Source organism: Glycine soja, chromosome 19 (genome assembly GCF_004193775.1).
Source record: "Glycine soja cultivar W05 chromosome 19, ASM419377v2, whole genome shotgun sequence".
NCBI classification, from domain to species: domain Eukaryota; kingdom Viridiplantae; phylum Streptophyta; class Magnoliopsida; order Fabales; family Fabaceae; genus Glycine; species Glycine soja.
Genome location: NC_041020.1, coordinates 29,785,316 through 29,857,404, shown reverse-complemented (window position 1 = coordinate 29,857,404; position 72,089 = coordinate 29,785,316). Strand labels below are relative to the sequence as shown.

The following is a 72,089-nucleotide window of genomic DNA, read 5'->3' as shown; positions in this document are numbered from 1 at the left end:
TGCAAGTTTAAACTATTAATATTATACATTATACAAATAATAAATGTTTTTAGTATAAAAATTAACCGTAATATAATATAATTCAAAGGTTAGTATAATATATCATGCGATTAGTGGATCTGTAATTTTTATTGTTACGATTTTGTTAGACAAATTATATTAATAAAGAGAATCTTCATGCTTAAAGAATATTTTTTTCAAAGTGATTTAAGCTGTTTCCAAGTTTTACTAGTCAATTATATAGATGTTATCCGTTTCACACAAAGTGTCCAAAAGCTTTATATAGCCAACCGGGTGTTTAATTATGAATGACAATTGTTTAATAGGTCCTCGCACAATTCATTTTTTCAAATCTCAAATAAGTTTCTTTGCAATAATACAAGTTTGCGCCCTTTGCATTTTGAGTCTTTTTTGTAGTTAAGCATTAAATTAAGATATAGGAGTAAACATTGTCGATCAGAGAATATATTTTCTCCATATAGTCAAACTTGACATGCCGAAGTGATGTATAGGATGTGATATATGATGATTGAATATATAATTTTTTGAAACAAAACATTATTATATAGGTATTGTCATTATTTACTCTAAGAAATTATATTCTTTTATTAAAATAATAATTAGTTAGAGGTACATTTTAGAGATATTAGAAAAATATAATTATGTATATTAAGGGGTAGCTGATTTTGATTGGATTGAGTTTTGTCTATTTTTTTATGTAATTCAATTAAATTTAATTGGTTTAGATTGAATTGAGTTTATCATTTTTATTTTGTTAATCCAATTAAATTCAATTCAACTTTAATTGGAATGAATTGAATTTGTTATCAGATTGAGCCATTAAAAAAAATCACTTCTTTAAGTCTTGAATTTTTTTAAATCTTCAAATTCAAAAATAACAAGGATATCTTTAAAAACCAATATTCATAAAATATTATACTATTCATTTGATAAACAATAAATAAATAAATAAACCACAAATATATACTCGCGATATCATTCATAAAAATTACCATAAAATAAACCAAAAAAAGATAAACTTCAAAACAATGCATTACTTTAAGATAAACATGTATTATCTTGAGAATGAGACATGCTTGGTTTAGAGTTTTTATATTAGTAATTTAATTGTATACAAGTTGGATTGAGATTAATTTTCAGATTCAAAACTTCAAACCCATCACCTAATTTAATTTTAATTAGATTCATTAAACTAAAACCAATCCAATCCAATACACACAAAATTAATTGAGTTAGATTAGATTAGACAGATTCATGAATTAAGTCTAATCCACTTAGACCCCTGATATTAAGTTGCATTCGACTCCTCACTTACCTATATGTTAGATTTGTCCCATCTAAAAAAAATTCAAAGTGTTCATGCTTGTGGAACATAAAATGTTTCTAACCCAGTTATAATGACAATGCTACATACTACTTAAGAGTATAAATGTTTCTCATATTAATACTGAAATCCTAATTATTATAAAAATAAAGTCCTAAATACTTTTTAAAATTTTAAATAAAATATCAAATATTTTTTTAATAAGTCATTGGTTTGAGTAGTATTTGATTTCATCTCTTTAAAAAAAAACTAGTGGATATGTCGTACTACCTATATGATAAAAAAAATATTTGATTTTTTACTTAATGATTTTTACTTTATGTTTAAAAGCATTCAAAAATCAGTTTATTGTTTTTAGTTTCTAAAATAATATAATTTAAACAAAATAAACCTTTATATTTACCTAATGAAATTATATCTTTTTTTTCCGCACAAAAGGCGTCCTTGCTCTAATTAATTATTTTTAAAGGCGTCCCTGATCCTATTAATTTTACCTTTTCTTAGATATGCAATTAGTTGAAACGCAATTAATGTTATTACATTTAAATTGATCTGTTCAATCTGTTATGTCTGATTTTACTTCCTTTGTTTTACCTTCTATCTAATTTTACTTCCTTTGTTTTACCATAACATACGATACTGGTATCAGAGCTTATATTAGCTCTGGATAGACATCGCGATATAACTAACAATAATAGTACTGCTAATAAAGTCTCTATCAAATCTTTAGAGAACATATCTGAAACTCTAGATAGTCTAGCAAAAACACAAAATTTGTTGTTTAAAAAAATACAAAATTTAGAAAATAAAGTTAACGAAATTTTTAATATTCTTAAATCAAAAGAACAACAAATTCGTTTTTCTACAAACGAACTAGATAAAATCACAACACAACTTTCTAAACTTGATTTAGGAAAGACAACAAGTCAGACCTCAACTAAATTTGTTTTGACAAAACCTAGAAAATGAGGACCATACCTTTTACAGGAACATCTCAAACAGTTTCAGGACATAATCCTGTTACTGAATCCATAAACCAACATCCTGGACTCTTAGATAAAAATTTTAGAAGAACAAACTCCAGGACCAGACAACTGGAACAAATAGTAGATATAAAATCTAATATTGACATTGGATCAAACTCTAGGATAGATTCTCTTAATCCTAGACAATTATGCAACCTAAACTGGTTTGCTTCAGATAGAATTAGTTTATACAGATACAGAAGGATAAATGATTTTCATCTCCCCGATGGAAGACACGAGATTATCAGATTAATCTCAGAACAAATTGGATGACAACTCCTGAATACAAATAGAAGATATGTACACCTAGGACTAATTGCCAAAGGCATAAGATCTCTAACAAGATCCTTCGTAGGAGCCAAAGCCTTTGTAGTACTCTTTGATCAAAGGTTTAGAGATAACAATTCCCAAGCCATAATAGGGATGATAGAAGTAGATTTAAACCAAAAAGTCTCCCTAATTTATATTGTCCCCAATTACACAATGAATCTTAGTGATTTCATACAAAACATAAACCTAGAAATTCAGAGGATAGGATTTGGAAGAAATTTTGAGGGACATAATTTACACTTAGATATTACTTTCATTGGAAGGAAAAGTGATCAAATATCCCCCAGATACAAGATAAATACTAATCCATTAGTAACAGCCTTATCATCTGATGGAATCCAATTTTTGCTACCTAAAGTCTTTGATTCCTCTAGAAACCAAAACAACCAATGGCAAACCCATATTGAAGTTGTAGGATGAACCTCATTCCTATAGACAAAACAGTTTCTACTGATTCTGAAATATATTCAATATTTAGATGGTCCGATTATACTTCTGAAGAAGAAGAGTCTAACAAAGACTATAAAATATTAAACGAATTCACTAGAAATGAATATACAAATCTATACCCAGTGGATGACAAATATAACCATTGTGGAGAAATCCTTGATGATTTGGGATGTAACCTAATGTTCAAAATAGAAATAAATGATTGTGAACATGAAATACAATTCCACACAGGACCAGATCATAAAGAATGTTATTTCTGTAAACGATATCCCCACAAAACATTAAGGACTCACTGTAGTTTATGCTACAAGAATTTTTGCAAGACTTGTGTATAAACTATTTTGAAAATAGAATTTTCAGACTTTAAGAAAGAAAATTATTCTAGAAATAAAATTATAAACAATAGGATTTCTACTTTGGAAATCAGATTGAACCAAATAGAAAAAACTGTAGATTTTCTTTACGAAAATTTTGAAAAAAACATAATTCCAAAATTGACTGAAGAACATACAAGTGGACTTATGGCTTTACAAAACAAAGATTGCATCCCTATAATTTGTAATAAAAAGAACAATAAAAGCCTACATATTTTGGTAAAAATAAATTTTCCTAAAATAAATAATTTTGACCAAACTGAAGTAATTTTACAAGCTTTGGTAGATACTGGTTGTTCTTTTACTTCCATATGCAAAGGTGTTGTGCCTCAACATAATTGTTTCTGAAGTAACTTAATAACTAAAACCAGAACTATGTCTGGAGACATAATAACTAATGACACAGAAACAAGAAATTTTACTATTCAATTATCTACAAACTGTGATATTTTTTGTAACAAAATCTTTATAAAAAAAGCAGATGTTTTAGATTTACAACCAACCAAAGAAAAAATGATCCTAGGACTCGATTTTATCGTACATGATAATAAATCAGTAACTATTACTAAAGATTACTTATTAATCTCTACAAATTCACAAATGTCACCAATAATAGACGAACTCACATCAAATTGCGAACAAAGCGTGGTGATACCCCTATTATGTTAATAATAAATGTCCTTGTGACACACCTGGTAGCTGCAAAATAAAAGAATCACAAAACTATGGTAGGATAGACACTCCAGATAAATACTATGATTATTACCAGGAAAATATTTTAGAAAACATGAAAGTAGAAACCGAGCTACACTATGAATTATCTCTAGCAGAATCTGATTACAATTCCGTTAAAATTAACAAAATTATAACTTTTGATAATATACAACAAATTATAGACAGACTAAATAAAATAAGCATAATAGGAGAAGACCCCACAAAATATTGGGAAAAATATCCTGTCATGTGTAAATTAGAAATTATAAACCAGATCTGATAATTAAAACTAAAGATAATCAGTATGGGAATTTTGAACAAGAGGAATGTAAAGACCACATAAAAACCCTCTTGAATCTGAAAGTTATAACACCAAGTACTAGTCCCCATAGAAACCCTACCTTTATTGTCAATAAACACTCAGAGCAAAAAAGAGGGAAAACTAAAATGGTTGATAATTATAAAAGGCTTAATGATAATACCCACATAGATGGATATACTATTCCCTCTAAAGATGTGTTGATAAATAGGATACAGAAAGCTAAATGATTTTCTAAATTTGATTTAAAATCAGGATTTCACCAAGTTAAGATGCATCCTGATTCTATAAAGTGGATTCCCTTTTCTTGTTCAGAAGGACTATTCGAATGGAAAGTAATATCATTCGGATTGAAAAATGCACCACAGATTTTTCAATGAAAAATGGACAATATTTTTGGAAACTACAAAGAATTTACTTGTACATACATAGATGATGTACTCATCTTTTCAAAAACCAAAGAAGAACATTATTTACATCTCAAGCAAGTTTTTCATTTGTTTGAAAAATTTGGCTTAATAATTTCAAAATAAAAAATGGAGATTTGTAAAGCCCATATGATGTAAGCTCCATTGGAGCTTGTAGGCCTAGGATCTTCTTCATCAATGGATTCCTTTGCTTCTTGGAAGATGAATGGCAGCAGAATAGAGAAGGAAGAGAGAGAGGAGACGCCACTTCAAGGAGAAGATGAGTCTAGAAGAAGCTCACCACCATATGAGGCCATGGATAAAAGCTTGGAGGAAGAAGGAGATAAATGAAGGGAGAGGGAGAGAAGAGCACGAAATTTTGTGCTCCAAATGAGCTTTGAAATTTGAAGTTTATTATTCAAATGATCAAAGTTCAAAAAAATTCACACACATGACTTCTATTTATAGCCTAAGTGTCACACAAAATTGGAGGGAAATTTGAATTTCAATTCAAATTTCACTTGAATTTGAAATTGAATTTGTGGAACCAAACTTTGGAGCCAAAATTTCACTAATTATGATTAGTGAATTTTAGTTATGGTTCAGCCCACTAATCCAAGATCAATTCCAAGATTCTCCACTAAGTGTGCTTAGGTGTCATGAGACATGTAAAGTATGAAGGGCATGCACAAAGTGTGACTATATGATGTGGCAATGAGGTGTAGTAAGCAAATGCTCACCTCCCCCTCTAAAATTTAATTGGATTGAGCTTCTACCAATTCAATTAAATTTATTTCCAACAACACACATCAAATATTGACTTAGTGCATGTGAAATTACAAAACTACCCCTAATACAAAAACTAGTCTAGGTGCCCTAAAATACAAGGGTTGAAAAATCCTATATTTCTAGGGTACCCTATCTACAATATGGAGCCCTAAATACAAGGATCAAATATAATGACATCCTAGTCTAATATGTACAAATAGAATTGGACCCAAACTTGGCCCATGGGCTCAGAAATCTACCCCGAGGATCATGAGAACCCTAGGGCCTTCTTCAGTAGCTCTAGCCCAATCCTCTTGGAGCCTCTTGCTCATGGCTCTAGTGACTGGTCCTTTCCTAGGGAGGTTTGCATCATCCCCTTCCCCTTGAAAAGGATTTGACCTCAAATCTGTTAGTTCCTCCTCCTCAATATCAGCTCCACCTGCAAAAGGAATTAAATCAGAAATGTTAAAAGTGGTGCTGACTCTATACTCTTCTGGGAGGTCCAACCTATAGGCATTGTTATTGATCCTCTCCAAAACCTGGAAAGGTCCATCCCCTCTAGGGCTAAGCTTGGATTTCCTTTTAGTAGGGAATCTATCCTTCCTAAGATGGAGACAAACCCAGTCACCCTTATTAAGAACTAGCTCTTTTCTTCCTATATTGCCTTTAGTTGAATACACCTTTGTTTGGTTCTCTATTTGGTTCTTAACCCTCTCATGCAACTTCTTTACAAACTCTGACCTAGATTCCCCTTTTTTATGTATAAAAGAAGTGTGTAGTGGGAGGGGAATGAGGTCTAACGGTGTTAGGGGATTGAACCCATAGACAACCTCAAAAGGGGACTGCTTGGTGGTTCTATGAACCCCCCTGTTGTAGGCAAATTCTACATAAGGAAGATACTCATCCCAAGACTTATGGTTGCCTTTCAGAAGAACCCTTAAAAGGGTGGATAAAGACCTATTCACTACCTCTGTTTGCCCATCAGTTAGTGGATGACAAGTGGTAGAAAAAAGAAGTTTAGTTCCTAGCTTAGCCCATAGGGTTTTCCAAAAGTGGCTAAGGAATTTAGCATCTCTATCTGACACAATGGTCCTAGGCAAACCATGGAGTCTCACAACTTCCCTAAAAAAGAGTTTTGAGATATAGGAAGCATCATCCACCTTGTGGCATGGTATAAAGTGTGCCATCTTGCTAAACCTATCCACCACCACAAAGATAGAGTCTACACCTCTTTGGGTTCTAGGAAGTCCAAGGACAAAGTCCATACTAATGTCTACCCACGGTGCAGATGGGATGGGTAAGGGTGTGTATAGCCCATGAGGCATCACCCTAGACTTGGCTTGTAAACAAGCCACACATCTAGTGCAATGCTTATGGACATCTTTCTTCATATGGGGCCAATAAAACTTTTCTTTAAGTAAGACAAGGGTCTTGTCTATCCCAAAGTGGCCCATGAGCCCACCCTCATGGCTCTCTTTCACAAGTAATTTCCTAATGGGTCCTTGGGGTATGCAAAGCTTTCCCACTTTGAACAAATACCCTTCAGCCAAATAGAATCCATCTTGGGCCTTTTTCCCACAACTCTCGTAAATGGGAGAGAAATGTTCATCTAAAGCATACAAGTCCCTAATATTATCAAATCCTAAAATTTGAGCTCCTAGGGAGCAAAACAATGTGTGTCTCCTAGAGAGGGCATCAGCTACCACATTTGTTTTTCCCTTTTTGTATTTGATAACATATGGAAATTGCTCTAGGTACTCTACCCATTTTGCATCCCTCTTGTTTAACTTGCTTTGCCCTCTAATGTACTTAAGTGATTGATGATCACTATGAATGACAAATTCCTTGGAAACAAGGTAATGTTCCCAAGTTTAGAGGGCTCTTATTAAGGCATAAAGCTCTTTATCATAGGTGGGGTAGTTAAGGGTGGCACTATGAAGTTTTTCACTAAAATAAGAAATAGGGTGCCCACCTTGTAACAATACAGCTCTAACTCCCACTTCAGAGGCATCACATTCTAGCTCAAAAGTTTTAGAAAAGTCAGGAAGAGCTAGAACAAGTGCCTTAGTAAGCTTTTCTTTGAGCAAAGCAAAGGCTTGCTCTTGTTTTTCACCCCAGGTAAATGCCACATTCTTCTTCACCATCTCATTGAGAGGTGATGCAATTGTAGAGAAATTAGGAACGAACCTTCTATAGAAGCTTGCTAACCCATGGAAGCTCCTAATATCTCCCACACTTTTTGGGGTGGGCCATTCTTGGATGGCCTTGATTTTCTCAGGATCCACTTGGACCCCATTTCTACCAACTACAAAACCTAATAAGACTATATTATCTACACAAAAGGTACACTTCTCTATATTTGCATAGAGGGTGTTTTTCCTAAGGACTAAAAGAACTTGCCTGAGATGTCCTAAGTGATCATCTAGGCTCCTACTGTACACTAAAATATCATCAAAATAAACAACTACAAATCTACCTATGAAATCCCTTAAGACATTATGCATAAGCCTCATAAAGGTGCTTGGTGCATTAGTGATCCCAAAAGGCATCACTAGCCATTCATACAAACCAAACCTGGTCTTGAAAGCGGTTTTCCACTTATCACCCTTTTTCATCCTGATTTGGTGATAACCACTTTTAAGATCAATTTTTGAAAAGATATTGGCACCATGCAACTCATCAAGCAAATCATCAAGTCTAGGAATGGGGTGCCTGTACTTTACAGTGATGTTGTTGATGGCCCTACAATCTGTACACATTCTCCACGTACCATCCTTTTTGGGCACCAACAACACTAGCACAACACATAGGCTTAGGCTCTCTTGGACCCAGCCCTTCTCCAACAATTCTTTAACCTGAGACTCTATCTCCTTAGTCTCCTAAGGGTTAGTCCTATAGGCTGGCCTATTAGGAAGGTTTGCTCCTGGGACTAAATCTATTTGGTGTTCTATTCCCCTTAAAGGAGGTAGCCCAGGGGGTATCTCTTTGGGAAATATATCACCAAATTCATGTAAGAGTTCTTGGACCTTTGGGGGTAAGGTCTCAAATGTAGGAATTGTGGCAGTGCTAAGGGATGTTTCCCTTGATAGGAGAAGGTAGAAAGATTGTTTAAGAAGGAGTGCTCTTTTAATATCACCTTTTGTTGCAAAATGATTTTCCTTCTTAACAATTTTCTTGGAGGAATCCTTTTCCTCTTTTTCCTTCCCCTTGGCCTTTGAAGACAAGGCCTTACTATCCTTCTTTTTCTTTTGTTTTTCTAATTTTTCTTCCCCATCCCTCTTATCTTTCATAGTTAGTTGATCTTTGGCCACCTGTGAAGGTGTTTGAGGATGCAACACAAATTTAGTGCCAAGATGGGTGAGGGTAATCTCATTAGTTAGGCCATTATAAATGATCGTCCTATCAAATTGCCACGACCTTCCTAAAAGAATATGTCCTGCCTCCATGGGAACTATATCACAATTAACTTCATCCTTATATGTCCCAGTGGAGAAAGGTACCTTCACTTGTTGGTTAACTATCATTTCCCCTTGCTCATTGAGCCATTGAAGTTTATAAGGTTTTGGGTGGGGAATGATAGTGAGGTTCAACTTGGAAACTAATCTTGTGCTACAACAATTGCAACAAGATCCACTATCCACAATGAGAGAACAAGTTTTATCTAAAATTTTGCATCTTGTATGAAAGATGTTCTCTCTTTGGGATTGAGATAGATCACAAGATTGACCTCCAAGTAGCCTTCTAACCATTAAGAGGTCACCTGCTTCATGGGGGTAGACTTCCTCACTAGACTCTTTCGCTTTTGCTTCTTCACTTTCACTAGAGGAAGGTGAAGTAGTAGCCTTATCTTGGCTACTATAAATGTCTTGGCCCCTCATAATCATGGTTTTTGTGGTAGGGCATTGAGAAGTAATGTGTCCTCTTCCAAGACATTTAAAGCACTTTATAGAGCTAGTTTTCTCTTGCATACTAGCCTTAGGGGCTTGCTTTTATATTGTCTTCCCCTTATCATCTTTGGGCTTAGAAGGTGTCACCCCTAAGATGCCTTGACCTTGGTCTTTCTTTGGATAAGAGTGAGAGCCATAAAATTTTGGAGTAGACTTCCTTGTAAGTTGTTGATCTACCCTTATTTCCCAATCTAAGTTAGCCTCTACATTGTCCATCCCATGGAAGTATGAGAGGTTAATGTTAGCCTCTTGAGACTTTCTTTCCTTTTCTCTCCCATGGGAGTGAGGTCTAAGATGTGACCTATGCCTTCCTTCATAATAGTCATGAAGTTCTTCACTTAGGCTCTTGCAAGAGTTATGACTACTATAGGAGGCATATTTTTCTCTTTTCATTTCTTTCATTATTTTTCTTCTTTCTTCCTCTCTTATTTTCTTTCTTTCATCTTGACTTATTTCTTCCACTCTTTTTTTTCCTTCTTCTTTTCTCTCTTGTTTTTCTTTCCATAACTTGAGGGAACTCAACTCATCTAAGATTCTAGATAAAGGGTCTTTATGACTAGTACCCTTGCCATTAACACTAGATGAATGATGACTCATATGGTTCCTAAGTTGTGGTTCTTTCTTGTTGGAGGTTTGAAAACAAAAGGTAAAAGAAACTATGGTTGAAACTAGCCAAAATAAACACTAAAAGAGGTGTGAAAGATAAGGTAAAAAACTAATTGGTAATACGAAAGCTATCTAGGCGGTTTGACAATGGAAGGTAAAGGAAATAAGCTATGAAAGTAAGCAAGAAATGTAAACTAGGTGAATCCTAAGAGTGTTTGGATGACCACATTCAAGGTTCCCAACAAAACACTCACTATCCTAAGGAAAAATTTCCTAAAATTATTACACACAAATGGAAGTTTGGTAACCTATTGGAGGCTTCCAACACACTTCCAATGAAAGGCCTTTTTGTTACAAAACTTGAAAGCAATGAAGGTAAGTAAATTGCAAATTACAAAATTACAAAATGGTCTTCAATTTTGGTGGTTGTTCTCTCTTTGGTGATTCACTCAATTTGGAATGCTTCTTAGTCCAATAGCTCTTAAGGTGGTTGGCCCCTTTCTTCTTGACTCAAATTCTTCAAGGGATGACACCAATCCTCCTTCCAATTCCCTATATGGCAACCCACAAACAAGGAAACAAAGAGACAAGCAATAACCAAAGACAAAAAAAAATGAAATGAAAGCTAAACCAATGGATTTTTAACAAGACAATTTTTCAAGGATTATTCAACAATTAAAGCAACGAAAAGGACAAAAAAGCAAGCTAGGACTCAACGAGAAACCTAGAATGGCTATAAAGTAAAGTAGAAAAACTAAAAAAAAAAAGACTTAAGAAACCTCTAGTTTTGGCACTTTTTTTCACAATAATTTTCAATTGAAATTTCAGAACTAGGATTGGTATAAAATAGGCACCAATTATAGAGCAAATTTTGAGCCAAAACAACAAGCACACTTTCCTTTCACTTTTTTTTTCCTGGACACTGATTTTTCTGCCAACTTGTGTGATTTTTCATATTTTTTTTCCTTTAATCCAAATCGCTTGGTTCTTTTTTTATAATTTTGTTTCAGATGTCTAGAAAATTCAGTAAAACTTTAAGCTTAAAAAACGTAGTGACCAATTCCCAGTAATTTATACAAGTTCATATGTTCAAGCTGCCAGCACTAGCGATTTCAACCTAGAAATCAAAAGTAGTGTTTATGTTGCTTAAGGCTTGGATAGTTACAATTTGTGTTTGCTTATGCTCAATTATCTTGAATAACAAAATTCAAGAGAGCTTAAGACTTATTTTGATTCAAAAATCCAGCCACAACTCAGTTTCATCATAGGCATCATGTAGGAAACTTATAAAACAAAAAAAAAGTTCAAGAACAAGACTACTTCTAGGAATTGATTTAGAACATGTTATGAACTAAATAACATGCATGAATTAGACTCAAAATTCAAAAGATAGGCTAGGAATGACAAGAATACATGAACAAATGTATCTAGAATTCAATCAACAAAATAAAAATTCAACACAAACTTAGAACATAATGTGACAATTACTATGACTAAACATGACTCTAAGACAACATGAATTAAGTGATTTACACTTAGATTTTTGTGTTTTTTTTAATCAATATTTTGGAAGAACATTTAGATCTAAGGTTCAGCACAAGAATATTATGAATGAAAAATGATAGAACCTAAAATCAACACAAAAACAAGATTCAAGAGTAGATCTACAAAATTTGAACCATAGAAATGCAAGAACAAGTGTAGATCTAAGATTTAATCGATTTTTTTTTTTTGAATCTACTCTAAACAGCACCAAACCACAAGACAATGGAGGATATACATGGAGAATAAGATGAAGAACAAAGAATTAAAGAGAATTCACCGAACAAAAAGATAGAGAAAGCAAAAGAACATCACCTAGATGAAGATGCTCTTGATACCACATGATGTAAGCTCCATTGGAGCTTGTAGGCCTAGGATCTTCTTCATCAATGGATTCTTTTGCTTCTTGGAAGATGAATGGCAGCGGAAAGGAGAAGGAAGAGACAGAGGAGACGCCACTTCAAGGAGAAGATGAGTCTAGAAGAAGCTCAACACCATAGGAGGCCATGGATAAGAGCTTGGAGGAAGAATGAGATGAATGAAGGGAGAGGGAGAGAAGAGCACGAAATTTTGTGCTCCAAATGAGCTTTGAAATCTGAAGTTTAATATTCAAATGATCAAAGTTCAAAAAAATGCACACACATGGCCTCTATTTATAACCTAAGTGTCACACAAAATTGGAGGGAAATTTGAATTTCAATTCAAATTTCACTTGAATTTGAAATTGAATTTGTGGAGCCAAACTTTGGAGCCAAAATTTCACTAATTATGATTAGTGAATTTTAGTTATGGTTCAGTCCACTAATCCAAGATCAATTCCAAGATTCTCCACTAAGTGTGCTTAGGTGTCATGAGGCATGTAAAGCATGAAGGACATGCACAAAGTGTGACTATATGATGTGGCAATGGGGTGTAGTAAGCAAATGCTCACCTCCCCCTCTAAAATTTAATTGGATTGAGTTTCTACCAATTCAATTAAATTTATTTACAACCACACACATCAAATATTCACTTAGTGCATGTGAAATTACAAAACTACCCCTAATACAAAAATAGTCTAGGTGCCCTAAAATTCAAGGGCTGAAAAATCCTATATTTCTAGGGTACCCTACCTACAATATGGAGCCCTAAATACAAGGATCAAATATAATGACATCCTAGTTGATGTAAGCTCCATTGGAGCTTGTAGGCCTAGGATCTTCTTCATCAATGGATTCCTTTGCTCCTTGGAAGATGAATGTCAGCGGAATGGAGAAGGAAGAGAGAGAGGAGACGCCACTTCAAGGAGAAGATGAGTCTAGAAGAAGCTCACCACCATAGGAGGCCATGGATAAGAGCTTGGAGGAAGAAGAAGATGAATGAAGGGAGAGGGAGAGAAGAGCACGGAATTTTGTGCTCTAAAAGAGCTCTGAAATCTGAAGTTAATATTCAAATGATCAAAGTTGAAAAAAATGCACACACATGACCTCTATTTATAGCTTAAGTGTCACACAAAATTGGTGGAAAATTCAAATTTCACTTGAATTTGAAATTGAATTTGTGGAGCCAAACTTTGATGCCAAAATTTCACTAATTATGATTAGTGAATTTTAGTTATGGTTCAGCCCACTAATCCAAGATCAATTCCAAGATTCTCCACTAAGTGTGCTTAGGTGTCATGAGGCATGAAAAGCATGAAGGATATGCACAAAGTGTGACTATATGATGTGGCAATGGGGTGTAGTAAGCAAATGCTCACCTCCCCCTCTAAAATTTAATTGGAATGGGCTTGTACCAATTCAATTAAATTTATTTCCAACCACACACATCAAATATCCACTTAGTGCATGTGGAATTACAAAACTACCCCTAATACAAAAACTAGTCTAGGTGCCCTAAAATACAAGGGCTGAAAAATCCTATATTTCTAGGGTACCCTACCTACAATATGGAGCCCTAAATACAAGGACCAAATATAATGACATCCTAGTCTAATATGTACAAAGATAATTGGACCCAACCTTGGCCCATGGGCTCAGAAATCTACCCTAAGGTTCATGAGAACCCTAGGGCCTTCTTCAGCAGCTCTAGCCCAATCTTCTTGGAGCCTCTTGCTCATGGTTCTAGTGACTGGTCCCTTCCTAGGGAGGATTGCATCACTAGTCTAATATGTACAAAGAGAATTGGACCCAAACTTGGCCCATGGGCTCAGAAATCTACCCTGAGGATCATGAGAACCCTAGGGCCTTCTTCAGTAGCTCTAGCCCAATCCTCTTGGAGCCTCTTGCTCATGGCTCTAGTGACTAGTCCCTTCTTAGGGAGGATTGCATCACCATATCTCTTTCCTAGGAACTGAAATAGGAAATGGGAAAATAAGGCTTGAACCCTATATCTCCCAGAAAATCCTTGGGTTTCGAGATAAAATGGAAGACATAAAAACTCTAAGAGCTTTTCTAGGCCTACTTAATTATGCAAGAAATTTTATTAAAGACCTGGGAAAATACACAGCTCCTCTTTACAACAAAACTTTTTTAACAGGACAAAGAAAATTTAATACAGAGGATATAAAACTAGTTCAGAAAATAAAAGAAATGGTTAATAATTTGCCATATCTATCACTACCTCTAGATTCTGACTATTTAGTCATAGAATGTGATGGTTGTGAATGAGGATGGGGAGCCTTCCTAAAGAAAAAGAAAAATAAATATGAAAAAATTAATGATGAAGAAATCTGTAGATATGCTTCAGGAAAATACCACACCAAACCACAGGTATATTCAACCTCTACAGATATGAAGTAAACGCTGTGATAAATGCTTTAGAAGGATTTAAACTCTTTTTAATTAACAAAAGCGAAATTACCATAAGAACTGATTGTGAAGCAATAGTGGCTTATGGTAGTCAACAAATAAATACTGATAAAAAGCCTCATAAAAGATGACTTTTATTCCAAGAATATGTCTATCATAATGGAATAAAAATGAATTTTGAACACATAAAAGGAGTTAAGAATGCTGCTGCTGATATTTTTTCTCGTTTTGTAGGAATACAACAAAATGAAGCCATGTAAGGTTTCTTACCAGAATATAACACAAAAAATGAAGTTTGGGAATCAAGAATTACCCGTACTTACAAATGAGTTTACTACCCTGGTAAGGAAGCTGTTAATGACAAATTTAACTGTCTTATTGATAACATTTGGAATATCCCAAAAACTACAAACAATAATGAGCAATTCATTTGTTCAGTCAAGAAGGGTATAATTTGCGCCCTATACAATTTCTGCATAGCAGATAACCAAGGAGTCCCCCTCCTTACAAAAGTCTCTCCTTCTGGGAAAGGTTACACAACTTTTGTCTTGTTATCAGGACCTGATGCAATCCTACCCCCCAAGGGCATTGGATAGAAGACTCCAAGAATATTGGACCAAAGATGCAAAAGAAGGCCCTAGGGTTCTCATGAGTCTTAGGGTAGATTTCGGGCCCATGGGCTAAGTATGAGTCTGCTTATCTTTGTACATATTAGATTAAGGTTTCATTAATTTTGGTTCTTGTATTTAGGGCTCCATAATGTAGCTAGGGTACCCAAGAAATATAGGATTTTTCAGCCCTTGTATTTTAAGACACCTCGACTAGTTTTTGTATTAGGGGTAGTTTTGTAATTTCACATGCACTAGGTGAATATTTGATGTGTGTGGTTGGAAATAAATTTAATTGAATTGGTAGAAGCCCAATCCAATTAAATTTTAGAGGGGGAGGTGAGCATTTGCTTACTACACCCCATTGCCACATCATATAGTCACACTTTGTGCATGTCCTTCATGCTTTACATGCCTCATGACACCTAAGCACACTTAGTGGAGAATCTTGGATTAGTGGGCTGAACCATAACTAAAATTCACTAATCATAATTAGTGAAATTTTGGCTCCAAAGTTTGGCTCCAGAAATTCAATTTCAAATTCAGAAGCTGGATCCTCTAGGAGTGAAATAACTACTCCTGGATCAGCCATAATAATAAATAGAAGAAATAGTCTCGCAGTAAGATTTACTGATTATGAAGACATACAAAACCCCCCAGAAGAGGAGATGGAACCCTCTAGGATGTCTATGATGAACTTATGGCACTGTTCATATTTCAAATCATATATCCCTTAGAAGGAAGATGAACAAACTAAAATTTTTTTACAAAAAAGTTGCCTTTCCCAAAAACTCCTTAAAAAATTTGATTTATGGGTAGAAGAAAAGAAGTGTCAAAAATAAAGTTTTGTAAATAACGAAACAGATTCTGATGACACTAATGAAGAAGACGAATATGTCTTCAGACAATGATTATTCACAACAATAGATAAAGAAAATTCTGACACAGAAAATATTGAGGATTTACTAGAAAAAATTAATTTACATGAATTCTATGAAAATGAAATAAACTTCAAAAAAATGATAGACACAAATTCTAGAATTGATGAAGCCGAATCTCTACTCTCGTTTCCTGAAACTCATAAAGGTTTTATGAATGATGCTTCTAGCTCAAATTTTACCTCCCAATTTGATTATGTTACGGAAGATTACAACATGGGATTCCCCCCCCCCCTCCCCCGTGAAAAAATTATTAATCTAGTAGATCTAACTCTAGGAGATAGTATAAAATCAAAAGGGAAAAGGCTTCCTATATAACCAACATTCAATATGCCATCTCTTTTATTAAACATAGAAAGTATTGATCCCCAATTGCTTCCAAACTACATAGAACAACGGACGTCTACTGTGATAAGGGACTATAGAGTAAATCATGAAAGCCATGTATCCAATAGTCAAGACATGAAAGCTAGAGCAAAAACGTATCTAGGAGACATAGCTAGAGCCTGTTGGGAATCGTTTAAGAAAACTTTCCCAGAACAAATCAAAACAAACCTAGTAGACCCTGGACCAAACATCTACAATTTCTGTAGCTTAATACAAAGAATTTTTACAACCCAGTCTGTAAATGATGGGAACAACATCAGACAAAAAATTTACCTAGGCAATCTAGAAAGACTCTCCATAAGTTATTTTGGAAAAATTAAAGAATTTACCCAGGATTATTTAATGTATGCCTCTATAGCAGGAGGATTTACAGATAAATCTTTAGGAGAAAAATTATTTTTAAAACTTCCGAGTAAGTTAGGACAAAAAATTAGAGACAGCTGGAATCACGACCAAATTGATCCAGTCATGAATAATTTAACTGTTAGAATCCAACACATAATGAAGGTAATGGAAGATACATGTACCAACATAGCCATTAACAAAGAAATAAAAATGGCTCATTCTGAAATGTGCAAACAAATTTACACTCCCCAACAATACCATAAAGAAATTAGGAGAAAAAGACCTCAATATAGACCTCATAATAAACAACCTCCCAAGAAAAAGAATCCCACTGGTAGGTATTCGATTAGAGCCTCCAACTCTAGAAAACCTATTAAAGAAAGACATGTTAGAAAAATCAAAGATAATAAAATATATACAAAGAAATTAGAATGTTATGCTTGCCACCAACCAGGACATTACTCGAGAGATTGTCCAACTAAAACCAATTTGTTTACAAGTGAAGCAGAATTGATTAAAAGTTGTAGGGTGAACCTTATTCCTATAGATGAAACAGTTTCTACTGATTCCGAAATATATTCAATAGTTAGTTGGTCCGATTATACTTCTGGAGAAGAAGAGCCTAACGTCTCTAAGTCTAAAACTAGTTTTCCAAAAATAAAAAATTCTAAAGGAATGAAGGTAGAAATTTGATAAGCTCAGTATCTCCATACAAGCGAAAAATTAGCGCGCTGCTAGGGTTATGAGTGGTGACAAAAAGAGCACGAAAATTTTTCCACACTATACAAAAAAGAAAATTACCAAAATATACAATCCTTCTCATTATTTACCCTAATATACAACTTTACTATTCACAATGTAAATTCGAGTGGGGGGGACCCAAATTTATATTGTGATTTTTAAAAAATTTGCAATTTTCTGTTCAGAATTCGGATCCCCCAAACTTGAATTCTTAACATGGTTTTTTTTTAAAAAAAAATTAGAAATATATATAGATAAAGGAAAATGATAAAATTAGAGAAAATTATGAAGTTAAAGAAAATTAGTTAAAAATATTACAATGTAAATATTATGAAGTGAAAATTATACAGTTGAAGAATGTTTTACTAATTTATGAATAATGTGAAATGAAATACATTGATAGTGAAAAAAATATTAATTTGCTTGACTTGAACTTCCAGGATAGTGGGGGCACTTATTTTTCGAATGACCAACTAGCCTGCAGATGGAACATTGTTTTGGTTGACCTCTTTCTCTCTCGTCCATATTTGTTCGGATTCTTATAGATTTTGGTCGACCTTTTTTGTTTCTCCTCATGGCTGGATTGACACACAATTGTGGTCCTTCATATGGTGGCCAGTAATCATGATGACGTATGCCTGCTAACGGGATTTTGTAGACACTTGACACATAATCCAATGTATACATTAGACTAACATATTGCAAGTAATCTATATTGATGTGCTTACATGCAGCAATGGCATGTGCACATGGCATGTGTAGCTCCTAAGGTATCCCACAATCACATGTTCTTTGATCCAACCTGACAGTGAATTTCCCCATTCGACGTCTCTCTCTCGTATTCACTCTTTCCTCAACTTGAAATTGAAATCTTTGGCTGTCAAACTGTTAAACGAAGTGAGTGTTTGACTTAGTTTCTCCTTCGGTGATGAATTTGGATGCAATAAGTGTGTAAACTTTTCCAGAGGCAATCATTGCATCAGCCTGAGTCCCACAGTCAACAAAATATTTGTTTAACTTGTCATACGTGGCTCTGACCAAGGCTGTGATTGGAAAATTTAGAATTTTTTTAGCACCAAATTTAGTGACTTTGCCAAATTAGTGGTCATGTGTTCCCACCATTTTCCATCATCCCATGCCAAGGTCCATTGCTCCCTTGGTATTTGATCAAGCCATGTTGTGCCATGCAGGTTGTCTTCTTGTAACTCCCGGTAATGGCGAAAAAACTGTGGTTGAGTCATGGCTTACCCTGTAGTTTGAAAAAAAATGAAAATCTGAATGTTAGTTTAATGTTAAAAAATTAAATATTGTGCGTTAGAATATAAACAAAATATCTTACCCATACTTAAGACGTTTTTTCTTTCGTCCTCATTTTTGAACTATTTTTTGTAGTTTTGGCCTATGTGCCGAATACAAAACACATGTGACGAGTTGTCTGCTGTCCACCCACATGTGACAAGTTGTATGCACTTTTGATTAACTCGTGCCTGTCAGAGATTAAGCATATACCATATTATGGTGTCACATGTGTTCTCAAGTTTTGCAAAAAAAAGTGTCACCCATCTGCTATTTCACCCTCGACAATACCAAATGCCAATGGAAATATGTTGTTAGCGCCATCTTGTGCAACTGTAACTAATAGTGTCCCTTTGTGTCTTCCATATAGCCATGTTCCATTGATTTTCACAATGGGTTTACAAAATGCACACGCATCAATGCATGCCTTAAATGACCAAAAAAGTCGATGGAATATAACCTTGTTTAGGATTGGTTGGTTGGACTCGTCCAGTGCAGGAATAGTTTGAATCTTGACATTGTGCCAGGGACAAAAAGTTGCAAAGCTTGTAGGTATTTGGGAAGTATGTTGTATGAATCTTCCCAATTACCTGCTCGAGGGCCTATTGTTTTGCTAGCCATGCTTTACGATATGTGATGGTGTATCTGAATTCTTGTCTTACGAATGCGATGAATGTAGGAATGGTTAGTTGCTTGTTTTCTTCAACCATCGCAAGGATATTTTTGCCTACAAGTTTCGAATCCATCTTATTGTGATCTTGTGAAATGGTTGGCATGATTCATGTGTGAGGCCCTTCTATCATTCTAATTTCCTAAACTTTTAGATTTTTTCTTTTGGATACTCTAAGTTTCCACTGGCACCCTTCAGCTGGGCAACATAAGACCCATGTATCCTTGGCACACCTCTTGCATTTGAAAGTTACATGGTTCTTAATGTGCCACATTTTTACGGCGTATTTTAGGTCCTCTAATTGACGGAATCACTGACCATCATACAACTTGTCATCGTGTGAATCAAATTATTGTTGTTGGTCCAAAAAATGCCTATAGTCGGGGTTGTCAGGCACTTGGTTGTCACCAACAGCAATGCTATTTGGATATGGACGATAGACATTTTCAGTTGATATTTGCTGGAAAAGGAACTATATGTCATTATTGTTGTTGTCGTCGTTGTTTTTGTTGTCTGCCAAAATTTTGTCTTTGTCGTCACTAAAGTCACCAACTACTTCATCCGACAACCCATTTTGAGCATGATAGTTGTTAGTCATCATCTACGACTAACTTTTGTATAGAAAAGTTTTATAAAATGTATATATTTTCCCCAAATTATGGTTCTTTTGGTAGAATTGTAAATATTTTCTTGTTTAGTTTAAACTATGCTCAGTAGATACTCTCCACATGGAATTAATGCAAATTTCACTTCAATTTCAAGTAAAAAGGAGAAAAATTGGAAGGTGCTGCAACTGGTGTCCCGCTAAGCCTGACCCATGCGCTTAGCGAGTATCATCCGCTAAGCAAGGCATCAGCCCGCTTAACGAGTAAGAGGAATCTTGAAGGGAATTTGCCATGCAAGCACATGCTCAGCACGTTATCAGCTCGCCTAGCGAGTCATTTGTCTCTTCTGGCGCTTAGCGCGCCTGGCTTGCAAAGCCAAAGTTCACTTACTTGTGCTAAGCGTGAAAATGGTGCTAAGCGTGCCTTCGATGACAGAAAGCCCTTTTTAAAGCCTGAAGTGGAAAATAAAAAAATAAAAAAGGAGTGTAGAGCATAGAGAGTGTGAAGAACAAAGAACAAAGGTGCAAAGCAGAGCAAGGAAGCAAAAACCTTAGCTTTTAAGAGGATCTTAGGTTTAGGAGTAATTTCTAGGTTTCTAGAGGTGGAGGAGACATCCTAATGCAATCCTACCCCGCAAGGGCATTGGATAGAAGACTCCAAGAAGATTGGGCTAGAGATGCTAGAGAAAGCCTTAGGGTTCTCATGAGCCTTAGGGTAGATTTTGGCCCCATGGACTAAGTATGAGCCCACTTATCTTTGTACATATTAGATTAAAGTTTCATTATTTTTGGGCCTTGTATTTAGGACTCCATAATATAGGTAAGGTACCATATAAATGTAGGATTTTTTCAGCCCTTGTATTTTAGGGCACCTAGACTAGTTTTTGTATTAGGAGTAGTTTTGTAATTTCACATGCATTAAGTGAATATTTGATGTGTGTGGTTGGAAATAAATTTAATTGAAATGGAAGAAGCCCAATCCAATTAAATTTTAGAGGGAGAGGTGAGCATTTACTTGCTACACCCCATTGCCACATCATATAGCCACATTTTGTGCATGTCTTTCATGCTTTACATGCCTCATGACACCTAAGCACACTTAGTGGAGAATCTTGGACTTGATCTTGGATTAGTGGGCTGAACCATAGCTAAAATTCACTAATCATAATTAGTGAAATTTTGGCTCCAAAATTTAGCTCCACAAATTCAATTTCAAATTCAAGTGAAATTTGAATAAAAATTCAAATTTCCCTCCAATTTTGTGTGACACTTAGGCTATAAATAGAGGCCATGTGTGTGCATTTTTTTCAACTTTGATCATTTGAAAATTAAACTTCAGATTTCAAAGCTCTTTTAAAGCACAAAATTTTGTGGTCTTCTCTTGCTCTCCCTTCATTCATCTCTTTCTTCCTCCAAGCTCTTATCCATGGCCTCCTATGGTGGTGAGCTTCTTCTAGACTCATCTTCTCCTTGAAGTGGCGTCTCCTCTCTCTCTTCCTTCTCCATTCTACTTCCATTCATCTTCCAAGAAGCAAAGGAATCCATTGATGAAGAAGATCCTAGGCCTACAAACTCCAATGGAGCTTACATCATGTGGGATCAAGAGCATCTTCATCTAGGTGATGTTCTTTTGCTTCCTCTATCTTTTTGTTCGGTGAATTCTCTGTAATTCCTTGTTCTTCATCTTATTCTCCATGTATATCCTCCATTGTCTTGTGGTTTGGTGATGTTTAAAGTAGATTCAAAAAAAATAAACCGACTAAATCTTAGATCTATACTTGTTCTCGCATTTCTATGGTTCAAATTTTGTAGATCTACTCTTGAATCATGTTTTTGTGTTGATTTCAGGTTCTATCATTTTTCATTCATAATATTCTTGTTCTGAAGCTTTAGATCTAAATTTTCTTCCAAAATATTGATTAGAAAAAAAAACACAAAAATCTAAGTGTAAATCACTTAATCCATGTTGTCTTAGAGTCATGTTTAGTCATAGTAATTGTCACATTATGTTCTAAGTTTGTGTTGAATTTTTATTTTTTTGATTGAATTATAGATACATTTGTTCATGTATTCTTGTCATTATTAGCCTATCTTTTGAATTTTGAGTCTAATTCATGCATGTTATTTAGTTCATAACATGTTCTAAATCAATTCCTAGAAGTAGTCTTGTTGTTAACTCTTTTTTTTGTTTTATAAGTTTCCTACATGATGCCTATGATGAAACTGAGTTGTGGCTGGATTTGTGAATCAAAATAAGTCTTAAGCTCTCTTGAATTGTTTTATTCAAGATAATTGAGCATAAGCAAACACAAATTGTAACTATCTAAGCCTTAAGCAACATAAACACTACTCTTGATTTCTAGGTTGAAATCGCTAGTGCTGGCAGCTTGAACATACGAACTTGTATAAATTACTGGGAATTGGTCACTACGTGTTTTGAGCTGAAATTTTTACTAACTTTTCTAGACATCTGGAACAAAATTATGGAAAAATAACCAAGCTATTTTGATTAAAGGAAAAAATAAGAAAAATCACACAAGTTGGGAGAAAATCAGTGTCCAGGAAAAAAAAAGTGAAAGGGAAGTGTGCTTGTTGTTTTGGCTCAAAATTTGTTCTATAATTGGTGCCTATTTTATACCAATCCTAGTTCTGAAATTTTAATTGAAAATTAGTGTGAAAAATAAAAGTTCCAAAACTAGAGGTTTCTTGAGTCTTTTTATTTTGGTTTTTTTACTCTACTCTAGAGCCATTCTAAGTTTCTCTTTGAGTCCTAGCTTGCTTTTATGTGCTTTTCATTGCTTTAATTGTTGAAAAATCCCTAAAAATTTGTCTTGTCAAAACTCTATTGGTTTAGCTTTCATTTCATTTTTTTTTTGTCTTTGGTTATTGCTTGTCTCTTTGTTTCCTTGCTTGTGAGTTGTCATATAGGGAATTGGAAAGGAGGATTGATGCCATACCTTGAAGAATTTGAGTCAAGAAGCAAGGGGCCAACCACCTTAAGAGCTATTGGACTAAGAAGCACTCCAAATTGCGTGAAACACCAAAAAGAGAATAGCCACCACAATTGAGGACTCTTTTCTTTTGTAATTTTGTAATTGGCAATTTGCTTTGCTTTCAAATTTTGTAACAAAAAGGCCTTTCATTGGAAGTAAGTTGGGAGCCTCCAATAGGTCACCCTGCTTCCATTTGTGTGTAATAATTTTAGGCAATTTTCCCTTAGGATAGTGAGTGTTTTGTTAGGAACCTTAAATGAGGTCATCCAAACACTCTTAGGATCCGCCTAGTTTGCATTTCTTGCACTTTAATTTCTTGCTTACTTTCATAGTTTATTTCCTTTACCCTCCATTGTCAAACCTCCTAGATAGCTTGTCTTTTACCAAATAGTTTTTACCTTATCTTTAACACCTATTTTAGTGTTTATTTTGGATAGTTTCAACCATAGTTTCTTTTACCTTTTGTTTTCAAACCCTCAACAAGAAAGAACCACAACTTAGAAACCAACATGAGTCTTCATTCTTCATCTAGTGTTAATGGTGAGGGTTCTACTCCTAAGGACCCCTTGTATAAGATATTAGATGAGTTGAGATCCCTTAAGTTGTGGAAAGAAAAACAAGAGAGAAAAGAAAAAGGAAAAAAAAGAGTGGAAGAAATAAGTCAAGATGAAAAAGAGAAAATAAGGGAAGAAGAAAGAAGGAAAATACTAAAAGAGTTAAGAAAAGAAAAACATGCCTCCTCTAGTAATCATAACTCTTGCAAGAGCCTAAGTGAAGAACTTCATGACTATTATGAAGGAAGGCATAGGTCACATCTTAGACCTCACTCCCATGGGAGAGAAAAGGAAAGAAAGCCTCAAGAGGCTAACATTAACCTCTCATACTTCCATGGGATGGACAATGTAGAGGCTAACTTAGATTGGGAAATAAGGGTAGATCAACAACTTAAAAGGAAGTCTACTCCAAAATTTTATGGCTCTCACTCTTATCCAAAGAAAGACCAAGGTCAAGGCATCTTAGGGGTGACACCTTCTAAGCCCAAAGATGATAAGGGGAAGACAATAGAAAAACAACCCCTTAAGGCTAGTATGCAAGAGAAGACTAGCTCCATGAAGTGCTTTAAATGTCTTGGAAGGAAACACATTACTTCTCAATGTCCCACCTAGAAAACCATGATTATGAGGGGCCCAGACATTTATAGTAGTCAAGATGAGGTTACTACTTCACCTTCTTCTAGTGAAAGTGAAGAAGCAAAAGGGGAAGAATCTAGTGAAGAAATCTACCCCCAAGAAGAAGGACAACCTTTAATGGTTAAGGAGGAGTGTAAGGAGGTAAATGTCTCCTCCAAGAGGTTAGCTGAGAAGGAAAGTCATTTTGAAATAAAGACAAATATTAAATAAAATTACCCTCTTAGATAACCTCCACATTTTCCCCTTTGTAAAAAGACACTTGTTAGCATTGCCACACCTCTTAGGCTTGAGTTTATTCCTCAAGTAAAGGAGTTGTTGGATGAGGGTTTGGTTCGCAAGAGCTTAAATCCTTGTGCTTTGTTGGTGCCCAAAATAGGTATTATTAGGAATCAAATCCCTAAAATAGGTGGTATGATGAATATTTTGAGTGGTGCAACCCTCTTTTGTAAAATCACTCATGCACCCAGCATCTTCATGATTTGGGTACATAGGGACTTATTAGGTAAGTTTGTTCTTATTTTTAGTTTCAATACAAACTTAGGTACTTATATGGGACACCTTAGGTTTGTCATACTTTTTGGTAGGAATAATCAACATGAAAATACAGAAAAATGTATGTTATATTGCATTACTTTTCTTAATTTTTTAAATAGTGATCAAGGGGTTCCCATGAACCCTAAGAGAATAAAGATCATTCCTGAGTGGTCCACTCCACCAAGTATAAGAAAAATTTGGGGCTTCCATGACTTAACAAATTTTTACAAAAGGTTTGTCCCATATTTTTCTATACTTGTCGCATCATTCATTGAGTTGGTGAGGAACCATGTTCCTTCATGGGAAGATGCCCAGGAAACGGGTTTTCAGACCTTACCTTACTTCAACATACCAAACACCACTAATACATATGTTTTTGTTCTTTTTACAAGTGTTGAGGAAAAAAGCCTAGAGTTTTAAAAACTTCGGGATTTGAGGTCAAATCCTTTTCAAGGGGGAGGAAATGATGCAATCCTACCCCGCAAGGGCATTGGATAGAAGACTCCAAGAAGATTGGGCTAGAGATGCAAGAGAAAGCCTTAGGATTCTCATGAGCCTTAGGGTAGATTTCGGACCCATGGGCTAAATATGAGCCCGCTTATCTTTGTACATATTAGATTAAGGTTTCATTATTTTGGGCCTTGTATTTAGGGCTCCATAATATAGGTAAGGTACCCTATAAATGTAGGATTTTTGAGCCCTTGTATTTTAGGGCACCTAGACTAGTTTTTGTATTAGGGGTAGTTTTGTAATTTTACATGCATTAAGTGAATATTTGATGTGTGTGACTGGAAATAAATTTAATTGAATTGGGAGAAGCCCAATCCAATTAAATTTTAGAGGGGGAGGTGAGCATTTACTTGCTACACCTCATTGCCACATCATATAGTCACATTTTGTGCATGTCTTTCATGCTTTACATGCCTCATGACACCTAAGCACACTTAGTGGAGAATCTTGGACTTGATCTTGGATTAGTGGGCTGAACCATAGCTAAAATTCACTAATCATAATTAGTGAAATTTTGGCTCCAAAATTTGGCTCCACAAATTCAATTTCAAATTCAAGTGAAATTTGAATAGAAATTCAAATTTCCCTCCAATTTTGTGTGACACTTAGGCTATAAATAGAGGCCATGTGTGTGCATTTTTTCAACTTTGATCATTTGAAAATTAAACTTCAGATTTTAGAGCTCTTTTAGAGCACAAAATTTTGTGGTCTTCTCTTCCTCTCCCTTCATTCATCTCTTTCTTCCTCCAAGCTCTTATCCATGGCCTCCTATGGTGGTGAGCTTCTTCTAGACTCATCTTCTCCTTGAAGTGGCATCTCCTCTCTCTCTTCCTTCTCCATTCTGCTGCCATTCATCTTCCAAGAAGCAAAGGAATCCATTGATGAAGAAGATCCTAGGCCTACAAGCTCCAATGGAGCTTACATCACATCCCAACCACTGTGTAATATGTTATTTTCTCTGATAACCCACTTCTTGCTTGTGAAAGGTGTTGCCTTGTGATGGAAGGCTAAACCCCTTTGTTGGGGAATTCTGCTGAGAAGTTGATTTAAATTCTTATCCTATCTATTTAAAGTTGTTTTGTATGTTCAATGTTTCTATCTGTGCTTAATTTCTACATGCTTGTGGCTTGATCACCCATTTGTATGTAAAGTTAGGAGCTTTAGCATTGGAAAATGTATTGCATCCTTAGAATTGGATAGAACGGGCTAGGTTATCGTATGTCTCGACACGAAGTGCGGTAATTTAGTTTTAGTATGTTGTAATCATAATGGAATCCATTTAGGCTAAGTTCGACGAGACATCCGAGAGTGAGGTTTAAATAGGATTAGTCCATTCATGCGAGAAATCATGGTTTGGAGTTTTTTCCCTCAGCATAGAACACATGAACATCTTTGAATAGAGACAAACACTTAATTGCATCAAGTACCTCAGTAGGAGGACCCAACGCTTTTAATTATTTGTTTTAACACCTACTTGCTCATATTTTCTATAATTAGCAATTAAAATAGAAAACACCAGAGTTTATTCATGATTATTGTTTCTTTATACAAATGCCTGCTTATTGAATGACACTTCACTAAATGAAACAAGTTCCCTGAGTTTGATACTTGGTTTCTTACCATTTTATTATTACTTGCACGACTCGGTACACTTGCTGATAAGATTTTGTATTCACAATAACAAGTGGAGCCGATGGAACAATAGTCATGTGACATTTCATTGCTTTCAGACTGAGCAACATGGATATCAGTAGTTGGGTCAGCATTTAGTTGGGAGGGCACATTTAGTTGGGGATTCATCTCACAGTAGTTTGACGATCCACCAAGCAGTTGTGTGTATGAAGTAATGTGGGTATCAAATTCGATGGGTTCAAAATGAGGGACGTAATAATCATTTGTGGTTATGTATGGGATTGGTGTGTAAGAGGATGGGCCTTCATGGTAGGTTTGAGTATGGTAGTCAGTGTATGGTGTTTCATGAATTTGTGGTGATTGAACGGTTGTTTCGACATTGGTGATAGAAAAAGGTTATTGTTCGTATTGTATGAGTAACTAAAAGCCACTTTAGCATTGATGTCAGTTATAGACATTGAACATGCCATCAATATCCTCACTGTCACTGATGGTAACAGCCTGGTAATTGAACATGCTAGACTCAGCAGAAATGGGGTATCAATAAATGACTACGGTTATGGTTTGGCCTAAGTTTAGGCTCATCTTACATTGGATTTTTGTTTTCAAGACATTGAAGGTCATGCCTCTCCTCATTGAAACAAGTACATTGTTTCCGCCCTTAAACTCAATGCCCTTGTCACAATAGGCTACATAGGCATCGTAGTAGACTATGACAAGGACATTTTTGTTTCTGCTTGCCATGGTGACTGAGAGTGATTTGGTTTGGAGACTGAGAGTGATTTGGTTTGGAGACTGAGAATGATTTGGTTTGGAGGCTGTGAGTGATTTGGTTTTGAGACTAAGAGTGATTTGGAACTTCTATTGTGAAGTGTTTTCTGTGTGTAGAAGAATATGTTTGGAGACCTATTTATAGTGTCGTGGCTAGAGATAGATCCAACGGTTGTCATCAAACCAACAATTTTAACAGTCTAAATTGTGTCCACAGGGTCATGAACAGTGCACCGAAAACTTTTGCAGTTGAAATTGCATGAACAGTGCCGTGAACAGAGCATCGATAGTTTTTACGATAAAAAATTGATCTACAGTAACATGAACAGTACGTGGACAATGTTCTGACGTGCACAGTGACATGAATAGTTATGTGAACAGTGTTCTGACGCGTACAGTGACATGAACAATGTGTTTGAAGGATTCCTGGCACGTACAGTGACGTGAACAGTGTTCTAAAGCGAACAGTGACATGAACAGTGTTCTCTGCAGGATTCCTGACACGCATAGTGACGTTAATAGTGACATGAATTCAGGTGTTCAAGGAAAATTACGTTGTCTGACTATAGCAATTACAATCTACTGCATCTGGCTGTCTAGGAACAAGCTGATTTTTGAAGATTATCAATTTTCTGTAATAGAGGTTATTAGCAAGATTAAGTTTCTTATGTATAGACAAGCACACCTGTTGCATTTGTTTTAGCATCTTGATATAGGCCTTCTTGTATTAGGGAGGCTTTTGATTTTCTCTAGCTGCGGGGTATGTCCCGTTTATTGTTGTATCATTTTGGGTTTAATATAATTTACATTTTTCCCAAAAAAAAATAGTGACATGAACAGTGTTCTGATGCTTGCAGTATCACTGTAGGATTCCCGACATGAACAGTAAAGTGAACAATACAAAGAACAATAAGTGAACAGTAGTGAACAGTGTCGTGAATGATTTCCTAAGCAATGTTTTTGGAACTGATTGTGGCACGCCAACATCAGCTCGTGAATACATGCATAGCCTATAGAACAAAGTGGAACCAAGTTTCAATTTGATGTTTAGCCAAGATGTACAAGAGAATAATCCATCACTGCATGACTTACCAGATGAACGCCCACGTTGAAATCCAGAACGTAACAGGAGATGCCCTCCATGTGGAACAGGACACCATTATGGGGATTAAGTAGTAAAATTTGTTGTATGATGAAAATATCATTCTGCAATTAACTTATGTTGAACTTTTCAAATTACATTATCTTCATGCTCCTCTAATTTTACAATTTAATTGAGTACCCTCATGACAAACGAAAATGACAACTGAACAACATCGTACAAACACATCAAACAAACGCCAAATACATAATAAAAACTAACAAGTAATTAAAAGCAATACAACAACATATGTTAAATAGTTTATTCTAATTTCATGGAACTATTCAAATTTTTCTCCATCTCCATCCAAATTAGGTCATTAGCGTGAGACAGTGGTCGTGAAGTATGAGCTTCAACTCTAAGTTCCATACATATTACACTTCACATGTTTGCGAATGTATTAAACATGCACCAAACATCTTCTTCATCAGTAATTGGACATGTTGTATACTCAACATGTCCATTAATTTCATGTATAGGACAACGATATCAAATTGAAGTAATTGTGGAAGAAACATCGACATCTGTAATTCATGATTGTATTACACTGGTTACAACAACATCGATCTTGTGTTGTCATTGGTGAAAATTATGTTTCCAGTTGAACTGCGGGTGATCTCACCATTGACATAAACGAACACATAAATTGGGGCTGAAGTCATTTTTCATGCATTCTTTTCTGGCTCACTAACACTTTAATGTAACTGTGCAAACAATAAGGTGATATCATGTAGTTAAATATAGAGGTAGGCATGCTTTGGAAGCTAGAGGCATGACAATAAGACAGTCATGTAGAGGGGTTTTGGAATCTTGAGGCGTTATAGTAAGGCTATCATTTTAATGGCAATTGGAATCACGAGGCATGACAATATCATTGTTTATTTTATGGCCTTTGGAATCTCGAGGCCTCACATTCAGACAAAAGCCATGTGTAAGACAGTCTCGCATGCCAAGTATCATTGCATGCGACCGCATAGTGAACAACTGCACACAACCAACAAATCCTATGTGATTGATTAAAAGTGCTTTTTTATTATTGTGAGTCTCCGCACATTATCAGTGCATGTCATTGAACAATGAATGCTACATGAAACAGACAAAATCCCTATTAAGCTTAAGCATCCATGTTCTGCATTTTTTTAAGTTATGTCCAAACACATTTATAATATTCGTGACACATTTTTTCTGTAGTTTGAACGTCAAAGAATCCAAAAAAAAATATCATGCACCAGTTCCATGGACAACCACATCAAAATAGGAGCACAATATAAAAAAAAACTATAATTTGGACCCTTGCAACTATGCATAACTACCTATGTTTTGCATTTTTTTTAATTTATGTCCAAACACATTTATAATATTCGTGACACATTTTTTCCATAGTTTGAAAGTCAAAGAATCCAAAAAAAAAAGTATATCGTGCACCAGTTCCATGGACAACCACCTCAAAATAGGAGCACAAAATAAATAAATAAACTATGATTTGGACCCTTGCAACTATGCTTAAGTGCCCATGTTTTACATTTATTTTTAATTTATGTCCAACACATTAATGATATCCGTGACACATTTTTTCCATAGTTTGAACGTCAAAGAATCCAAAAACAAATATATCATGCACCAGTTCCATGGACAACCACCTCAAAATTGGAGCACAAAATTAAAAAAAAACAATAATTTAGACCCTTGCAATTATGCTTAAGTGCTCATTTATCAGTTCATCTAAATGTACAGTTAATTAGTGACTCACCCAACTTGAAGCAAATTCTATAAATACCACTACAGCTAAAGACACTCATAGAACTTACAAATATTCATCTCAACCCAAACCACAATGTGTCACCCAACTGCATATGTTTGTGTTTACTACAACGACCAAATTTGCAACATTAATGAGGGCACCACATTAGTTAGTAACAACACAAAAATTTTCATGGTCAACAAGGCCATGACCTTTACACAATTGCTTGAACTTGTTCACCAAAAATTAAACATTGAACCACAGTAACATATTCAACATCTCTACTTTTGGTGCCCCATATTTGAGTCAGGACAATGTTATATGTACACATCTTTTATTTTGTGAGATGATGCTGATGTTCGACAAATGTTCAACATTTTTTACAACAACCCACTACCACCATTTGTGGAGTTATTTTCCATAATCTGTGACAATAATAACCCACCAAGCAACCAACATAACTCAACCTCCAATCTTGAGGACCTATTAGATGAATACGAGAGTTGTTGGGTCAAAAACCATGATAATGATACTGACTCCTCTTCTGGGCCTGAAGGAAGTAACATGTCTCCAACCCATGAAACAATATTCAAACGGGATTGGTAATTTGGGGATGATTCATGTCTTAGTTGTTTCTGCTATGAGGTTTTCATGTAGTGTCTTATGTCCGTGTTCATTCATCACTTTACGTAATGAAATAAATTAGAGGTTTTTTTAGTTAACAATTTCCAGTTTACCCATTTCTACTGCAGTAGGTGGTATGGTAACATAACTTAGAATCTCTTTTTTCACTCTAAAAATTATAATGGACGTCTGCTGCATCAGTTACCAGGGAAAAATCAACATTGGATTCTAGATAAGCCTTTAGCAGGAACACAATTCTAACCTTATGAGATTCCAATACACATCAACGGGGCAAAATGCTCATACGACTATAAATAACGCTAAACACCCTCAATACAACCGCACAATTTCACACAACATACCTTCACAAACCAAATTCAATCTTAATACTATGGTATTCTTGGAAGAAAAAAGCAGCCAAACCATTGCTAACTCGAGATTAGCCTTCATTTTCCAAATGAATCAATCACTCACAACCAAACTGGTGTTTATTTTCAAAGTCCCACTCCAACACCAATGCGAGTGCCTAATGGTTGTCCTTTTGAGACACTCAAGAGTATAATGCACAATACCTTTCAGCTAACCAATGATCAATTAGTGAATGAAATCTACTACCGACAGTCATTCATAAATGTAGGTCAGTAATATTTTTTTCAATATCTACAATTGAAAAATGATGATGGTGTTTACTTAATGTTAATGTGCAATGAGTAATACTCGTGTGTTGGCCATATAGAATTATTATGTACCATCAATAGAACACCGGATGGTATACTTAACCAGCTTCAATCCACTATCACTCCTACTCATGTTGCAATTCTGTATTACAACGGGAAGTGGAACATACCACGCCAAAGGGGGGGTTTGGGTTACTCCTTCACTAGAACAAATCCAATAAAATTTGACATTCCTTCAAGATGTAGCATGGACAAACTCAAGGATTTAATCAAGCAAGTTGCACCTATGGGGGTTCCCCCTTATGGAATTCATGAATCACAGGTGATAAGGCGATTATTCTTTCAACAACCAAGTCATGTCGAGTATTCAGAAAATTTAATTGAATATGAAATAACAAAATTGAAAAATGACGAAGACGTGCTACAGGTGTTAATACAATCCAACTATTGGAAACGATTTTACCCAATAGAAATTTTAGTTATTTTTAACAAACCAGTAACTGAAATGGAAGAAGACATGGCTCAAGTACAACATCTTTTAGAGTATCGTTAGTTTCATCATATTTGAATTGCAATTGTACTTTTTAGTATGTTTCATTATTCTCGTCTATTATCTCAGTTATCACACTTTTTAATTTTGTCTAATATACAAGAAAGATGTATCAATTATTTATTCACTATATTTTTTAATTTGTTTTAATACTACTAACTAATTTTCTCATTTTTTAATTAACGTACACAACAAAACAAAACTGTCAATGACACATAAATTTAGCTAAAAATACATACATCGTAACTAAAAAATTATACAATAATTTTCTCCAATTTTATCATTTTCCTTTATCTTTATATTTCTAAAACAAATTTAGATATTTTTTTTAAAAAAAAACATGTTGAGAATTCGGGTTTGGGGGACCCGAATTTTCAACACAAAATTGCAAATTTTTTTAAAAATCACAGTGTAAATTCGGGTCTCCCCAACCCGAACTTACACTGTGAATAGTAAAGTTGTATATTGGGGTAAACAATGGGAGGGGTTGTATATTTTGGTAATTTATTTTTGTATATTCTGATAAAAATTTCAAAAGAGCACTACTTGGTAGGTCTTGGCGAAGAAGAAGGACCTTATTGACCATAGTAAAAAAGAGATTAAAGGGGATAATCAACCCCTTTCAGAGGAGTCTTTGCAGCCCATTTCCTATCTTGATCTGATGGATGAGGCAGAGGGTGGTGTTCCATTGGAGGAACCAACCCTGTATAAGGACACTTTTTTGGGGGGAAACAACTCAGATTTTAGTCTTCACTCATCAAAGGAGTGTGATTTGACACAAATGAAGAAGAGGAATTAGATATGGAGAGTACAAATATTTGAGCAGAGGAAAGGACGTTGGGATAATATGATTGCCCATCCTTTATTCATTCAAAGAAGAAGAAGAAATGAATTACATAGACCATGGAAGAGTACATTGATTTAAAGCTTTTGGGAAGAAAGATTGGCTTTAAGGCCTTGGAGTCAAGGTTGAAACAGATGTGGGTGAGAAAGGGAATCATTGTTATAGACATTGACAATGATTTTTAATATAAAAGCATGGTTGGAAGTTGCATAGGCTCATAGAGATTCTACAAGAAGGTTATGAACTCACACCTGAACTTCAGAAGCTTAACATAAATTAGTTATAGTCTATTGCTCATAAATGGTATGGATAAGATCAATACTCAATAAGATACCCTGCAAACTTAACATCTCTTGAAAATTTACTTGCTTGATGAGGATTGGGTGCTCAATATAGTTTATCTTTTGATAAATATGATGCTTCTCTAATTGCTAAATATTCTGATTTGCTTGTATTTGAATATGTTATTTTAACTTGATTCTAAAAGTGCATAATCATATAGCTTGTTTTTGGCCTAAAAGGAAGAAAGGGTTTTGAAAACTATTTGGTGAGATCATTCTCCTTGAGCAACTAAAACTCCTTTGGATTTCAAGACTTATTTATGTCAAAAGCATACTTCAAGGGTTTTTTTTTTTATTTGTTGCATACTCATAACCCTTGATTCTATTCTTTCTTATACTAATATTCTATCTGGAAAAAGAAAAATTGGTTTACAAACATACAAGTGATGACATGTTTTTCAAGTTACTCGTTTTCAAACTTGTTTGTGAAAGTATATCAAAAGCTTGAAATCCTTTTTAAATAGAACTAACCAAGCCTTACATTGTGTGTGGACCATTCATGGCAAGATTGGCAACTTTGATGCAAATTGAGATTCTACATTACTTGTTTTTGTTGTTGTCATATGGGTTTTAAATGCTATATCTACATATCTTTTAAACTTGAAAAGGTTTTTAAAAGAAATATTTTCCTCTAAAACTTTCTATGACTTGTATGCATATAGGAAAAATCTCTTAGATGTGCACATCACATGTTTTGGTCCCAAAGTCTCTCTCTATGACTTGTGTGCATATATTCTGAACCAACACTTTGTTTTGGATATTTGACCATATCATATAAGATTGCATTAAGATGCTCCATTGGTGTTTTTCATGTCTATCATTTGAGTTTGAAATAATCTAGAATATAATGTGCATGTGGTAGAACTGGCCTATATCCATGGTTGTTAAAATCGCGCTTTAACTCGTGAAATCGTATGATTTTACGATTCCACCAAGGGTCGACAACTTGAATCAGAAGTAGAATTGAAATTGGAGTAGACTCATCCGATTTAGCACAGACTCAAGCGAGTTTAGGTAGACTCGCGAGTTTGCAACGAGTCCACGAGTTCACGAAATTTTCGAAACGGTGTCGTGTTGAAGCAGAGCTACTCCCTTACTCACGAGTCGCAACTCCGTGGCTGTGATGTGCTGAAGCTGCTACTCATCGCTGTTCACTTGCATCGTCATCGCTAGCCCTCAGTCACGGTCCTCCGTCCTCTGTCGCCGTCGACCATCGCTGCCTCGCTGGTCCTCACTTGCGCTCCAAGCTTTGCTTCACGTCATGATGATAAGGTAATTTCTCCTCTGAGTCCTCTCCTTTCATGACCTAACTCTCCTCTGTGTGATTTGATTTTAATTGTGCATCTTCCACTGCTTAGATGCATTTGATTTTAATTATTTTTGTGTGACTATCATCATTCATTTTGCTGGACATGCTGCTTCGAAAAGTTCCCTTTCCTCTTCTAAATCTCCCCTTACTGCTCCCAACATCATTTTTTGAGCTCGTTGCTTTGCCGAAGGCAGCTCCATTACTAGCAACATCATGTTCAAAATGAAGAGTTTTTATGTTCTGAATGATGATAGCATATTATCACTTCAACATTGTGCAGTTGAAATGCTGCTAGGAAATTGGTTGAGGATGGACTAAGTCAAACTATATTGACACTTCCTTTACTCCAACAACAGTCTGTGTTGTTGAATTGGTTTGATAGATTTCTTAGTAAAGGAGATGACTACCCTAATATTCAGAAGGCATTTGAGATTAGGTGGAGAAGGGCTTTCATCAGACAGTATTCAGTTGAGCCTAAAAATTCCCAATTGCAAATAACTCTCTCTGATTACCCCAGCTGAAAGGTATGTAAGGGACCTTAAGAGAAAGAGATTGATGGGCAATTGTAAATAAGAAGTGCCATTTTTCATTTTTCACTTTTGCTTTGGCCTGATACGAGCAATTTGGATTTTCATTTTTTCCCATTTCTGTATTCTGACCCGTAAATAGATGAAAGCCATGTTACCTGGACTCGGGTAAAGCTTTGTGTTGCATATTTACACGTTGAAGGATAGGAGAGTTGGGGTGGGGGTGGGAGAAGTATTTATTGTTCTTACTAAAGGATTGAATTGAAATGGTGTAAACTTTGCCATTGTATCCGAGGAATTAATAAAATGATTTGATAATATGCTATTCAACACAAGAAATCTCAATGAGAAGAGTGTGTAATATTTTCAGTGCTGAATAGTCTCAGTAGAAAAGAGATACACACGAAGTGATAATATGCTATTCAGCTCCATTGCTCCCAGCCGCATTTTTTGAGCTCATTGCTTTGCTTGTAGCAGAATTGTAGGTGATTATCTTTGAGTTATTATATTCTGAATGAAGAGTTTTATTATTTTATTTTAAAATTTAAGCATAGCTCATGATCATTGACTAGATAAGTGCAGGAATTTATTTGCATGTGCCTTTGGGATTGATTTTGTGTTTGAATTCATGCTTTAAATTCAATTTTATTGTTGTTGTGTTGTTATTTTGCAATAGAAGCCTGTAAGCATGTTTTTTCTGCACAAGAAACATGGACTAGTTGTCAACTTTGGCAATTTTGAAGTTGGAACACACTTTGGCAATTTTGAAGTCTAATTGAATTTTGGCAATTTTGAACACACTTGTATTTCAATACAAGCTGGAACACACTTGTATTTTTATTTTTATTTTCATTCAATACAAATATACAATAGAAGCTGGAACACACTTTGGCAATTTTGAAGTCTAATTATTTTTTATATACGAGCTTGCTTCCTTTTCTAGTTTCCATTTTCCAACTTCTGAATGAAACCATGACCTGAAATTTGAAAATCAAAAGCATCAAACAGCCAATTATATTAAATTGGCGGTTGTGGGGGAGCTTGCTTCCTTTTCTAGTTTCCATTTCCCCTTAGGTTTATAAGTTTATAAGTCAATGTTTATATGTTTATAAGTTTATAAGCATGTTTTTTCTGTACCACTTTAAGGTAGAAGCCTTTTTGTTTTGCCATTCTTTGACTGAATATTGTTTTCTGTTTAGTATCATATATCATAAATAACCTTTGTTTGTTTAGTTCTTTGTTATTAGTTTGTTATAATGAGTGGAAGTGGATCCAATTCAAGTGGTGGAGATACAACTGCGAGTGGCTCTTCTTCGGTTGCTAGATGTAATACAAAAATGCCCCTGGGAATAGGACTGATATTGGGTGGAAATATGGGATTGATGTTGATGGCAGTGGTAAGAAAGTCAAATGCAAGTATTGTTCAAAGATTGTGAGTGGTGGAGTTTTTAGATTCAAGCGTCATCTTGCTGGGACTAGAGAAGATTCTGAGCCTTGTGCTACAGTGACGGATGAGATCAAATTGCTAATGATGAAAATTGTTGTTGAATCTAAAGCAACAAAAGAAAAGAAAAGGAGATTGAATAGTATTGATGAAGATGAAGAAAGTGCTGAGGGGGCGGAAGAGGCAACCAACTTACAAGGACAAAGGGGTTTTGGTCCAAAAAGGAAAAGAAGGTAGTGCAAGTAGTGGAAGTAGTAATGTTCAAGCAACTTTGAATCAATTGATGAAAAAAAAAGAGAAACCTTTAATTGATGCTCAAGTTGCTGAATTTTTTTTACACAAGTGCCATTCCATTCAATGCTATAAAAAATCCTGCATTTTTAAAGATGTGTGAGATGATCAGGAAATACGAACCTAGCTATTGACCTCCATCTTATCATGATGTTAGAGAGAAGCTATTGAAACAAGCAGTGCAGAAAATTAATGATAGTTTGCAAGAGTTTAGGGATGAGTGGAAGAGAACTGGTTGTTCAATAATGTTTGATGGGTGGACAGATAAAAAAAGGCATTCAATTTGTAATTTTTTGGTGAACAGTCCAAAAGGAACAGTATTTCTGTATTCCTTAGACACTTCTGACATCTCAAAAACAACTAACAAAGATTTTAAGATGTTAGATGATGTTGTCAAATTTGTTGGAGAAGAGAATGTAGTTCAAGTGATTACTGATAATGTTGTGAATTTCAAAGTAGCAGGAGAATTTTTTATGCATACTCGGCCGCATATGTATTGGACTCCATGTGCTGCCCATTGCATTGATCTGATACTTGAGGACTTGGAGAAACATTTGAAGGTTCATGAAGTTACTATAAAGAAGGGAAGAAAGATAACAACTTATATATATGGTAGAACAATGCTTATTAGCATGCTCAAGAAGTACACAAATGGTAGGGACTTGGTTAGACCAGGTATGACTAGATTTGCAACTGCTTACTTGACTTTAGCTTGTCTCCATGAAATGAAAGCATCTTTGATGAGGTTGTTCAGTTCTGAGGAGTGGAAAAAAAGTAAGTTTGGAACTACACAGGAGGGGAGAAAAGTAGAAGATTCAGTTTTGGATAATAGATTTTGGAAGAATGTATCCATATGCCTCAAAGCTGCTACCCCTCTTATGGTAGTCCTTCGATCGGTGGATTCTGATCAACAACCCGCCATGGGTTTCATATATGTTGAGATGGATCATGCAAATGAAAGGATTAAAAGTAACTTCAATAATGTGAAGAAAAAGTAAGTTTTTTCAACTAAAAATATAATTTACTTTATTTATCTAAGTGACTATGCCTAATTCTAAATATATTTTATTTTATTTATCTGTGTAGTTATGAACCTGTTTGGGAAATTATTGATAAAAGGTGGGAGAACCAACTTTATAGGCCTTTGCATGCAGCTGCATATTATCTTAATCCTCAATTGCATTTTGAAGATGATTTTAAAAAAGATAACGGAGAAGTGAAAGAAGGATTGTTTATTTGTATGATGAGATTGGTAAAGGATGTTGGGGTAAGGAACTAAATTAATGGGCAGCTTCTTGAATTTCATTTTGCCAAAGGTCTTTTTTCTATGGAGAATGCAATAAACTCTAGGAAGACTATGCCACCTGCAGAATGGTGGGAAATGTTCGGGGATGGATGTCCAGAATTAAAGTGGTTTGCCATTCGTGTTTTGAGCTTAACTTGTAGTTCTTCTGGATGTGAGCGTAATTGGAGCTCATTTGAAATGGTAATTGAACTTCATGACTTTATTTATGTTTCTTAATATTTTTTTTTGTTTAGTTTACACTCTAGACTTTAGTTAAGTTATAAACTTTGACTTTTTATTATTTATAGGTTCATACAAAAAGGAGAAATCGTTTGCATCAAAAGAAAATGAATGATTTAGTTTATGTCATGTACAACTTGAAGCTCAAAAGTAGACACACAAGAAAAACGGTTACTCTTCCATTTGAAGATATGGAATCTGATGATGAGTGGATAACAGAAGAAGGAGATGATATATTTGATGAAGACAATCTCTAAGTTGAGCCAGAGCAACCTTTAGGGGAAAGTGGTATCGGAAGTAATATTGACTTGGTTGGAAGAAGTTTAACTGATCCAACTTTGGATGCATTTGATATTGACAATTTGGTATTGAATGACAATGTGGGAGATCATTTCTCAACTGAGGAAGAGCTTGAAGATGATGGAGATGAAGATGATGGTGGTGGTGGTGATATTTGATGGAAGCTTGTTTGTGGGGCTTCTATGGAGGCTGGATCTTTGAGCTTCAATGAGGTCCTTTAATGGTGATTTTCCACCCTTGAGATGCAGCGGAAGACAAAGGAGAAGAGGTAAGAGGCGGCGCCATCCACTAGGGAATAAGCCATGGAAGAAGGAGCTTCACCACCAAGATGAGCCTTGGATAAGAAGCTTGGAGAGGATGCTTCAATGGAGGAAAAGAAAGAGGGAGAGAAAGAGAAAGGGGGGAGCACGAAATTGAAGGAAGAAAAAGGGAGAGAAGTTGAACTTTGAGTTGTGTCTCACAAGACTCTCATTCATCAAAGTTACAACAAGTGTTACACATGCTTCTATTTATAGACTAGGTAGCTTCCTTGAGAAGCTTTCTTGAGAAAACTTCCTTGAGAAGCTTCTTAGAGAAAACTTCCTTGAGAAGCTAGAGCTTAGCTACACACACCCCTCTCATAACTAAGCTCACCTCCTTGAGAAGCTTACTTAAGAAGATTCCTAAAGAAGCTAGAGCTTAGCTACACATACCTCTCTAATAGCTAAGCTTACCTCCTTGAGATGAGAAGCTAGAGCTTAGCTACACACCCCCTATAATAGCTAAGCTCACCCCCATGACAAAAAACATGAAAATACAAAAAAAAATTCCTTACTACAAAGACTACTCAAAATGCCCTGAAATACAAGGCTAAAACCCTATAATACTAGAATGGCCAAAATACAAGGCCCAAACGAAGGAAAAACTTATTCTAATATTTACAAAGATAAGTGGGCTCATACTTAGCCCATGGGCTCGAAATCTACCCTAAGGCTCATGAGAACCCTAGGGCCTTCCCTTGGATCTCTAGCCCAATCTACTTGGAGTCTTCTACCCAATGCCCTTACGGGATAGGATTGCATCAATATTGGAGATGATTTTATTAGAGGATTGATGAACATTTGAATTATTTTTTTAAGTGTTTTTATTTTAAGAACTTATGTTTTGTATTGTATGAATTTATGTTAGATTGAGTGTGGATTGTGGACTATGTTAGTTTATTGAATTATTGTTAAAGTTTATTATTTTCATTTATTTTAGGGTTGAAATATTTACTTATGATTTTATATAAAAGATTATTAATATATTTTTTTTATTTGAGTAAACTTTTACGATTCTACGAATCGGGTTTACGGAGCCTCCACGATTCTACGTAGAATCGCGAGTCTGACAACCTTGCCTATATCCTTGACTTTGTTCAAGATTATTTACATATACTTATAGCATGTGAAACTATTCTTATACATGACCTCTAGAACAAAATATCCATATATGCTCATTTGCTCATATGTTCAGAAAACATGTTATTCAAACCGAGCCAATAAAGAAACATTTTCTGAAACTTAAAAAACTAAGAGAAAGAGACACTTTTCTAGAAAAAATAAGAGAAAGTCAAACTTTCCACTGAGAGTGATCAAGAAACATAAAAGCATGAAATTCAAAGTTTTTCAGCTTGCACTTATGGCTTCAAAACATATATGGAGAATATAAGTATGTCTTATCTCTTGCTTCAAAATGAGAGGGGGTTTATTGATAAGGATGTGAACATTGTTCTATCTCTACTGTGAGATGCTAACAAATTCTTAGATCACACATTCCTCACTCCTTCATGAAGGGTCTTTATGCAAAGCCTCATATGTGGAAATGTCCTTTATTTCCTACAAACGCTTGGGTTAGAATAATCCAAGAAAAGTGCTTCCTAAAATATGTTCCTAGGATGGAATCCTTGTGATTCTTAACAAGAAAAAGCTCATGTGCACTAAGTATCTCTCATTTTGAGAAAACTCATTCACTGCACTATGCTTAGTGTATTTAAAAAGGAGGAAATAAATCTTAGGGATCATAGGTAACAAACCTTTTGTTTATACATGTCCAAACCCCTAGATTGTGTTATTCTTTCCTTTCTTAGCAAGTCTCCTAAGATTCAAAGATCTCAGATTATCCATTTATTAAAAAAGGGAGTGAGTCATTTAACATTCTCTTGACTCTTACATCCCTTTTTTTTATTGATGCCAAAAAGGGGAGAGAAAAAAGATATGATCTGATATAATATGATATGTTTGTGCCTTATTCCTTTATATGCTATATTAGTTCATATTTTTGCCTAAACAAAATGTTTTCATATATGCTCCTTGTGCTTAATGAATATCTTTGAAATAATATTGAAATGGGTACATATATTGAGGGGGAGTAGATTATAATTTTCCATATGCTGAGAAACACCTCAAAAGACTTATATTTTTTCAAAGGTTTGTCATCAAAAAATTGGGGAGATTGTTGAGTCCAAAACCCTTTGTGTTTTAATTATGAAAAAACTTTGGCACACAAATTATCAACCTTCTGAGTTTATGCTTACTAATGAGTTTTCTTAAGAGTATTAAAAAATACAAGTTCTATGGAGAACACCAATTAAAGTAAACTCAAGGCTATCATGAGTCACTTAGAAAGGATGATAAGCTTGAAAGCTCAAAAGAAGGCTCAAAGTGCCATTGGTTGTGTACTACAATGAAGAAGTCAACAAGCTCACTAGATGAAGAGAAAAAATTCAACCCATGAGAAGTAATCAACAACTAAAGGACAAGAAGAATGGTGCATACATGAAGATCTGCATAATGAACATGACATGAAGAACAACATTGTTGCAACCCACTCAAAATGAAATTTCATCAACAGGATGAGTTCATTCTGGAAATTGTATCTGGAGTTCAAAAAATGCAATTGAGCTTTTCTTGGTGGCTATGGAAAGCTTGAATAAAGATCTTCAACTTTCATGAACAACTCATATTCTGATACAACCTAAATAATGAAAAAATTGAGCCTAAATTTGCAGACACTGATTTGTCCGAACAACTTAATATATGTGCAATATTTTGAAGACTAGTTAAGCTAGAGAAGTGAATTTGAAATGATCTCAGTGTTTGGTGAGTTTAGAATAAGCTTAGAATGAATGTCTCAACTATGCTTTCATGTGAAAAGCTTCAGAAGATTTAAAAGAAGCCTATCTATTGATGAAATCAGTGTTTCCCTCTAACGACCTCAGTCTTACCATGTTGCAAAGAAATCAAGAAGGTTTTACATAGAAAATTTATCGAAGGTTACAATGAGCAAACAACATTAGAATGAAGATGTACTAGAGTCAACATCTGAATGGTGTAATTTAGGACTTTGAGAATGAAGACATCAAAATGATATTCTTAAGAAGCTAACCAGAATCAAGACTAGAGTTGGCATAAAAATGGGATACAAAGCACCATCATGTCTTCCATATGCTACTACACATATAGAAGGCACATAAGAAGACTAAGGTTAATAGCATCTCACTTTCCATATGTTGTCACACACACTGAGGGCACATCAAAAAGTGAATGCTAGTTAAATTAGAAGTTACACAAGTGGGAAGCTAAGAATTTCCTTTAGAAGATCTGGTGTGCAACAGTAGAATAAAGACTGGAGAGACTTTGTGAAGTTCGAACCAAGGGCAAAACATTAACATAACAACAACAACAATAACCATCACATGTTTCCTATGTTGAAGTATGCTACTTAGGATTGATCTGTGTTGTGATGAAGTGTTTGGATTCTCAAAGTTGACCTTGCTAAGGCCTATGATAGGATGAGATGGTCCTTTATTGGTCAAATCCTTCAAGAAATAAGGTTTCCCCCTATTTTGATCAACTTTCTTATGCATTGTCTGAGTTTTGTTCAGACCAATGTTATGGGTATGGATCTCCTTTTTTGCTCGTAAGCATGGGCTTCGCCAAGGGGACTCATTATCTCCATACCTTTTTGTCATGGATATGGATAAGTTGTCACATTTGATCATGGAAGCCGTGGATTTTTTTTCTTGGATTCCTTTGAAGATGGGAAGGAATGCCCCCATTTCTCATTTAATGTTTGCAGATGATCTCCTTTTATGTGGCCAAGCAACCATTCCTCAAATGTTGTCTTCAAGATACCATGAAGATCTTTTGTGATATGTCTGGCCAAGAGATTAGTAAGGAAAAAACTCGTATTTACTTCTCCAAAAATGTTGTTGAACATTCTAAAAGAGCCCTTGTGAAATTGTCTGGGTATACTGAAGCATTCCTCAAATGTTGTCTTTGGAAATTATCTGGGAGTGCCTCTGTTAGGACAGAATCCTAGAAAGAGAGACTTTCAACATCTTTTGGATAAAGTCTCTAGTAGGCTTTTTTGGTTGGAAAACAAAAAATCTCTTTTTTGCTGGAAGATCCACCCTTGTTAAATCTGTTATTCAAGTTCTCCCTATTTATTCTTTGACGACTACTCCTATTCCCAGGGGTGTCCTAGATGATATTCAAAAAATTCAAAAAGGGTTTGTTTGGGGAGATCAACCCAATAAGAGGAAGTCTTATTTTATTAGCTGACAGACTATGTCGCTTGCCAAAGCTACTGGGGGCCATATGCAAATCGAGAGAAATGAACCAAGTCTATATTATGAAGTTGGGGTGGGATATTAGAAGTGATTTTGATAATCTATGGTGTAGGGTCCTAAGGAGTAAATATTACAGTCAACGATTGTTGAATACTTTCCAAGATAAGAATTTTGATTCCTGCCTTGGGAAAGCCATTGCGGATGGTTGGAATCATATAGTTAATGGTGAATTCTAGGATCTAGGGAATGGTTTCCAAGTCAATGTTTGGACAAACAAACGGGTGACTAAAGATATTAAGTTGGTGGATTTGGTGCAGATGATCCCAGACTAATGTAAAGATATGAAAGTCAGGGACTTGGTGAATGAGGAAGGGAGTTGGAACATGTATGTAATTAGTTAGATCCTGCCAATTGACATTATTCAATATATTTAAGCTATTTTGTGTTGGATCTAGAACATTAATCTAGCACACATCAAGCAATGAAACTTGAATCACACACACAAACTCACCAAGAAAAATGGAGAAGATGAGCAAGAAAGAGATGGAGGAAAAACAGAATAACAGAAATTGCGTATGTTACGGAAACGGAAAATTGTTTGTCTCATAACAAATGCTCCCCTATATTGTGAAATTACACTTATTCCCCTACTTATACTGATAGACAGAATTACCCTTTTCTCTAATACTCTCCTTTAATTTTGTATCTATCATTTAAACTCAACATTACAATAACAGTAAAAGAAAACAACAAATCACAGATACAACACCCTTAAAGCACATAACAGAGATCTTCACTGCACTTCAATCACTCCTAATCTGCTCCTTAACTCTTTGAACTGATAAATCTTCAATGGTTTGGTGAATATGTCTGCTACTTGCACAATAGTTGGACAATACTTCACGCTTAGCTTACCTTTTGTCACTTGCTCTCTAAGGAAATGAAATCGTGTTTCAATGTGTTTGCTCCTCCCATAAGCAACTGGGTGTTTAGCTAAATTGATGGCAGATTTGTTGTCCACAATAGTTGGACAATACTTCACGCTTAGCTTGCCTTTTGTCACTTGCTCTCTAAGGAAATGAAATCGTGTTTCAATGTGTTTGCTCCTCCCATGAGCAACTGGTTGTTTAGCTAAATTGATGGCAGATTTGTTGTCCACCATCAGTGTAATAGTACCCTTTTCCTTCATCTTCAGTTCACCAAAAATATTATCAAGCCATTGAGCTTGACACGCTGTCATAGCAGCTGCAATGTATTCTGCCTCACATGAGGAGAGAGCCACCACTTGTTCCTTCTTTGAGCTCCACGAGATTGGGGCATCACCATAGAAGAACACATAACCTGTTGTGCTCTTCCTATCACTCTTATCTCCACACCAATCAGAATCACTATATCCCAGAACATTACATTTTTTGGCAGCACTGGGAAACAGAATACCATAATCGAGAGTACCTTTCACATACCTCATTATTCTCTTGGTAGCACGGAAGTGAGAAAGTTTAGGATTCTCCATATATCTACTAATTAAGCCAACAGCATACAATAAGTCAGGTATGGTACAACAAAGACACCTCAGTGAGCCCACCATTTTTCTATACAAAGTTACATCTACTTCTTCTTCATTAGGATCTTTCACCAAGTTCACACCAGTGGCAGTGGGTGTGTCTACAGAATTGCAGTCAACCATTCTGAACTTCTTCAGTACATCTCTTGCATACCTCCCTTGATGCATGATCACTCCCTCATCAGTTCTCTTGAATTCAATTCCAAGAAAATAATAAATAAGGTCCAAATTAGTCATTTCGAATTCTCTCATCATCTCTCCTTTAAAGTTGGCAATCTCAGTCTCATTATTTCCTGTCACAAGCAAGTCATCTACATACAAGCACACTACAGTCAAGATAGTACTATTGCTGCCCTTTATATAAACACCATGCTTAGTTGTACATTTGAGGAATCCAAGCCTCATTAGAAAGCCATCAATGCGCCTGTTCCAGGCTCTAGGCGCCTACTTTAAGCCATACAAAGCCTTGTTCAATCTGTACACCTTCTCTTCACTTCCTTTTATTTCAAACTCAGGTGGTTGACTCACATAAACCTCCTCCTCTAGAGGACCATTCAAGAAGGCTGATTTCACATCCATATGGTGCATATGCCACCCTTTTTTACTTGATATGGCAGTAATAATTCTCACTGTCTCCATTCTTGCAACAGGTGCAAACACCTCCTTAAAATCAATGCCAGCCTTTTCCAAGAATCCCTTTGCCACTAGCCTGGCCTTTAGCTCTTCTTTCATAGCATCACTCCACTTTGTGTCATTCATTGCTTCCTCCAAGCTCACTGATTCAGATTCAGCAAATAGAGCTAAGTGTACTAGCTCACCTTCCTCCCCTATTGTTGAATCATGTATCAATTCATAATCCTGTAACCTGCTAGAGGGTTGTCTAACTCTCTGTGATTTCCTTACTCCTCCTTGGTCACTGTCATCAATTACTACAGCAGAAGAATCACTTGGCTCATCAATAGAAGCTTCAATCACAACTTTTGTAGGCTCCTCTACCATCTCTTTATCCCAATTCCAGTCCTTGGATTCATCAACTACCACATCTCTACTCACGAGCACTTCTTTGGTTACTGGATTAAACAATTTGTAACCACTAGTGGCATGATAACCCAGCAGTATCATTATCTCACTTTTGCTATCTAACTTCTTTCTCAGCTGATCAGGCACATGTTTATAACAAATAGAGCCAACAATTTTAAAATGACTAACCACTGGTTTGCGTCCAGACCATGCTTCTTCAGGTGTGATTTTATTGAGCCTTTTTGTTGGGCTTCGGTTTAGCACATACACTGCAGTGGAGACAGCCTCTGCCCAAAGAAATTTTGGTAGCTTCTTTCCATTAAGCATGCATCTGACCATATTCATCATTGTTCGATTTCTTCTTTCTGTTGCACCGTTATGTTGGGGAGTGTAGGGAGGTGTCACATCATGCACAATACCTTCCAGTTCACAGAATTCATCAAATTCATTGCTAGTATACTCTCCTCCTCCATCAGTGACTATAGTTTTTATCAAGAAACCAGTTTGTCTCTCCACCATTCTCTTGAACTTCTTGAATACTCCTAGCACTTCACTCTTTCTCTTCAAGATATACACCCACATCTTCCTAGTGAAATCATCTAGGAATGATACAAAGTATCTACTCTCACCAAGAGATTCACACTGCATTAGGCCACACACATCAGAGTACATCACTTCAAGCTTTTCTCTTGCCTTAATTTCAACAAATTTCTTAAAAGACTCTCTGTGCTGTTTAGACTCAACACAATTTTTACATAATTCTTTTGGTACATTTATCAATGGCAGCCCCCTAACCATGTTGTGAGTATTCAAGTCATGCAAGTCTCTAAAAAAAATTCAAGTGATTGTATCTGTGATACCACACCCAATCATCTTCGCTCACTACTGCAGCTAGACATTTATGGCAAAGTGCTTCAAGATTGGCTCTAAATGTCCTGTTTCTAGACATAGAGACATCAAATATCAAACTGTTTGTACCACCTGAATCAAACAGTTTAAGTTTTTTATCTTCCATAATCACCTTATGGCCTTTCTCCACTAATTGTCCTAAACTGAGCAAATTGCTCTCTAGTCCAGGTACATAAAATACACTTGATATGCAGTATTGTGTACCATTCGGCATCTTGATCATCACATTTCCAACTCCTTCTGCTAGCATAGCTCTACCATCAGCAAACTTGATTTTATTTTTCTTGCTTGCATCAAAGTTGACAAGCCATTCTTTATGACCAGTCATATGTGTAGAACATCCTGTGTCAAGGTACCATTCATCAATGGTGCACATTTCATCTGCAGTAGTCACCATGAGCATCACTAGCTCATTTTCCTCATCACCACCTTTGGCAAGATTTGCCTCATCACCTTGGGAATCCTTCTTCGCATAACACTCATCTGCAAAGTTTCCCCACCTATCACAATTATAACATTGGATGTTCTGTTTATCAAACCTTTTTCTACCACCTCTTCCTCTACCATTGCTACCACCTCGATAGTAGCCTCTTCCCCTGCCTCTCTGCGACTGATCGGGTTTATTTTCAACATTATTCTGGCCTCTTCCACTACTAGAAACATAGCCACTTCTTCCTCTATTGTTCCTACCACGACCTCTTCCTCTAAAACCACTTCTTCCTCTGTTACTGTCACCAGAATTCTTGTTACTAGATTGAGCCAATAAGGCTTGTTCAACAATTTTCTTCTTATTTCTCTCTAGCAATCTAAGTTCTCTAGCTTCTAGTGAACTTTTCAATTCTTCTAAACTCATTTCACTTACTTCCTTAGATTCCTCAATTGCACATACTATATAATCATATTTTTCCAGCAGAGATCGAGTAATTTTCTCACAAATTTTTCCATCAGTTAGAGTCTCACCTTGTGTAGCCATCTGATTGGTGACTACCTTTACTCGTGCAAAGAAGTCAGCAATCTTCTCATTCTCTTCCATCGTCATTGAGTCAAACTTTCGCAGCAACACTTGAAGTTTCACCTTCTTGATTCGATCTCCACTTGCATAACATTTCTCAAGTTTATCCCAGGCCTGCTTCGCTGAGGTCGCCTTCGAGATCAGATTGAAATTTGCATCATCTACACTCTGATGCAGGAAGAATATTGCCTTCGCATCCTTCTTCTTGCTATCCTTGTATGCATTCCTCACCGCCTCAGTAGCGGGTTCTGCTGGTTCCGCCGCTACGCCATTCTTCACTACCTCCATCACGTCTTGAAATTCAAACAACGCCTTCATTTGAATATGCCACCGCTCCCAATTTTTTCCGTCAAGAACCAGCAATTGCGCAGGGACGTTTCCTCCATTCGTGCTCAACTTCATTTTCACTCAATTCGTGTTCAATTCACTGAATCGATGAAGAACACTCACTCACACTCGTGTTTCCCAAATTGCAAATTGAAACCTCACTGATTTCACTTGTGTTTCCCGATCCCAGGCTCGATTAGGCTCGGGATACCAAAATGTTGGATCTAGAACATTAATCTAGCACACATCAAGCAATGAAACTTGAATCACACACACAAACTCACCAAGAAAAATGGAGAAGATGAGCAAGAAAGAGATGGAGGAAAAACAAAATAACGGAAATTGCGTATTTTGCGGAAACGGAAAAGTGTTTATCTCATAACAAATGCTCCCTTATATTGTGAAATTACACTTATTCCCCTACTTATACTGATAGACAGAATTACCCCTTTCTCTAATATTTTGCCTCCTAGGTAGGCTGTAGGTCTGGAGATAGGTTGGGTCAATTCAGTGTGGCTTCGATGCATAAGCGCATTCTCCAGTTTGATCAAATGTCAAAAGATGGGGTTTAAAGGAAAGTATGGAAAATCAAAGCTTTGCAACGTGTGAGAGCCTCTATTTGGCAAATGCAACATGGTAGAATTAACACTAATCGGAGGACAACTAGATGGAGTGCGAGATCTCTTCATTGTCATAACTGCTCATTAAGTGAAAATCAATAGTGCATGTCATGCGGGATTGTCCTTTATCTAGTCAAATTTGGATTCACTTGGTTGATTCAAAGTTCAGGGGGTCTTTCTTAATTACCTCCCTTCAATATTGGATTCATCTTAACCTTAGTCAAATCGATGGGCTTTTCCAATCAATACAATTGGACAACATTGTGGGCTGCTTGTCACTCCATTTGGTTGTGGAGGAACACTCATGTGGATTAGCTAGAATTTGAAACCTTTGAAACCATGGGATTATATTTGTAATGACATCAAGGAATACTAATCTCATGAAGGTCATGTTCCGATTGCTATATTAGAAGGAAAAATGAAGTGCTTATTCGTTGTATTCCTTCGGATAAAAGTTGTCTCATGTTGAACACTGATGGTTTAGTTAGAGGGTTGGATAAGCTTGGGGGGTGTGGTGGTCTTCTCGGGACTCAAGATGGTAACTAGATTGTTAGTTATGTGAAGAAGCTTGGTAAGTGTTCATCTTTCATAACTGAGTTATGGGGGTTGTTTTGGGGGCTGAGGTTGGCGAGGCAAAGTGGTTTATGGGTTGTGGAAGTTCAGGTTGATTCACATGCAGTTTGCAAAAGTATATCTTCTTCTATAGAGGGATGTGCCTCTGGTTCAAGTTTCGTTCCTTCCATTCGTTCTCTTATTAATATGGATTGGCAAGCTCATATTGTTGGTATTTATAGGGAAGCCAATTGTTATGTTGATGCTTTGGCTAGCATGGCTTGTGACATGGGGGAAAATTTTGTAATTTTTGAGCATAGTCCTAATGTTTTGGACACTTTGCTCTAGGTTGATCCGGTGGGAGTTGCTACTCCTTATTTGATCTCGATGTAGTTCTTTTCCTTTGGGCTTTTTAGCCCCTTCCATTACCAAAAAAATGTTTGAAACCTGTTAAAATTTCAAATAATTAAACTGGTAAATTCCATTATCCGACTTACCATATATTTTGTCTTGCTTGACTAGGTGTCTAGCCCAATTGGTTGGGTATATGAATTGTAAACTCCTAGGACTTGTCTTTGATTATTACGGTAAGAATCAAAGACAAGTCCTAGGAGTTTACAATTCATATACCCAACCAATTGGGCTAGACACCTAGTCAAGCAAGACAAAATATATGGTAAGTCGGATAATGGAATTTACCAGTTTAATTATTTGAAATTTTAACAGGTTTCAAACATTTTTTTGGTAATGGAAGGGGCTAAAAAGCCCAAAGGAAAAGAACTACATCGAGATCAAATAAGGAGTAGCAACTCCCACCGGATCAACCTAGAGCAAAGTGTCCAAAACATTAGGACTATGCTCAAAAATTACAAAATTTTCCCCCATGTCACAAGCCATGCTAGCCAAAGCATCAACATAACAATTGGCTTCCCTATAAATACCAACAATATGAGCTTGCCAATCCATATTAATAAGAGAACGAATGGAAGGAACGGAACTTGAACCAGAGGCACATCCCTCTATAGAAGAAGATATACTTTTGCAAACTGCATGTGAATCAACCTGAACTTCCACAACCCATAAACCACTTTGCCTCGCCAACCTCAGCCCCCAAAACAACCCCCATAACTCAGTTATGAAAGATGGACACTTACCAAGCTTCTTCACATAACTAACAATCTAGTTACCATCTTGAGTCCCAAGAAGACCACCACACCCCCCAAGCTTATCCAACCCTCTAACTAAACCATCAGTGTTCAACATGAGACAACTTTTATCTGAAGGAATACAACGAATAAGCACTTCATTTTTCCTTCTAATATAGCAATCGGAACATGACCTTCATGAGATTAGTATTCCTTGATGTCATTACAAATATATATATATATATATATATTATTGTCTTGGCACAAAAATATGCTTTTGGTCTTTGAAATTTGGGTTTCTTTTGATTTTGGTCATTCAAATTTAAATTTATTTCTTTAAGTCTTCAATTATCAAAAATACTCCTTTTAATCCCTCATATAGTCAAAAATCACCACAAACTATGCATCTAAACCACAAAACATAAGTCAAAACGGACTAAAAAGAGTATTTTTAAAATAGAGGGACTAAAAAAATTAAATTTAAAGGACCAAAATCAAAAGTCACTCAAATTTGAGGAACCAAAAATATATTTAAGCTTATTTTATTGACAATCTATTGGAATAAATTTTTGGATAAATGATCATTTTGGTCCCTGAATGTATAAGTCAATGACAATTTAGTCCTTGAAAAGAACGAAAATTCTAATTTGAGATCATTTTATCATTAAGTTGTAATGTTGAATAAGTAATTTGTCATTGAGATAAAATGTTCAAAGATCAATTTGACATTAAATTGTACACATGACATAATTGTCATACTTTTTACATATTCATGGATTATATTAGATTTTTATTTTTTATTTTTCAAGGATTAAATTTTCGTTGGTATACACTTTCAGGAACCAAAATGCTTATTTATCCTAAAATTTTATTGTTGAAGAAAATAAGAAGATTAAATGCATTTAATTTTCATATAAGTTAAAATTGATTTTTGTACCTTAGTTTTGAAGTAGTTTATGTCAAAAAAAAATGTTGGAGTATTTAATTAAATAAAAAACATATAAAATCCAAATGCATAAATTAATTTTAGGTTAATTATGAGAAATTTAATTTATTTTACCTTCTCTTAAAATACTAATGAAAATATTTATACAAATAGGATCATTATCCTAGCCCCACTAAACACAGTGTGGCACATGCATTGTCCAACACAACATTCACAATATCACCTCATCCAGCTTAGCAAATTCACATTATTATTTCTTGTTTACAACTACCTTTAAAATTTCATTTATATGATTTTGTTGTTGTAGATAACTATTGAACTGGGTTTGGCAACAAGGCAGGGGCGGTTTTTCCTTTCTTACCCATGACTCCATTAGTTATCACCGAGACACTAACTTTGACCCCCATCCTCGTCGACATTAGAAAATGGATACGCAACCCTTGCCTTGGTGGAGGTCGAGTTTCCTCACCCTATCTATATCCTTATCCCTATTCTCATCCTTAACCCTATGTTTTATACAGTATGTTTTTCCAATCACAAATGCACACGACTTGCTCAGAAAATTAAAGAAGTGAAGACATGAATTAAAAGTTTGGACATAAAATCAAAGTATAAATGAGAAGATGATTAGGATGAATGTCACAATATACAACCAAACACGACAAAATGCTTATTATATAGGGTTAGTTTGTTTAAATTTTTTTAAAAAGTAATTTTAAAATAAGTGTTTTAAAAAAAAAACACTTTTTAAATAAGCAGATAGGATTTGCTTTTCAAAATAACTAGAAAATAATTTTTTTTAAGTAGAAATAATTTAGACAAACACACTAAAAAAACAAAAAATTTCTTATTTTTTATTTAAATAAGTATTTTTTTTTTCAAAAAATAAGTTTAACAATCTCACCTATAATTAGACACAATACAATGCTTATTATATTACTTGTTTATGGTGTAAATTCGTTTGGATGTTCGACTTGAAATTTTATTAATTTTCTATTCTTGATTTTAATCAAATACACACAACTTATTTTATTTAGTGAGACATAATCACAATTATGATTTTTTTGTTAATTTAACAGTGTAACAACTTTTAATTAGAATAATATGAGATTAATTCAATAATATCTTATTCTAATTAGAATACAGTTTTGTGCCATTGAGTTACTTAGAAGAGTTATTTGAATAAAAATTAATTTTCTATTTAATCAATAAGTATAAAAACTTACATTTACATCATTGAACATCAATTCGAGACAAAATTTACTTGAACAAATAATCAATCCATTTAGAATGCTATGCATAAAATCAAATATCTTCTAAGATATAGATATGGTCAATTATAAGTTCGAAAAAGAAAACCTTTGAATGTAATCACAATTAGAAGACTATGTGATGTTCTTTAGAAGCAAAAATGCAATCAAGTGTTCAATAAAAAAACCAAGTAGGAAAATAAAACGAAATGCATAGTTAAAATGAAATGAAATGTAAATGAAATGCAAAATAAACAAAATATAAAATGCGAAAAAATCAAACAGTAAGGATTCAAAGAAGAAACAAGGATTGGAAAAAGTTGAGTTTGGAGAAGGTAGAAGAAGAGAATTGCAGTAAAGTAAATTGATCAATGAAGAAAATGAAAAAATATAAATTGCATTAAACATGGGTTTGAACATACACATTGTCCTTAGTTATTTCCTAGTACAACATGTTGGTGTATACAGACTTAGCAATCTTCATAACCAAGAAAAAATTACCAGTGTTGTGCCTATTTATAGGTTTATCGATGTAACAAACAATTTACAAGAAAATACACATGTAGAACTTTTCGAATAAACTATATAGGATGTTGCCATTTGTCTTGTTCGTCACTTTTGTCAGAAAATCGTTGATAACTTTCTTTAAATGCATGTTTGGAAGCCACATGTCCTCATAATGAGTTCACTATCACCTTTAAACACTTTATATCTTCAAAGAATGTTCCTCACAAGTCAAATCCATCTTCAAACAACAATACTTACAAATTCTTTTAAGTTCTTTATCTCCAAATCTCTTATTCAATTTTGACACTTCGACTATGCATTTGAAGAGAATAATACACTTCTAATAAACTTATTTCTTGTGTGAATTAATTCCTCATTCGAACATGCTTTCGAGTGACTTCCAAATCCCTCCAAACAACATTCACACTTGATCTTAACATCAATATTCAATCACCCAATCATAGTATAAATAATCACTTTCAATTTAATTATAATCACATCTCTCATAAAACCACTAATTGAAAAGCCATTTTTCATTCTTATGAATTATGCCTCACAGATTGAATGATATTTGAAGTCATAATCATAAGCATTTCTAGACTCAAAAAGATTTACTCACACCCTTAACATTATCTACTTCCCTTTTGTCAACGCTTTCACCAATACACAACAAGATAAGAGGTTAAATATATTATTAGACACAACCAAACAAAAGTCTCCCACAAAAGCAAACAAATGATAAATGAGAAGGTGATTGAAACGATGAGAAGTAAAAAGCGCTGCCTTGCATTCATAGTACCAAAAGTCAGAATATTAAAGCAAATGCAAGGGATGAGGGAAAGAAAGAGGAATCATTATGAAGGGAGATGTGAATTCATTGATTTGTCAGAAAATGGAAGGTAGAGAGGTGCGTGATTCACTAATTTGTGAAAGTGAAGTAAAATTCATACACATGTTGGGTAGGGCTTATTCAAATATCATAACATTTTTTTAATTATTGTGAGAGTAGTTTTGTAATTTTCTAGTTGGCAAGGTGAGTTTTGGGAGTTTTGGGTGGATATCAACATGCCTTATCCCTTCTTTGACCTTGAGAGTTAACGAAAACCTGACCTTAATCCTAACCCTAGTCAAAGTGATCATTTTTCATCAAAGTCAATATGGATTCAGGCAAATATCCACAAGTACAAGTTTGCTTGTCGTGCCTATATTGGACCCACTACATGATCAAAGTATCAAAAGAGTAAGTATCAATAAGCCATTATTTGTATAAAAAATGAAACTATTTAATATATTATAGTTCTTGAAGTTTAATAAATGATGCTTTGGTTTTAACCAATAACCTATTGAATCCAAACCTTTGTTTTTAATAATGACAAACCTTTAGGAAACAAATTCAAGTCTATTATTAGGTGCACATTAGAAAGGCGCACACCATTAGAAGGGTGTACATCATTAGAAAGTACACATTAGGAGACTACATTAGACATAGACCACAATAAGAGATATGTCATCTAATATTTAGTTTTAGAAGAATATCTTGTTGAAGACATTAGAAAGGGTCCATCAAACGATGATCAACATGGTTCACATGAACAACATAATTGCCATAACTAGTTGTCCTTATCAGTAACCCCACAAGACCTAATTGCAAACAATGGGCCCCATTTACAACATCTATATTTACTTTATTCAAGAAATGAAGTAGTCTTAATTGTGCAAGAAGCCAAGCAAAGAGAAAACTACAAGAAGTTGTCCAATGAAAGAATCCCACTATTTTTCCTGAAAGTCTAAGCAAAAATCTAAGAAGAGAGTGTGATTTTTGCATAACTCAAAGCTCTCTATATGAGTATCCACTTCCATTCATGTAAAGGAAAATATCACAAGAAGAGGGGGTTGAATTGTAATTTTAAGAATTTTCTAAACCTTTTTTGTAAACACAAAGTTATTTTCTGAAAATGACTTTGAAAATAGATAACAAAATTTTGTAATAACAGACTTAAACGATAGAAACATATTTTGTAAAACATATCGTATTTTTCATTAAAAACCAAATTCAAAACCCTAGATTAGTTTAAAACATAAAGAGAACAAAAGAACCAACAAACATGGAGATTTGTATTGGTTTGCCTCAACTACCGAAACTACGTCTAGTTCTTGGTAAACCACCAAGTTTCACTAACTTTACAAAGTTAAAAGTATTTGTCACTATCACTTCTAGCTCTACAAACCAAGCTTTACACCAAGCTTTCAGAAACCCTTAGTATTCTATGTCCTACCAAGTCATTGTTGGCTCTAACACAAATCAAAAGATTTGTAGTTAATGGGCACACTGACTAGTTCTTAATTGTCTTACAGTCGGATTTACAAGCTAAGCGTTTAGTCTTTTCTCTCAGGATACTCAAAGTGTTAAGAGCTTTTAAAATTTACAAGAATATACAAAAAAAAAAAACTTTTTACAGAAAGAATTTGAGTGATAGTGCGTAGGTTTGTATCTTGGTTCTTCAAAACTTATGGTATTTATAGGCCTTCTTCAACATGTGTCCATTGTCTCTAAATGGATAGATTTCTTCGCTTGAGCATGTGTTTGAAGATTGTGGTCGTTGGAGTATTTAATGTTTGCATTAAATGCATGTCCTTCTTCATGCTAGAAAACCACTCTTGTTGGCTTTCATGTAGAACACTTTAGCAGGAAACCACTTCCTTTGCACTAGAGGAGGTCTGTCCTAGCAAAGTGCATCTTTTGATGCTTTTGGTAAGTCCAAGAAGTTTGGACTTCATTTATTCTTCATGGGATTCGATAGAGATAGATCCTAGGAGAATTTGTTATAAGACAGTTTTTGCAAAAACAAATCTCAAACACAAAACATTAAATGAATTCTCAAATGCATTCGTTAATGTTGTATCAAATCATGAGATACATTTGTTTTTGTTTGAAACCTTAGAAGCAGAGTATGATTCATAGTTTGATATTGCATAAGTTGTAGCTTTTAACCTTTGTATTTATTTGCATCCTATCAAAATAATTAAGGGTCTTGATTCGTCTTAAGACACAAATGTCTTTTGACTTAACAATTCATATATCAAGAGTGCTTGGGAAAGTTAAACATGTGTCCTTACTATGTAGAAACCCATCTCTAGTGAGTTTGTAAGGAAACAATGATTTGTGTTGTGTTCACAAATATTTCTTTTTATTTTGTATTTTGTGAAACCTCTTAAGCCCAAGTGGCTAATGCTTGATTAAGGTAACACTCTTTTGTGTATTTTATCTCTAGTTTATTCTGTTCAAGAGTTGTGTTAACTGTTTTACTGAGGTTAGTTTTAAGTAGATATCTTTTAATTTGACTCTTGTAAAGAAAATAATACTATGGAAGATAAAGTATGCTAATAATCATTAAATATAAAATCAATAGTTGACATGGAAATTAATTTAAAGTTTTTATTATATAGAGAAAGAAGTACTAGCAACACATTTTTTAAGCATAGTCTTTTATTGAAAATCACAAATGTTATGGGTCTCACTTCTTATTTAATGAGTTTTATTTGTGATTTTTTAGGTCCCTCAAAAACCACCACAAATAAAGAAGGGAAAAAAATACAAATGATTATACAAAACAACTATTCAAAAGTTATATCAAAATGCTAAGGAAAATATTATTTTCAAAAAATTTAAAATAATTTTTAATTTGTTGTATCCATAGACCCAAACCAATCTAACTTGTTATTGATTGAGTTGGTTTGATTCAAATTTTATACAAAAATTATACAAATTCAACTCAATCCTACCCAAAATACTTTGATTAGTTAGGGTTACGGGTTTGATGAAACTTAATAAGCATTAAGAGATTCATATTTCTCATTGCTTGGATGAATATACTCTCCTAATAACAATTTCATTTATGCATGCAAATAAATGTCATTTAGGTTCTTGAAAGTGTAATTTGTTTTTCACTTTAGTTCTTTCATTAAAAAACTTTAGTTAAAGTTAATGCTTGTGGCTATGTGACACACTATTTATCTATGTGACAGTTGATGATACACCTTGATGATATATTGTAATTCGATGCACAACTATCTTTTAGGATAAATACTATAAAAGTCAATAACTTAATTTATTATACATGATAACTTATATATGAATAATAGTAAAGTTTATAACTTCTTTTCTCTTATCCATGAAATTGTAAATATTTAATACATGATAAAAAAAAAAGAGGACACCTTGTAGTAGGAAAATATTAAATACTTTTAAATTTTTAAAATATCAATAAGTTAAGAGTAAATTACACTCACATCCGTTTATTTTTCTCAAATTGCACTTGATATTCCTCCTTTTTTTTTTTACATTACTTTTACCCTCCTTCTCTTAACGTGGTTAACTAACATCAATTGAAATATGTAAGCAAACAAAATTGCCCTAACATCTTTGTTACACTCGCGCACCTCTTGTGTTTTTCTCAAATTGCACCTGATACCTCTCCCTTTTTTTACATTACTTTTACCCCCCCCCCCTTTTGTTAATGTCGTTAACTAAAATCAATTAAAATATGTCAGCAGACGAAATTGCTTTAACATCTTTGTTAAATACTCAACAATAAATTAACAATTGACCCTATGAATGAACATTTCTTAAGGCAATAACAATTTTTCCTTAAATATTTGACTCTTACTTCATTGTTGCTAACAATTGAAGAAAATGCAACTCTTGATTGAGATATTATACCAAACACCTAGTCATCAAAAGTAAATATTTCAAAAAAAGGAATTAAAAACACAAATACAGAAGCAAAACACTAAAATTTGAAGCAAATGATCATATTCAATCAATAGGCATTGCTAGAAACATGTCCAACAAAAATGTAACAACCAAATGACCCAACACGCACAAAAAAGTTGAACTAAAAAAAAAGAAGGAATGATGATTATACATGCGTACCAATAAGGTGGGTTCACGTTCAATTAGAGAATAAAGAAAAAGAAAGAAAAATGTTAAAATATTTTAAGGCTGAAAATTTTGTCATGTTTTTTATGGAGTTAAGAGGAAGAAGAGAATAATATTTTATATATAAATTTTCATTAAAAATCATGTGACCATGATGTATTTATTTTAGTTAAATTATCAAATAATATTTAGGAGGGAAAGAATCTGAATGCAATATGAACTAAATAATTAAAGAATTTTTTATAGGGTAAAAAAAGGTGAAGTATTACATACAATTTGAAAAAAAGATAGGAAGTAGAAGTCTGATTTACTCATAATTTTAAAAAAAAACTAATACATCAATACGCATCAAACAAAAGTAACACCACAACCAATCTTTTTCAATGAACAGACTGCCAATATATCAACCAAAGACTTTTGGAAGAGATATTGTATGTATATATCGAATACTATAAGATAGTCACTGTTCATGATTGTTGTTTTGTGAGATCCAATGAGAACATGTGAAGCGCATGGCTGCAAAATGACGAAATTTATAGAATGGTACCGCACCAATGAGTTAATTAATTGGCAGCCCTGGGTAGGTGGGAAGCTACGGGACCAACTGGTCTCATGATTGCTACCACCGGTGGCTTTCAGAGTTGGTGAATTCAGTTCTTCAGATTTCACACAAAGGTCCTACGAGAGTACATATTCGTCTATTTTATGGTAAATAACTAATGGTTATGCTGTTTATGGTTTTTTTTAATTCTTTTATAATTTTTATAATAAATAATTATTTTTTTAATTAATGTCATAAGGATACTAATCAACCAGACTTTTATTTTATTATTATAATTTGTTATTTTTTTAAAAAACTAAATAAATGCATTATTTTTTATTTTTTATTTAAATGAATTACAAAAATTTGTCTTTATTTTATTATTATAGTCTGTTCTCTTATTATTTATTTTATTATTATGATTATTATTAAATATGGGTTATATAACTACATATAGTCAAAATTAAAATTTATTTAGTAATTATATGATTACTTAAAAATTATAAATATTTTTATTTTAATTTTCATCATTCAAATAACATTTATTTTAATTAGTAATCCCTTCAGGTGTGTACAAAATCCAGTGTTAATTCTCCCACGACAACTTCCAACCTCGCCAAATTAATTTTTTAAGTAGCCACCTGTATTCTTCTTTTGATGTTTGACTCCTATTGTTTATTTTGATCGATTTGAAAAGTTTTTATTTATAAGGTGAAAACTTTCTTCTTCGTCGTCTAGATATGAAAACTTTATATTGGTACATTTAAATTAAAAAATTAATTTGAATTATATTTAATGAGGGTATTTATTAATTCAATTACTTTTTAAATAGTTTTTAAGGTATAACCACAAATTAAAGATAGTCAAGGATCGGAGTTTACTTAATCAACAAACAAAAGGGGAAAAAAAATCTGAATTAATGACTTCGACCATTAGTTTTGTGAATTCAAAAATATCCATTTGGGTACAGAGTATGGATATGAAACCTAAAAAGTAAAAACACTCTACTTAAACTGAACTTTTATTTTTATAACTCTTTATTGTGGTTGTCTTGAATAATTTTAGATAGTAATTTTTGTTTTGTAATTTTATTATTTTAACTTTTGAAATAATTATTGCAACACTTTATTTTATATAGTTTCCTATTTTTTTATTTTCTTCCATTTTTTATTATTTTCATTTATGGTTTCCTATTTTTTTCTATTTGTTTTTTACACTGGCCCCACAGTGCCACAAATGCCCGACCTTACACACTCATTCTCCCACCTGCACGTATTAAGGAATTAATAATATAATTTTTGTATTAAAAATTATGTAACTAATCCATTGAAAATTAAGATGAAAGTGTATTGGTAACAATTTTTTCAATAATTTTGTTTATTTTTAATTCTTTAATCAGTGACTTTTAGCCTTTGCTAGAAGAGAAATTGAGAAGCAAAAAATATGGATAACGAAGCATTTTGTTTGATCAGAGAGAAAGTGAAAGAAAAAAAAAATAGAAAAAAATTGACTTATAAAAATAAGTTTAATTTTTTCTTCCTTCTATTTTTTTTTCAATTCAAATTTTAAACTTTTCTTTCTGCTCTTATTTTCATTTCTTCCAACCAAACAGACCATTAACCTTTATTAGATAAAGAAGATATTAAATAATTTTTAGATGTTTAAAACATTAAATATTTTATTCTAACTTATCCATGGCATCTTGTGAAACATATTTCTAAATTCTCTTAATTTTTTTTATTCATTAGAAACAAAAACAAATATCAAGTAATCTACAGTAACGCATACATTCTGCTCAACTAACTAAGATATACCATTTGTTATCAAATCCTTTTGATTTATATAGTAAGTATATATTATTTTTTTATGTTTGTAAAATATTAAATACAGTTATTTTTTTTCATTTAAAACTTTCTTTTATAAAATATTAAGATGCATGTGTAGAGAATTTTTAGAAGGATATAATGTTACTCTCTTAGAAATCCTTCGACTTATGACACACGAAGAAAGAATTGAATCATTTTATCTTTTTAAGATACTAAATACATTTACTTAATATTTTAAATTGTAAATCAAACTTAAACATTTAAATAATTTTTAACATTTTTTAGTTGTAATTTTGAAATTTACTTTAACAATAATTACTTGTATTAATTAATGTATATTCATTCTATATTTGTGATGACTCATAGGATTCAAACAATAATATAAGATCCAGTTATGTTCACATGTAAAGTAATGATTTATTTAACGGCAGAATTCATCTTCGATGTTTTTTAATATGCAAAATTTCATTAAGGTAGCACCAACCATGTATTGCAAGCAGATTATTAGTCTCTGACCAAGTAGTGAGACACTCATTATCTTTAAAAAAAATTCTCTATTTGTAATAAATATATATAATAAAATATACTTTTAATTAAAATGATGTACTTTTAATTTCTATTTATTTTATAATTTAAAAAATACAAAACAAATCAAAATGTTAAAAGTATAAAATAATGTGTTGACCATGACTTGAAGACTTGAATAATTGTTTATTGGTTTTGATGATGTATTTGTATTGTGAAAAACCTTGTATAGTGAGAACAATAGTCATAGGTTGCTTGATTTTCCATCTTTTGCATGATTATGTGTGGTGGATGCATATTAGGTAGAATGCCTTACTTAAATAACTCACTTAAGAATCATTTGGCAGATTGGCAGAACTGAAGCAGTAATTAACTTGGGTTTAAAACTGGACGAAAATATGTTTGAAAAATCTTAAACTTTTCAAACAAAAATAAATAATTGATTACTAGATCAGATTAATCGATTATCTGGTCATTCTATTTTTCAAAATTTGTGAAGGTTCACAAATAATCGATTTGGTCAACGATAAAACTCCTATTTTTGCTGATAATCAATTATCTTTTTCTTACTTGTGCCAAGATGATACAATAATCAAAATAATCGATTATCATTAAAATAATCAATTATCTTTGTTTCAACTCTATAAAAACAAAGTTGCAAAGGTGTTTTCTTAAGACTTATATTTCAAAATTTCTAAGAGTTTTTTGGAGAGTGTTTTGAGTTGTTTTCATTGATCAACATGAAGATCCATTCTGAGCAACAAGATTTAAAAAACTTGAAGAAATTAATGAATCTTGCAATGGTACATGAGGAGTCTTCAATATACAAATAGGATAAGAGCTTAAAATTTCATATTTATCACTCTCAGGTTACTTGTTTTCTTATCTTTTTCATTTTTTGGTGTGTACCTTTGAGAGGGTGTCTTAGAGCATTAGATGTAGTAGGGTTCTACATAGTGTAAATTCTTGTATGTTTCAAGAATTGTAAGAATGTGTGTTTGCATTTTGCTTGTAAAGTTTATTTGTAACCATTGGTTTATGATTGACATAAATCTAAACTCAAGTTGTTTGGATAGATTGGATGTAAATCATAGGTTGTGATTGAACTAATATAAAATCACTTAGAGTGTGTTTGGATGAAGGAATTAAAATGGGAAAAGTAATTATCTAGAGGATTTAAAATTCCCCTCGCCTAAATAATCTATTTGGATGCTCATTTAGAAGAAATTTAAAAATTTGACATTTTAAAATGGAATTTGTTTTACCTATAAACTTAGAATTTTAAATTCTTTCAAAAACGAAGGAATTCTAAAATTCCTAGTGGCTTTCACAAAGGCAGACGCTTGCTCGCTTGTTCTCAGAGTCGCATTGTTCGCACACTCTCACATGCCCTCAATGTTGCATAGTTTCCTTGCTCTCATTGATCCTCGCTCTCTGCCTCTCCTCCATTACCGCGGTAGATCTATTCGATGATTGTGACTTCTCAAATCTAATCAACATCATCGTGATTGCTGGGCAATGTTGTCTTTGTTGTCGATCAAGCAATGACGGTGACTTCTCATATCTATTCTCTCTACGACAACACAGGCGTCATTGTTGTTAATTGCTACTACTGTTTGTTACGTGGGGGCTTGGCTAGGCTAAGACGTGGAGGGTGTGAGAGCAATCTGGTTTGTAAGATTTGGTTCGTTGGTTTCTGAAGTCCAACGACAGGGCAATGGGCTGGTGGTGGAGACGATGGCCCAAGGAATAGAGGAATAATTTGGGAAGTAAAGATAAAGATAAAGAAAAGAAAAAAATATATAAAAATTTCCAACCATTCATTTTTTAATAAGCTCATCTAATTGTTTACAAAATCATCTTGTTATCCAAACAATAAATTTTAAAATAAAAGAATTTTAAATGAAGTAATTAAAATTTCTAGAATTTAAAATTCTCTAAAATTTCAAAATCTAACTCTTATGTAATTTTTTCCCATATCTTGTCTTGCTATTTTCTTTTATAGGTTCTTCCTATATCTTTAATAGAATTACCTAGAAGAAATCTAAAATTGAATTAAGGGATAGAAAGCCAATTAGAAAGAAGAGCATCTCATAACAATTCACTTGATCGCTAATTGTGTTAATTTGGATGTTTTTTTAAAAGAAGTTTTTAAAAGAAAAAAAAAGTTTTCAAGAACAAGAGGTTTTATTAAAAAGTATTGTGATTCCAATCCACCCCTCTCATGAAACTAAGCCATTGTATTCAACAATGAGTATTTGTTAAAATGTATTATTAATTAGGTGAGCAAAAGTTTAATTCAATAAATAATTTTCATTAACACTTGTAATAATAATAATAATAATAATAATAATAATAATAATAATAATAATAATAATAATAATAATAAGAGGACAAGTAACAAAAATATAAATTATTTAAAATAATAATTACTTATATGTTGATGTATATTTTTATTATTTTATTTACGATAAATATAAGAATCAAAATATATTTTATCTTAGTTTATTAAGAATTAAAAAATTTAATTGTTATTTTTTATTCAAATTTAGAAGAAAAATATAAAAGTAAATTTATAAAAGTCAAAAGAATAAATAATAATAATATTTTCTATATTTAGTATTAATACGTGTAATAAAATATCTATTCATTTTCCAATTTACTAAAATTAATATATTTTTAATGCTATTTTTTTAAAAAATATTTCACATAATTATACAAATTAGTCTTTTAGTTTGTGCACTGCACATACAAAATGTTAATTTTATATAATTTAAAATAATCACAAATATTTTTAATATATAAACTATATTTTGAATTTACGATGAATAGTTTCAACTGTCAAAGTTATTTTTAACTATTAATAGTTTTTTAAAAAAAGTTATTAAAATTTTATTAAGGAAAAAAATAGAGGTAAAAGATGGTAGATTGAAAAAGATAAATGATTGAATATAGATAAAAATAAATTAAAGATTGAAAATTTGAAGTGGTTGAGATAAAAAAAAAAAAAAATTAGATGACTATGGAGATGATGTTGAAATACATATTCGAATGATAAAAAAATATTGAAAATATCTAATTGAAATAGTGAAGAGAATGGCATAAAAATTTCACTCTTCTAGTTGTATATTTTAATTTAAATTATGAAAATAAATTTGAAAGATCAAGATAACAATAATTCATAAAAATAAAAGATATTAATATAGACAATAAAATTAAAACATATTAAGTAATTAATTAAAATTAGAATTTATAAAATCATGTGAGACCTGTAAAAAAGAAGTTTAATATTTATAAAAATACTGTTATATTTTTCCTTTCTTCATAGTTAAAACTTAAAAAGCTAAGATAATTCGACCGCTAAAACAAATTAAAGAATTGTAACTTAAATTAAAATTAGAACACTAAAATACTACTACTTTTCTTTATACTCCATAAAAGAAGTGTTTGAACCGTTCATGCGTCGCTTAATCTACTGAAAAATTCACTTCACTTTAGTTTACCGTTGGTACTTAGTCTTAACTCTTAACTGTCAAAAAGATGCATTAGTTTCAGACTTTCAGTGAGAAAAATAACACTGCAAAAGTCAAAAGCAGAAGTTTAACTTCTTTCTGCAATCCATTCGTAAGACACTTTTTAATGTCTTTATCCGCACAATCCAAATTTGGGCCCTGAACAGAAATAACATAAAGCAGAGGGGGGAAAGCAGAAATAAGCAAAGGACTGAATGTGCGTCAGCAATGAGGGCCATCTGACCTATGCGCTTACATTGACAACAAATGACTAAGGAGGTAGTGCGTGAAGAAAACACCAACTGTTTTGAGTTTTCCAACCTTAAAAAGACTCTCTCTTCTCTCTCTCTCTTTCTCTCCCTGAAGCAAAACAACATTAGCATCAAAACCAGGTACAGTTTCAGCTAACTCTGCTTCACTTGGTAATTGGTACTACTCTTCATCTTGATCCTTGCATGTGTTGTGAAACACCCTTTTGTTTCGTGATTGTTATTTTTTATCCATGTGCATGCAAATTCTCTTTTTGACCCTTCACTCTCTCTCTCTCTCTCTCTCTCTCTCTCTTTTTGCTTTCTAGGTTGATTCTAAATTCTAATACTCCACTTTCACTTTGGCAAACTTGTGAAAGAATTTTTTTTTTTTTTTAATTCTTCTGGGAACTAGTTGTTGTTTTTTTCCCTACTGGGTGAATTTCAGAAAAAGATAGTTTCATGGGGCTGTTTCTTTTGTTTTGGTTTGTAATTGTCTAATTGAGATTTGGACTGTGCACACAATTCCAAAAGGGTACTTATTTGGAAAGTTTTGATGTGTTACTGTAAGGATTGATGATTGTTTGTCTGATTGCTCAATTGGGTGTTTCTGTGTTGTGGTAAATCAGTGTCATCCCTGTTGCTTTCTAATTCTTGGCACTTGTCATCGTTCTATTTACTTTTATCAATTGAATCATTTTTGGATATTAGCTTATAATTTGATACTAGATAAAATGTAGATCATACCAATTAACAATATATTGCAGAGTGGTTCTAGTAATCCGGTGCTGCTAGAGGATGGGAACTAGTGAATGGCATATCGAGCGAAGATCTAGCTTCGGCACTGAATCCCCCTTAGCAAGAGAGGCAGGAAATGTGCCTGAAACTGGGTCACTCTCTATTGTTGTGCTTGGCGCTTCTGGGGATCTTGCTAAGAAGAAGACATTTCCTGCACTTTTCCATCTATACCGGCAGGTAAAGAAGAATCTTGGTGGATCATGTTGATTAGTGTGTAATGTAGAACTGTTGTAAAAGTGAGAAATATTAATGCAGAATTGCTGATGATCATGCAACTAACGATGGACTACGGGACCCATAATTTTTCTTTGATCAAGCACTAGTTCAATTTGCTTTCTTTTTTATGAAAAAATTCTATTGATTTGTTCTACATGCTAATTTGATATCTAATGTCTATTCCTCTTTTTTGTTTTTTGTGGAAATTTACTGGATTTTCTAGTAGTTGTTCGTTTCCCTTAAAGCAACATTTTCCAACATTTGGCATCTCTATTTTCAGGGATTCTTACCAGCAGATGAAGTTCACATTTTTGGCTATGCAAGGACAAAAATATCTGATGATGAATTGAGAAACCGGTTGCGTGGGTGAGACTTTTTGTCATAAACTAAAATCTATATCTTTTTTCTCAAGATTTCTGAAATAAGTAAATAAATTTTACAAATATCACTTACAGCCTGTTACTGCAAAATTGTTGATCTTGGTTTGATGTTAACTGGATTGTGTTTGCAATTACAGTTGTGTTCTCTAAATAGTAAATTATATGAATAACTAATGTGGCATATTTGATGGTTCTTTATTTTCTTTCAGCCAAAGAATATTATTGTGATTTTTTTTTTCGTGAACAGCATGTCATGAATTTTAGTCATCTGCTTCTTTCACAAAATTGTTTTATTGTATACTTCATCCTAACGTATAAGTTCATCTGTTTTATTGATACATGTTTGAACAGTTTGTAAACCTAACATATATGAGCTGATGTGCAGCTATCTTGTTCCAAACAAAGGTGCTTCTCCCCAACTGTTGGAGGATGTAGAGAAGTTTTTACAGCTGGTTAGCACTGGATTTCTTGCACTGTTTTGTCAATACTCTGTAATGGTCTCACTACATAATACTCTGTTGGTTGATCTAAAATGATCATTCTTTGTTTCCCTTTTTCTTCCTTTTAGATCAAATATGTAAGTGGCTCTTATGATTCTGAGGATGGATTTCGCTTGTTGGATAAAGAGATTTCAGAGCATGAATATTTGAAAAAGAGTGTTGAGGGTTTATCTCGGAGGCTTTTCTATCTTGCTCTTCCACCTTCAGTATATCCATCTGTTTGCAAGATGATCAAGACTTGTTGCATGAATAAATGTAAGATGCTATAATATATGGTTTTGATATTTACCTTTTTGATTGCAAATGTTTTAAAAGGACCAGTAGCTTTTTGTTGAGGGAGGGTGGGGGATACAAACAGCAATTCACTGAACCAGCTCAACAATTGTTGAGAGTAATGCTTTGTAAGACATTAGTCTAGGCTGCACGACAGAATCCACTTTAAGCTCTTCTTTTTAACTTTTATTTAAATGTAGGTTACTTGTTTACTTTCTGATAATACTGGTGCTAAATTGAGGTTATTGCTTAGACATATAGCTGCTTCCAGTTGTTGGTATGGGATTTTGGCTTCACAAAGATAGTTACAGGTGGCTGTTATATCTATGGTGTTTAAAATAAGAAGTTAAATAATTATGAAATAAACTTGAACTTTCTGTTCGGCTAGCATTTGCAAAGCAGATCTCTGGCTTCATGTCTCTCTGCCATCTCATTTCTTTTGTGACAAGAACAGTTGTCTTTACATTTTCTTTTACATTTTATGGTTCCTGTTTATTATCCAGAAATCTAGTACTGATTGTATTGATATGACTGCATCTGCTTCCTTTTCTTAGCTGATCTTGGTGGATGGACACGTGTTGTTGTCGAGAAGCCTTTTGGTAAGGATCTAGAATCTGCAGAGGAACTCAGTACTGAGATTGGAAAGTTGTTTGAGGAACCACAGATTTATCGTATTGATCACTACTTGGGAAAGGAACTAGTGCAGAACTTGGTAATAAATGATTATACAATGGCTTCTTGTTTGTTTCATGAATTTTGCCTAATGATTAATCCCTTTACATTTAACTTATATTGGCAGTTGGTACTTCGCTTTGCAAATCGGTTTTTCTTGCCACTTTGGAACCGCGACAACATTGACAATGTACAGGTGAGAATTTTTAATTGTCAAAGTTAAAACTTTGGGTTAAGAGTTACTTAAACTTCATTTATTTAAATGAAGTAAGGGAAGGCACTGTTGGTTGAGCTTTGGCAAAATTCATAGTTTGTCCTATCATATCTATCAACTCGTTTTTTTTTCATTCTTTATTTTTACAAGCATCTCAATTTTTTTCTTAACAATATTTTGTTGCCTTATCTAATTCAACTACTGCATTACCGTATTTGATATGGCACACTTTTAAACTTGAGTTTTGCTGTCAATTCTCTGACAGATAGTTTTCAGAGAGGATTTTGGAACTGATGGCCGTGGTGGATATTTTGACCAATATGGGTATGTGTAGAAATTTGTTTTAGCGAAGTTCTCAGATGATTAGTGATTGCCAATAGTAGGTTCTAAAATGAAATGATGTTGAGAAAAACAAGTTTTTGAACACCAATTTTACGGTTGTTACTGATATTGAAAAGAAACTTCTAACTTTGTTCCCAAGTATCTTTCGTCATTGAAAAATTAGTGTTTTTTAATAATTCTTTTTAATAGAAGTAATCATCATCTATTGCAACAAAGACACCTAAATCATTAATTTACTTTTTTTCTTTATTTTGCAGAATTATTCGAGATATTATTCAAAACCATTTGCTGCAGGTAGGCCCTGATTTTCTGATGAAATAATTTCATATACTGACATTGTAATTATTTTGTTTTGTGAAGTAGGAACTTCTGTGAAACAATGAGATGCAACAATACTTGAATTCACGTTTCTCAATATTTGAAATCTTATTAAGGGTGTGCATAATAGAACTAAAAAATTTAGCATAGAAGCTTCTGTGCTAAAATGTTGAAATTAAGCATTGTAATAGCAATATCTTTAAATAAAACATTAACTGTTGAAGGGGCATTAGAGGAAACTATTAGAATTTCAAAAATAAATAAGGATAAACTAAAGGAAATTATTCAAACTAGTAATTCAATGATTTGAGTTTGGAAAGCTTTTTTGCTGAATGCATTCCATGTGCTGAATAATGAATATTTTAGAACTTTATGAATTAAAACTTTTTTTTATTATGTATTAAACAAACACCAAATGCTTAATGTTATCCATTAAATGGTTCATTAGACATTATCAGCCTAATATATGTCAAATTTGTTAATTATTTTTCTACCAACTCAGGTTCTTTGCTTGGTTGCTATGGAAAAACCAGTTTCTCTCAGGCCTGAGCACATTCGGGATGAGAAAGTGAAGGTGTGCCTCTTTCCATTCAATTTTCATTGGAATTATTACTCTCTTCTTTCATTTTATTCTGCCTACTTTTTTCTGACACAAACTAATCAATATCAGTACCAATTCCTTGCTGTCTTTTTTAACTTAATTATGAAAATTTCACATTTATGGTTACCTAGTTTTTGAGATGAGTCACAGCATGCCTCTATATATCATATGATAACACTTTATGGTTGCTATATGAAAAATGCAGGTTCTTGAATCAGTGCTCCCTATTAGAGATGATGAGGTTGTTCTTGGACAATACGAAGGCTATAAAGATGACCCAACAGTACCTGACAAGTCAAACACCCCAACATTTGCAACTGTTATTCTGCGAATACACAATGAAAGATGGGAAGGTCAGATGAAATGTTAAGCATTTCCTTCCTAAAAGAAATGAATACTGGAGCTTCCTTTAATTTCTTTGGTGCAAAAAATTAGGAAAATAAAGTAGTTCATATTCATTCTGGTGCCTAATAGAATTTTTTTTTTGGTATCAGGTGTTCCGTTCATACTAAAAGCAGGGAAGGCACTAAATTCTAGAAAGGCAGAGATCAGGGTTCAATTCAAGGATGTCCCTGGTGATATTTTCAAGTGTATGTCATTGTAACTTTTGATATACTGGTGTTCTCTCTTTAACATGCTTTTGTTTGTCATGCATCTCTTGTTGTCTGATGTCTATATCAATCTTGAAAGTGAAAGTGGAGTCAGATATAGTAAAGAATAGAATTACTTTGAAAGGTAAAATGATAGGTACTCTTCTATAACTAGAGTCTATGTGATGAGAAATAAAGGGAAAGGTTGTGGATATGTGAACAAAGTGGTGTGGTAAAAGACAGTATGCATAGGAGATTTTCTTGTCACTCCCTAGACAAAAATTAGCAGGGTAGAGGAAGTGAGGATGGCATTTTGTTAGAGTAAAAAGGGGATAGGAAAATGCTAGCCAGTGCCCTTAGGATACTTGTTAAGGAATCAAAAGTGGGAAGTTTTTTTATTGGAGAGCACTCTCCTGCAATTTTCAATGCAACTTTAACGTAATCTTAAATAAGCTTTCTATTTATTGATTCCTTATTCCAATGGGATAAATGTGAGGAGAAAGTAGGGGAGAGGGATAAGCATGAACTATGAATTGAGTAAGGTTTTGTGGCCTTTGGGGTGAGAGTCATTCACACCCTCAAAACCTGCTCTATCATTTTCACTTGTTTTAATTCTACTTTGAGGAAGGAAGAGGTAAAGGATACAGTCGTAGACACAAGAGTCTTCTAGAATTGATACCATTTTATCAGTAAGAGAATAATCTCTAGAGTTTTTCAATAAAATACCGTCTGCGTTTGTTGGCTCCTATCCTAAGATTTTATTGTGATATGGCCTAGGGGGATATGTTTTGCATTTTGGTGTCTTGTCTATTGTCTTGATTAAAAAATATTATTTCATGTTTCTTCTGTTTGAAGAACATAGCAAACATTTGCTGTTGATTAGTATTGCAATTTGCAAGAGTTACTTCATCTCTATGTATTCCACAATCACAAACTGTGACACCTATTCTTTATTTATTGGTGCAGTATGAATACCAACAATTAACATCAATATTAGCTATAGCCTTTTTTCTTTGTTGTCATCAAAATATCAGTTTAGCATAAAAGTAACTCTTAATTTTAACATTTTTAGGTAAAAAGCAGGGGAGAAATGAGTTTGTTATCCGCCTACAACCTTTAGAAGCTATGTACATGAAGCTTACGGTGAGGCAATCATTCTAATGTCCTATAATAAGATTTATTATGCCACTTGTTTGACCTGATTACATCTTACAGTTCTCTTTTATCTGTTACATTCATTTATTGAGTATCTGAAGTAGCAATGCAAGGACATTGCTGTTTGCATACTGAATTTATATTTCCCAATACAGTTTCATTTTCCTGAAATGTAAATGGAAAATTTGCTAGTTCATTTGGGGTTAACATCTGAAAACATTTAACCTCTATCTTAAGCTTGCTCGTAGTGATGATTAAACAAAATCTATTTGCAAAACTACTGAGGAAGTTCAACCATATACTAATCTTCTGTCAAACAATATGTGAAAGAAATACTTGATCATGATCGTTATAAATACGAACTGTTTGTTCTATTAATTAATAATTTATTTTTAAATGGGTTTGAAAATGGTTATATATTAGATTTTACATATGGTACTTTAGACTTGAATTTCTGTAAATTATGTGCGACAGGTTTACAGGTGTTCATAGGTCTAGGTCTACCCGTGACCCAACCTGACCCAAACCAACCCAATTATATTAGGTTGAGTTTTTAAATTGTTTGGGTCGAACCCAACCCAACCCAATTAAAATTCAATCATAAATTGGTTGGATAACAGGTTCTATTTTTTTAACTCGACCCAACCCAACCCATATCATATAATTAAATTTATTATTATATAAATTAATTATTAAATACAAAACACATTAATTTTTAACTCACATATTTTATTAAATTATTAAAGTAAACCATCCATGATTTTTTCTTCTTTAAGTTGTTCTTTTAATCTTTGATTTTGTTTATATTTTCTCATGCTAATATTTATTTCTATCCAAAATAAAAACA

At 33.8% G+C, this 72,089-nt stretch overlaps 3 protein-coding genes across 5 annotated transcripts in view; 2 read left to right on the top strand and 1 right to left on the bottom strand.

Moving 5' to 3' along the window:
• The first annotated feature begins 32,265 nt into the window (after positions 1-32,265).
• On the top strand, positions 32,266-39,106 carry LOC114398710. Its single transcript, XM_028360875.1, has 7 exons — positions 32,266-32,340; positions 33,122-33,273; positions 36,943-37,266; positions 37,629-38,318; positions 38,411-38,554; positions 38,675-38,810; positions 38,918-39,106. Exons 1-7 carry the CDS (start codon positions 32,266-32,268, stop codon positions 39,104-39,106), a joined length of 1,710 nt encoding a protein of 569 aa, XP_028216676.1.
• A 5,427-nt stretch (positions 39,107-44,533) lies between these two features.
• On the bottom strand, positions 44,534-45,709 carry LOC114398709 (uncharacterized mitochondrial protein AtMg00810-like). The gene has a single exon (XM_028360874.1). It carries the CDS (start codon positions 45,707-45,709, stop codon positions 44,534-44,536), a length of 1,176 nt encoding a protein of 391 aa, XP_028216675.1.
• A 19,488-nt stretch (positions 45,710-65,197) lies between these two features.
• The window catches only part of LOC114400345 (glucose-6-phosphate 1-dehydrogenase, cytoplasmic isoform-like), an 8,284-nt gene continuing 1,392 nt past the window's right edge, over positions 65,198-72,089 (top strand). Inside the window, exons 1-13 of one of the 3 annotated variants that reach the window (XM_028362781.1) lie at positions 65,198-65,327; positions 65,951-66,158; positions 66,478-66,563; positions 66,963-67,029; positions 67,146-67,332; positions 67,905-68,062; positions 68,150-68,218; positions 68,502-68,560; positions 68,836-68,872; positions 69,399-69,470; positions 69,703-69,850; positions 69,992-70,087; positions 71,160-71,230. In XM_028362781.1, coding sequence (XP_028218582.1) covers positions 65,982-66,158; positions 66,478-66,563; positions 66,963-67,029; positions 67,146-67,332; positions 67,905-68,062; positions 68,150-68,218; positions 68,502-68,560; positions 68,836-68,872; positions 69,399-69,470; positions 69,703-69,850; positions 69,992-70,087; positions 71,160-71,230 — 1,227 coding nt within the window. In that variant the 5' untranslated portion in view covers positions 65,198-65,327; positions 65,951-65,981. The other 2 variants (XM_028362783.1, XM_028362782.1) reach the window with 2 other exon arrangements.

Coding starts and splice junctions, on each gene's coding strand:
- LOC114398710 (XM_028360875.1), top strand. CDS start 32,266: ATGGACAAACTCAAGGATTTAATCAAGCAAGTTGCACCTATGGGGGTT. Junction 37,267..37,628: donor GGTCCAAAAAGGAAAAGAAG/GTAGTGCAAGTA, acceptor TTTGGTGAACAG/TCCAAAAGGAACAGTATTTC. Junction 38,811..38,917: donor ATTGGAGCTCATTTGAAATG/GTAATTGAACTT, acceptor TATTATTTATAG/GTTCATACAAAAAGGAGAAA.
- LOC114398709 (XM_028360874.1), bottom strand. CDS start 45,709: ATGAGGCTTGGATTCCTCAAATGTACAACTAAGCATGGTGTTTATATA.